Source organism: Amblyomma maculatum, chromosome 1 (assembly GCF_055883805.1).
Source record: "Amblyomma maculatum isolate TAMU_Amacu chromosome 1, ASM5588380v1, whole genome shotgun sequence".
Lineage (NCBI taxonomy): Eukaryota > Metazoa > Arthropoda > Arachnida > Ixodida > Ixodidae > Amblyomma > Amblyomma maculatum.
The window spans coordinates 114,558,781-114,630,869 of record NC_139344.1 but is presented as its reverse complement, the minus strand read 5'-3'; the positions used below and the strand labels follow the sequence as shown (position 1 = coordinate 114,630,869).

At 45.5% G+C, this 72,089-nt stretch overlaps 1 protein-coding gene across 1 annotated transcript; it reads right to left on the bottom strand.

The window, feature by feature from the left end:
• Positions 1-36,218: 36,218 nt before the first annotated feature.
• Positions 36,219-47,822, bottom strand: Trmt112 (tRNA methyltransferase subunit 11-2). The gene is made up of 4 exons (XM_084588833.1): positions 47,576-47,822; positions 47,395-47,496; positions 46,670-46,762; positions 36,219-36,424 (listed from the first exon to the last, which is right to left on the bottom strand). The coding sequence occupies exons 1-4, from the start codon at positions 47,651-47,653 to the stop codon at positions 36,323-36,325; spliced, it is 375 nt and encodes a 124-aa protein (XP_084444959.1). The 5' UTR covers positions 47,654-47,822; the 3' UTR covers positions 36,219-36,322.
• Between the last annotated feature and the right edge of the window lie 24,267 nt (positions 47,823-72,089).

Here is a 72,089-nt window from a genome sequence, read left to right as displayed (position 1 = left end):
TGGCCCGGTCTGGGGCAAAGCTGCTCGGCGATGTCCCTGGGCCCTCGATCAATGGTCCCGGCTTACAAATAGCGTCGATGCTTCAAGGCGAGTATGGGGATAACGTACGCCGCACCTCCAACCAAATGTTGCGTGGCGGCAAGTGATGACTACAGGAGAATAGAGGACAGAGAGAAGATGCTCGATGGTTGTGAGATGATGTTTAATGAATCTGTGCGAGCCTAGCGCCGCGCTCCTTCCTGCGCCACTGCTCTCTTCATCCTCGTTCCTCTGTAAACAAGACTGCTTCAGACAAAGGCATTCAAGATCAATTACTTCTTCCAGCAAAACAGCCTCTATATTGTTTTTAATAATCACAGCTACTCTTCCACCCTGCGAAGGCCTATCTTTTAGAAATTCTCTGTACGAGGTGGATGTTATCATAATCTCTGGAATGGTAATGTCCTATTGAAAGATGCGTTTTGACAGGCTCGTGCAAGGCTGGTAGATTGAAGAGCACTCGTAGTAGAGCTTCAGCTGTGTTAATAGAGCAAAAAATGTCGTTTTCAGAAATAGTTCAGTCGCTATATTCGCCCAGAGACGTGCTTCAGTGCTTAGTGATGTCTTCAAGCATCTGCAATTGATGCCTGCATTTGCTGGCCCACGTCATTAGATGCACATCATTAATAGCGACATCAGGTTAATATTTGAACACTGTCTACTCAAAATGTCACTATCCTCAACAACTTGCCCAAAGGTTCAGAGATAGTTGTGCTCAAGGTCATTTATTCATGGCACACCTCGAATGCATCAAGTAAGGATATTAGTAAAAAAGGGAATATTAAGTATGTTTGCATTATAGTTGCAGTGGCAGCGAGGCTTCCCTTTCCTGCAAAATATGATGTCAGTAGCTTAAGACCCACACATTTAATTTTTCTAGTCTTTTAATGAGAAAATAAATGCATGCAATATTCTGGCTTCTTTGAAAGTTTCTATGATGCCAGTCTCGCAGGAAATATTTGGTTGGTTGGTTGCCTCTTCAGGCTTTCGTAAGAAGCTGCCAGCAGAAGTGCCACCATCAGCGACACGGACAAAGCTGAGGGGGCAGGAGTGGGCACCTTCCTTAGGCGATGGAGACAATTCATACCGAATGTCGATCAGAGCCGTAACAGTGATCACGTCGACGCTAGGCATGTTCCGTCGGACCTGGGGAATTGAGGGGTTTTCGGCTCCTGTCATCGGAGCAGCATCACCTACAGACACTGCAGTGATCAGTTTTCCAAACGACATGGAGCATACGGGTCAGACGATGAAGGGCGGCGAAATCGGGGCGACAGAGAACGACGGCGGTAGGGCAGCAACAAACGATTGGTGGGCTGAGTCTGAGCGTCAGGGCTTGAGAATTACTCTTTCAGAGTGCGATGAAGAGCGGCGGGAATAGACATAATCCGGGTAGCGGTGGTAGGTCTATTATGGTGGACGAGTTCGGCTGCGTTGAGTGATATGACCAACTCAGGAGCAGTTGAAGCAGATAGTCCTGTTGTCAGGTGTTCACCACCCATCTGGGTTGTGGCTGCGGCGAGGTTAGTACGGATGTCCAGAATCTAGTACCTGGGACACACGGCGAGCATCTGGGGAGCTAAAGGAGCATACAGGTTGAACCCCAAGATTGGCGAATTCTTGCCGGACAACAGCCTGTATAAGGGATACCGCAGAAGCACTGTCCGGCACTGATAGTTTGGGAACCTGGTCCCAGGTTCCCCAACTATGTCCTGCTTCTAGATGGGGTTGAATCCCTGCAGGACGACGTCGCAACCGTGTTCGGGAGCCGCGTGAACTGAGAGGAAATGCGGCGGCTTTCCGCTTGTTCAAACCAGCGGCATTCTTTTAGGATCGCGTCAACCATTCCGCATTCCTTGTACACGAGGAAGTTGAAAGCTTCGTCTGCTAGTCCCTTGATTACATGATCAACTTTATCACTCTCTGACATTGCGGTGATAACTTTCATGCAGAGAGCCAAAATGTCCTGAACGTTTGATACATATGACTCTGTATACTGTTTTCGGCATGCGAGCTCCTTCTGCGCGGTCAGGTGATGTCCGATTGGCTTAGCAAAGAAGTCGGAAACTGTCCGCTTGCAGAGGTCCCAACTGGTTAGTTCCTCGTCGGACTCCAACCAGACCGTTGCAGTGCCCGTCGTGTAGAAAATGACCTTAGCCAACCTCGTAGTAGGGTCCCACCTGTTGTGTGTGCTCACGTGCTCGTACATAGCGAGCCAGTCCTCCACGTAAGCACCGTCCACTCCATTGAAGGTTCCGGGATCACGCGGATGGGCAGTGATAAAAGCCGGGGTGAGGGATGCCGATGATGCCGCCTCTTCGCTGGGCGTGGCTAAAGAGCCGGGAAGTCGAAGCGGAGTTCCGTGCTTGCTGTAGGGTACCCCGCACCTCCACCAATAATGTAATGTAGATACACGCACACAGAGAGTGGATGTATGAACAAATATGTACAAATGGATTGCTCACTACAGACGACCAACTTCTGGCCAGCGGCACCCAGCACGAACCAACCACACACTTCGTCGTCCTGGTGTTGCCCACATTCCACACGTGAGCACAGCACTTTGTCCTCATCGTCCCCTGACATAGACAATATGTTCCATTAACCCTTTGTAAGGCACGGTATATTTTTTTCAGAAACTAAGAAAAGTGTTGTGTTATTTGACTAAACGAAGCCAACAGAAATAGTTTGCACGAAATTTCATGCCATATAAACAAGTAGTTTATTAAATAAAAGTGGGACATATGTGTCCCACTGACACTCAGTGGAATTTCAGGAAGTGGGACGTATTTGTCCCATTGCCTCTCAAGGGCTTTCAGTTTACTTCCGACCAGCATGAAAAGGCCCAAAACATGTTGCGCAAAGCGGCACATTGCATGCAGAGCACAAAAGACTGGTGCGAGCTTCTTTCTTGGTACTCGAGCACCAGCGACATCGCCTCCTTTTCGCGACTTTCTGAGGGTGGTGTCCACCTCCCAGAAATCGGACTTCGTCCTCAACTCCTACCATTTTTTGTCCGTTTTCTGTACCTTCTTTGTTGGCTTTATAAGGGCGATTGTTAGAGCCTTTGAAGGTTTGGCCGTTTATCAGCTGGCGACCGAGGACCAGCCGGAACCACAGGTAGCTCATTTGATTGTCTTGTTTCATTTGGAGGTAGTGCTGCATCCTGCAGAAAGTAGAAAATTCGGTACCAGGACTTCTTAGATCTTCTGTCTGCCGGATACGCATTTCTCCTCTGGTCAAACTTGTCGACTCCACCCATCCAGGTGTTGTAGTCTGAGATAGCCTTTGGGCATTGGACAGACACGGACGAGCCATTGGCGAGCTTTCGAACAACGTCCGCAGTGTCATTCGGGTGATGAAAGTTGGAAAGTACGTGGACGTTTTTCGTATCCTTCCACTGGTAAGCCGTTATGTTTCCTTTTGTCCGCCATACATAGTCACCCTTCTGCAGCTTATCATGTCTGATTTCTTCAGGGAGATCCTTGCGATTTGTTCGAACGGTCCCCGCTGCCAGAATTCCCTTTTCTTTCAAGGCCTCCATTAGCCGTGTGGATGTAAAAAAATTATCAAAATATAGCTGTGTGCCAGGCTCCACACCATCAAGCAGGGAGTGCACAACATGTTCTCCGAGACCCATGCCGGCTGGGTGGTCGGCACCTTTCCCTTCATAAACCTGAAATTCAATCAGGTATCCTGTCTGGGAGTCAGCGCGGCACCAAACCTTAATATCCGCGTTTTATTGGCTTCATAAGGAGGTATTGCTTCAAAGATGACCGCCCTTTGAAGCGTATCATGCTCTCGTCAATGGCTTGATGGGAAGACGGAGTGTATTGCCGCTTGAAGCTGGCATTCAGCGCTTGTATGAGAGGGCGTACTCTCGACAATCTGTCGTACCCGTCTTCACCTTTCTTTTTTTCTTTGGTGAGGTCGTTGATGTGTAAACAGTTCATAATGTTTTGAAAACGGCGGTATGACATGACCCTTGATATGTCAGGGCAATTGAAGAAACTGTCGCTGCTCCAGTATAGATACATTTGATGCCTTGGATTGGTGCTCATCAGCAGCAGTATGCCAAAATATGCGCGAAGTTCATCAATTGTCAGCTCTTTCCAGTGCTTGCGGTCTTTCTGCTTTGCAAACCGGTTTGTCTCTATTACTAGTGTATGCATGACACTGTCGTCAAAATATAGAGCAAAAGCTTCACATGGCGTCGTCGGTGATTTTGATGAGAACTGTGGGTCCCAAATTTTCGGGTCGCGGACGGCATGCTCCGGTTCGCTGCTACCCCAGAAACCAGGCTCCTCTTCGACTTCTTCTTCAGCAGAAACTTCAGGCGCTTTCGTTCGTTTTCTTGTCTTTCTGGTGTAAGTAGCCTTGCGCTTTTTATGTCTGCTTGTTGAAGCTGCTGCTCCATCGCCGCCGCTTTCTTCATCCGAGTCCGGCGGAGCGAGCTCGGGTACGAAGTCGTCGTCTGTATCCTCATCCGAGTCACTCGAAGTGGGGTCGTCTGGAAGGCTAAAATATAGCTCAAGCGCTTCTGCTGCCGTTAGGAATCGTTTATCTGCGTTTTCAAGAGCAAACAAAATACAAAAGTTTGAGTAACGTATCCCTCAACACATCGTCACCGAAAAGCGGGAAGTTAGGCCTGGCATACTTCATGCTGTTTTCTAAGGGTGGTCGTATTTATACAAGATTTTCAGGCTAAGTATTGCTTTTATTCCTCAAAAAATGCGATTAAAACAAGCTACTGGGCTCAGTTTTGAAGCACAGAAACGGAAACACTCACCTGACATCTCGAATTATTCTTGTTTGGAGACACACCAGGAAAAAAATTCTTCGCCTTTCCGAATGGAGACACAATTTTCCAAACAACGGACGCCTAGCACCACCTGTCGTAGAAGCAGCAAAACTACTTCCAGGAGTAATTACAGCATCCGCTGGTAGATGGCAGCACAGTAAAAAACGGGATGCAAGCGTCCCAATGCCTTTGAAGAGCCCTTTTCTGCGGCGTAAAAAGTGGGATGTATATGTCCCATTGCCCTACAAAGGGTTAATTTGCAACAAGGTGTTGTTAAGGTTATAGGTCTGTAGTTTTTTTACATGACAGCAGTCGCCTTTTTTAAACGCAGGCACAACTCTGGCTGTCTTTCAGGCATCATGTACTTTTCCTGTTAACAAAGAAATACGAAAAATGATTAAGAGATATTTTGCCAGTGATTCCGTGTACCTACGCTGAAATGAATTTGGGAGATCGTAGGGTCCTGGGAAAGATTTAATTTTTATGTTTAGTAACGTGGAAACCACACCGTGATGCGAGGTAGAGCTAACCTGTGAAGGACATGCAGCTGTTGGGCTCGACTCGTTGTACGGCTTTGGTTCTGAAAATACGCTGTGGAAGTAACTGTTAAAATTATGTGCAATATATCCTCATTGGTAACCATAGAATCGTCGATTGATTTTTCAGATATGGGAGACGTTTTCTCGCTAATGTGGCGCCAGATTTTACTGCTGTCATTCCGTATGAAATTTGGCAACGTCGTCTTGAAGTAATAATCTTTTGATCGACGCACAGAAAGTGCTAGATATTCTCGTAACTTATTGATTTAGCTCTGCTGTGCACGTTGTTTCTTTAGTCTCTTAAGTCTGTGTTTTAGGTGAATGATGTTCAGAGTTACTCATGCACCTGCTTTAGAATGAATTTGTATTTTTTAGGTACAAGCTTCTCTATACAATAGTGACATGTTGTCTTAAATTGACTCCACAGTGCGCATGCGTTAGTGCCATTAAATTCCGCAATGCACATTTCAAGATGTTCAATGATTGAGGCGTCATCCACACGTGTGAAATCCAAGTTTCGATGTACACTTTTCTGGTCTGGCAAGCGGGTTTATCGGCATAGAAACTCTGACTACATCATGATCCAAAAGTCCATTATTGACAGATACGGTGCATTCATGGAAAGCATGGGGGACAAATGCTGAATCTAAAACTGAGCTGCTTCTATGAAACACTCGCGTCTGTTCACGGACCCCTTGGGTAAAATTGTGCGTAAGCATTATATTGTTACGTGGCGGCAAGCGATGACGATAGGAGAACAGAGGACAGAGAGAAGATGCTCGATGGCCGTGCGATGACGTTTAATGAATCTGTGTGCGGGCCTAGCGCCGCGCTCCTGCCTGCGCCACTGCCCCCTTCCTCGTTCGTCTCACTCACAATTTCTTCGAAGGCGAGACCTCGAAGCAACCATAAATTCCACTGACACTAACCACAGGTCATGGCTGGGCGGTGGTAGTTGGTCAGGTCTGGCTGGAAGGGCTGGGGTGAAGCTGCTCGGCGATGTCCCCGGGCCCTCGATCAGTGGTCCCGGTTTACGGATAGCGTCGATGCTCCTAGGCGAGGATGGGGATGACGTACGCCGCACCTCCAACCAAGTGGTACGTGGCGGCAAGCGATGACGGCAGGAGAACAGAGCGCAGAGAGAAGATGCTCGATGGTCGTGAGATGACGTTTAATGAATCTGTGTGGGTGCCTAGCGCCGCGCTCCTGCCTGCACCACTGCCCTCTTCTTCCTCGTTCGTCTCACTCACAATCCCTTCGAACGCGAGACCTCGAAGCCACCATGAATTCCACTGACACCAACCACAGGTCTGGGCTGGGCGGTGGTAGTTGGCCCGGTCTGGGGCAAAGCTGCTCGGCGATGTCCCTGGGCCCTCGATCAATGGTCCCGGCTTACAAATAGCGTTGATGCTTCAAGGCGAGTATGGGGATAACGTACGCCGCACCTCCAACCAAATGTTGCGTGGCGGCAAGTGATGACTACAGGAGAATAGAGGACAGAGAGAAGATGCTCGATGGTTGTGAGATGACGTTTAATGAATCTGTGCGAGCCTAGCGCCGCGCTCCTGCCTGCGCCACTGCTCTCTTCTTCCTCGTTCCTCTGTAAACAAGACTGCTTCAGTCAAAGGCATTCAAGATCAATTACTTCTTCCAGCAAAACAGCCTCTATATTGTTTTTAATAATCACAGCTACTCTTCCACCCGACGAAGGCCTATCTTTAAGAAATTCTCTGTGTGAGGGGGATGCTATCATAATTTCTGGAATGGTAATGTCCCTATTGAAAGATTGACAGGCTCGTGTAAGGCTGGTAGATTGAAGAGCACTCGTAGCAAAGCTTCAGCTGTGTTAATAGAGCAAAAAATGTCGTTTTCAGAAATAGTTCAGCCGCTATATTCGCCCAGAGACTTGCTTCAGTGCTTAGTGATGTTTTCAAGCATCTGCAATTGATGCCTGCATTTGATGGCCCACGTCATTAGATGCACATCATTAATAGCCACATCAAGTTAATATTTGAACACTGTCTACTCAGAAGGTCACTATCCTCAATAACTTGCCCAAACGTTCAGAGATAGTTGTGGTCAAGGTCATTTATTCATGGCACACCTCAAATGCATCAAGTAAGGATATTAGTAAAAAAAGGGAATATTAAGTATGTTACATTATAATTGCAGTGGCAGCGAGGCTTCCCTTTCCTGCAAAATATGATGTCAGTAGCTTAAGAGCCACACATTTAATTTTTCTAGCCTTTTAATGAGAAAATAAATGCAGGCAATATTCTGGCTTCTTTGAAAGTTTCTATGATGCCAGTCTCGCAGGAAATATTTGGTTGGTTGGTCGCCTCTTCAGGCTTTCGTAAGAAGCTGCCAGCAGAAGTGCCACCATCAGCGACACGGACAAAGCTGAGGGGGCAGGAGTGAGCACCTTTCACTCCTTAGGCGATGGAGACAATTCATACCTGATGTCGATCAGAGCCGTAACAGTGATCACGTCGACGCCAGGAATGTTTCGTCGGACCTGGAGAATTGGGGGTTTTCGGGTCATGTCATCAGAGCAGCATCACCTCCAGCTGCTGCAGTGATACAGTTTTCCGAACGACATCGAGCATACGGGTCAGATGATGTCGGGCGGTGAAATCGGGGCGACGGAGAACGACGGCGGTAGGGCGGCAACAAACGATTGGTGGGCTGAGTCTGAGCGTCAGGGCTTGAGAATTACTGTTTCAGAGTGCGATGAAGAGTGGCGGGAATAGACATAATCCGGGTAGCGGTGGTAGGTTTATTATGGTGGACGAGTTCGGCTGCGTTGAGTGATATGACAAACTCAGGAGCAGTTGAAGCAGATAGTCCTGTTGTCAGGTGTTCACCACTCATCTGGGTTGTGGCTGCGGTGAGGTTAGTACGGATGTCCAGAATCTAGTACCTGGGACACACGGCGAGCATCTGGGGAGCTAAAGGATCATACAGGTTGGACCCCGAGATTGGCGAATTGTGGCCGGATAACAGCCTGTATAAGGGATACGTAGGAGCACTGTCCGGCACCGATAGTTGGAGAAACTGGGAGAAACTGCTTCTATGTCCTGCTTCTAGATGGGGTTGAATCCCCGCATGACGACGTCCTAACCGTGTTCGGGAGCCGCGTGTACTGAGAGGAAATGCGGCGGCTTTCCACTTGTTCAAAAAAGCGGCATTCTTTTAGGATCGCGTCAACCATTCCGCAGTCGTTGTACACAAGCAAGTTGAAAGTTCGTCTGCTAGTCCCTTGATTACATGATCAACTTTATCATTCTCTGACATTGCGGTGATGTCCTGAACGTATGATACATATGACTCTGTAGACTGTTTTCGGCATGCGAGCTCCTTCTGCGCAGCCAGGTGATGTCCGATTGGCCTACCAAAGAAGTCAGAAAGTGTTTGCTTGCAGAGGTCCCAACTGGTTAGTTCCTCGTCGGACTCGAACCAGACCATTGCAGTGCCCGTCGTGTAGAAAATGACCTTAGCCAACTTCATAGTAGGGCCCCACCTGTTGTGTGGGCTCACGTGCTCATACATAGCGAGCCAGTCCTCCACGTCAGCACCGTCCACTCCATTGAAGGTTCCGGGATCACGCGGATGGGCAGTGATGAAAGCCGGGGTGAGGGATGCCGATGATGCCGCCTCTTCGCTGGGCGTGGCTAAAGAGCCGGGAAGTCGAAGCGGAGTTCCGTGCTTGCTGTACGCCACCCCGCACCTCCACCAATAATGTAATGTAGATACACGCACACAGAGAGTGGATGTATGAACAAATATATACAAATGGATTGCTGACTACAGACGACCAACTTCTGGCCAGCGGCACCCAGCACGAACCACCCACACACTTCGTCGTCCTGGTGTTGCCCACATTCCACACGCGAGCACAGCACTTTGTCCTCATCGTCCCCTGACATAGACAATATGTTCCATTAATTTGCAACATGGTGATGTTAAGGTTATAGGTCTGTAGTTTTTTTACATGACAGCAGTCGCCTTTTTTAAACGCAGGCACATCTCTGGCTGTTTTTGAGTCATCATGTACTTTTCCTGTTAACAAAGAAATACGAAAAATGATTGAGAGATATTTTGCCAGTGATTCCGTGTACCTACGATGAAATGAATTTGGGAGATCGTAGGGTCCTGGGAAAGATTTAATTTTTATGTTTAGTAACGTGGAGACCACACCGTTATGCGAGGCAGAGCTAACCTGTGAAGGATATGCAGCTGTTGGGCTCGACTCGTTGTACGGCTTTGGTTCTGAAAATACGCTGTGGAAGTAACTGTTAAAATGATGAGCAATATATCCTCATTGGTAACCATAGAATCGTCGATTGATTTTTCAGATATGGGAGACGTTTTCTCGCTAATGTGGCGCCAGATTTTACTGCTGTCATTCCGTATGAAATTTGGCAACGTTGTCTTGAAGTAATAATCTTTTGATCGACGCACAGAAAGTGCTAGATATTCTCGTAACTTATTGATTTAGCTCTGCTGTGCACGTTGTTTCTTTAGTCTCTTAAGTCTGTGTTTTAGGTGAATGATGTTCAGAGTTACTCATGCACCTGCTTTAGAATGAATTTGTATTTTTTAGGTACAAGCTTCTCTATACAATAGTGACATGTTGTCTTAAATTGACTCCACAGTGCGCATGCGTTAGTGCCATTAAATTCCGCAATGCACATTTCAAGATGTTCAATGATTGAGGCGTCATCCGCACGTGTGAAATCCAAGTTTCGATGTACACTTTTCTGGTCTGGCAAGCGGGTTTATCGGCATAGAAACTCTGACTACATCATGATCCAAAAGTCCATTATTGACAGATACGGTGCATTCATGGAAAGCATGGGGGACAAATGCTGAATCTAAAACTGAGCTGCTTCTAAATGAAACACTCGCGTCTGTTCACGGACCCCTTGGGTAAAATTGTGCGTAAGCATTATATTGTTACGTGGCGGCAAGCGATGACGATAGGAGAACAGAGGACAGAGAGAAGATGCTCGATGGCCGTGCGATGACGTTTAATGAATCTGTGTGCGGGCCTAGCGCCGCGCTCCTGCCTGCGCCACTGCCCTCTTCTTCCTCGTTCGTCTCACTCACAATTTCTTCGAAGGCGAGACCTCGAAGCCACCATGAATTGCACTGACACCAACCACAGGTCCGGGCTGGGCGGTGGTAGTTGGCCCGGTCTGGGGCAAAGCTGCTCGGCGATGTCCCTGGGCCCTCGATCAATGGTCCCGGCTTACAAATAGCGTCGATGCTTCAGGGCGAGTATGGGGATAACGTACGCCGCACCTCCAACCAAATGTTGTGTGGCGGCAAGTGATGACTATAGGAGAATAGAGGACAGAGAGAAGATGCTCGATGGTTGTGAGATGACGTTTAATGAATCTGTGTGAGCCTAGCGCCGCGCTCCTGCCTGCGCCACTGCTCTCTTCTTCCTCGTTCCTCTGTAAACAAGACTGCTTCAGTCAAAGGCATTCAAGATCAATTACTTCTTCCAGCAAAACAGCCTCTATATTGTTTTTAATAATCACAGCTACTCTTCCACCCGACGAAGGCCTATCTTTAAGAAATTCTCTGTGTGACGGGGATGCTATCATAATCTCTGGAATGGTAATGTCCCTATTGAAAGATTGACAGGCTCGTGTAAGGCTGGTAGATTGAAGAGCACTCGTAGCAAAGCTTCAGCTGTGTTAATAGAGCAAAAAATGTCGTTTTCAGAAATAGTTCAGCCGCTATATTCGCCCAGAGACTTGCTTCAGTGCTTAGTGATGTTTTCAAGCATCTGCAATTGATGCCTGCATTTGATGGCCCACGTCATTAGATGCACATCATTAATAGCCACATCAGGTTAATATTTGAACACTGTCTACTCAGAAGGTCACTATCCTCAATAACTTGCCCAAACGTTCAGAGATAGTTGTGGTCAAGGTCATTTATTCATGGCACACCTCAAATGCATCAAGTAAGGATATTAGTAAAAAAAGGGAATATTAAGTATGTTACATTATAATTGCAGTGGCAGCGAGGCTTCCCTTTCCTGCAAAATATGATGTCAGTAGCTTAAGAGCCACACATTTAATTTTTCTAGCCTTTTAATGAGAAAATAAATGCAGGCAATATTCTGGCTTCTTTGAAAGTTTCTATGATGCCAGTCTCGCAGGAAATATTTGGTTGGTTGGTCGCCTCTTCAGGCTTTCGTAAAAAGCTGCCAGCAGAAGTGCCACCATCAGCGACACGGACAAAGCTGAGGGGGCAGGAGTGAGCACCTTTCACTCCTTAGGTGATGAAGGAGACAATTCATACCTGATGTCGATCAGAGCCGTAACAGTGATCACGTCGACGCCAGGGATGTTTCGTCGGACCTGGAGAATTGGGGGTTTTCGGGTCATGTCATCAGAGCAGCATCACCTCCAGCTGCTGCAGTGATACAGTTTTCCGAACGACATCGAGCATACGGGTCAGATGATGTCGGGCGGTGAAATCGGGGCGACGGAGAACGACGGCGGTAGGGCGGCAACAAACGATTGGTGGGCTGAGTCTGAGCGTCAGGGCTTGAGAATTACTGTTTCAGAGTGCGATGAAGAGTGGCGGGAATAGACATAATCAGGGTAGCGGTGGTAGGTTTATTATGGTGGACGAGTTCGGCTGCGTTGAGTGATATGACAAACTCAGGAGCAGTTGAAGCAGATAGTCCTGTTGTCAGGTGTTCACCACTCATCTGGGTTGTGGCTGCGGCGAGGTTAGTACGGATGTCCAGAATCTAGTACCTGGGACACACGGCGAGCATCTGGGGAGCTAAAGGATCATACAGGTTGGACCCCGAGATTGGCGAATTGTTGCCGGATAACAGCCTGTATAAGGGATACCGTAGGAGCACTGTCCGGCACCGATAGTTGGGGAAACTGGGAGAAACTGCTTCTATGTCCTGCTTCTAGATGGGGTTGAATCCCCGCATGACGACGTCCTAACCGTGTTCGGGAGCCGCGTGTACTGAGAGGAAATGCGGCGGCTTTCCACTTGTTCAAACCAGCGGCATTCTTTTAGGATCGCGTCAACCATTCCGCAGTCGTTGTACACGAGCAAGTTGAAAGTTCGTCTGCTAGTCCCTTGATTACATGATCAACTTTATCATTCTCTGACATTGCGGTGATGTCCTGAACGTATGATACATATGACTCTGTAGACTGTTTTCGGCATGCGAGCTCCTTCTGCGCAGCCAGGTGATGTCCGATTGGCCTACTAAAGAAGTCTGAAAGTGTTTGCTTGCAGAGGTCCCAACTGGTTAGTTCCTCGTCGGACTCGAACCAGACCATTGCAGTGCCCGTCGTGTAGAAAATGACCTTAGCCAACTTCATAGTAGGGCCCCACCTGTTGTGTGGGCTCACGTGCTCATACATAGCGAGCCAGTCCTCCACGTCAGCACCGTCCACTCCATTGAAGGTTCCGGGATCACGCGGATGGGCAGTGATGAAAGCCGGGGTGAGGGACGCCGATGATGCCGCCTCTTCGCTGGGCGTGGCTAAAGAGCTGGGAAGTCGAAGTGGAGTTCCGTGCTTGCTGTAAGCTACCCCGCACCTCCACCAATAATGTAATGTAGATACAAGCACACAGAGAGTGGATGTATGAACAAATATATACAAATGGGCTGCTGACTACAGACGACCAACTTCTGGCCAGCGGCACCCAGCACGAACCACCCACACACTTCGTCGTCTTGGTGTTGCCCACATTCCATACGCGAGCACAGCACTTTGTCCTCGTCATCCCTTGACATAGACAATATATTCCAATAATTTGCAACAAGACTATGTTAAGGATATAGGTCGATAGTTTTTTTACGTGACGGCAGTTGCCTTTTTTAAATGCAGGCACGATGGTATCTGCTGCAATTTCCTCTAGTTGCTTTGCAAGTTGTGAATTGTTGGGAGTAGGATTTGACTCGATATCACCATCCAACAAGAGAGTTGTTTCAAATAGAAGGCAAATCGATAGAAAAAACGACACATCCGTGGGCGCGGCAGCGAAAATAGGAAGGCATCACTAGGTCGTATACATTTTCAATGTTTCCTCACCTTCTGAGTGTTCAAGTTTGTCGGCTCAGCTTCGCTTTCGTACAAAGCTGACAAGTCCCGCACTCTATAGAAGAAGCAGCACAAGCCGTAGGCGGTTCTTGTCGGAGCAGGCCAAATGGCAATATTTTGATCGTTTTTTTCGACCGAGTGAGGTGAGTTCAACATTTTCGGCACAGCTTCTTTGGTGTCAGTTGCGAAGCTGCGTCCTCTTTTTACCTTATTCTATTCAAACACTGTCCGGAATATTCAGATGTAGAGCTAGCTGCTGCTCATGTTTGGTAGAGCCCTTAGGTGTAAACTGGAAGTCACTTTGTCTCACTCTTGTCATTCGCTCTTTGGTGCGTCATGTGAACTCTATCTGTAGACATCACATGCAGCCTATCATGTAGCTGGTAGGATTTCCAGATGTTCCATTATTTGGGCATAATGTCTCAAAGAACTCTTCTTAGGTGAGGGAATGTGGCACGTGCACTATGCTACTAGCCCATTTCCGACCTGTGGCACTTGTTCACTGCTGGGTCTAGCTTTGTGCAAATGGGAATGGGCTAGTAATCTATTTTAGACCAGCGGGACCCGGCCGAACATCGTTTGGATTTTACGGTGCTGCCTTCGTTTTGAAGTGCATTATATGCTACATTTTATTGCCAACACTTCCATTTTGTTATGTTGCTGCATTTTTTAGAGCTAAGAGTTTGCCAAGGGGAAGGAAACGGCTCAAGACCTTTTTTTTTAGATCAGTAGTTTGGAGTAAGTTAGGTCAAGTTTGTATACTACACGAGTAGAGTGGCAAATCTTTTAAATGAATGTTCAAATAGTTCTTCATAAATGACTCTGTCCCATGCTCATTCACCGTTTCAAACTGCTTTCCCTGCTCCATCCTGCTCCAAAATGCAATACTGCTCCAAAACTGCTCCAAACTGGCTGTTTTGTTGTTTTGCCTTCAAATTTATCAGAACACTGGAACAATGCCATTGCATCAGTGTAGAGATACAATGTATTTTGCACTGGCCTTAATACAAATGAATTTTTTGTAATGAAAGAAAGCATAGAGTATAATAAATATTTGCTAGCTAGTAAATTTAGTATGAGCCTCTGGCAGTTGGAGATAATTGTGGAAAAAAAAAACACTGTGAATGTGACATAGCACCTTCTCGCAGCCTTTTGAATTGCCAGTGGAGAGAAGAGAAATCAGCAAGTGAAGCAGGTAGCGCAAACTATTGTGAGCCATTAGAAAGAAAGCTCGTCCAACTGCAAAAACTGCATGTGATATTCTAATGGTTCTGCTGTGAAAATAAGCAGGTACTTCACCATCAAGCCTCTTTGTCAGTGGCAAGCTTGGCAGGCCTACGGCAGACAAAACCATACTTCTGGCGTTATGGTTTGGTACTCCAAAGCTGTCATTCACTAGGAAGCTTCTCAAGAGTGTTGGAAAGGCATACGGGGCCTATTACCAAAATATTAAAAATGAGCCAAAGCATTGCTCAAGCAAAGAATGATAAACTATTGGCAAAAGGCAGTGAAGTAAAAAAGCTGTAGGATGGAAAGGCTACTCTTCAATGCCATCTATCTGTAGCCCAAAGCTGCTCCAAAATGCCCGAGCCTACTTCCACTCCTGCAGACCTCCATCATATTTACAAACGGGCAAGACGATCGAGGTTGTGCTGCAGTTGTCGGCTATCCCACAGTAGGCAAAAAGCACTGGAGCGACACTGGCGCCAAGCTTGTCAAGGCGTGTTATGTGGCCTGAAGACTCCTTTTTGGCAGAACGAAATATTCATTTGCTCAGAAATTTATCAGTCCAGGCATAGGATCAAAAGGGATCATGTAATACCCCATGTCTGGGGGCTTTGAGGTGTATTCTAAATAAATAATATAAAATAGATATGGACAAGATAGGGAGCAGAAATGTCATGCCCATTAATCTGAATTCGAAGTTAGTATCGCTGCTACAGTGCATTGAAGTTGTAAACTCTACATTTAAGTCTATCAAGTCAAAATAGGTAAACACATTAGGTTGGACTAGATGTTCAGTTAAGAAGCGCACCAGCAAGCGTTACGTTTGCTGCTAGTTCCAAGTTTTTGCTAAGGTCGGTGTGTGTTATGGCTGTTTGTCATGTCAGAGATGAGTGCGAAATTGGAAAGGCAATAAACTTGCATAAAAAGGAATCAGATTGGAGATTTTGTACTTTACAAAAAGAAAACTGCAATTATCAAAGACGTTTGACCTTGGAATTGTCCAAAACAATTCAAATGCTCAGAAACTCTTGTTTCGTTGCTCCAAAGCTGCTCCAAAATGCTTGAACCTGCTTCCACCCCCGAGAGTTAAACCACAACTAATTTTTTTTATTCTTCTTTCCAGAGCTACATGCTCTCGTTTGCCTTAGCAAGGGTGATGGACATTTTAATTGAGCATGCATTCTAAGAATGACTTTTTATGCTAAGAGTAGTTGGTTCAGGAGACTGTTTTTAAAAGTTTGTCAAATAAAATTGCTGTAAAAATGGCACTGGACATTACAGACAACCTGTCGACAAGTGAAGTGCGAACTGTAATGTTCTTAGCATAAATCTGAGTCCACAACCAAGTAGCTTTTAGAAGTATTTATGGTATTTATGGTATGGTAAGTTTTGCAGCAAGTGGGTACTATAAAATGTTTCAACTTAGTTTTTAAAGGTGCAGACTAACAAAATAAGTGCGCTCTGAGGCTAATTATGTACCTTATGGGAAGGCGTACGCTACTTAAATTGAAAGAGAAAAAAATGCTTCAGGCATTTATATCAAGTAGCATGATACCAAATGCAATGTTTTATTTTATCGCATATAGTATTATCGTAGATCTTTTGATACAGTCGTGGACAAAAGTTTGCTGGATGCAGGTTGGCAAAAGAAATCCTTGGGCAGAAACGTCTTGCCTGTTCTGAATAATAGCTTATTTCTTACTATATCCATACAGGTTTGAAAGTGCATGCATACTTCATGTGCGGGGACAAACACGAACTAATGGCTAGCGAGGTAACTCTGCAACATATTCTTTTTCCGTGAATCTGTCCTGTACCCCGCCGGGGTGGCGCAGTGGTTACGACGCTCGACTACTGTTCCCAAGGACGCGGGATCGAATCCCGGCCTCGGCGGCCGCTTTTCGGTGGAGGCGAAAAGCAAGGCGTCCGTGTGCTGTGCGATGTCAGTGCACGTTAAAGAACCCCAGGTGGTCGAAATTTCCGGAGTCCTCCACTACGGCGTCTCTCATAGCCTGAGTTGCTTTGGGACGTTAAACCCCACAAACCAACCAACCAACCGAATCTGTCCTGTATGCTCGTGTCTATGACCATACATTTCTCAGAACTGTGGCATTCATTCATGAAGGCATCTCTCACTTGACAGTTATCCTCTGGACGCAGGCATATGTCTGTGGTGTTAGCTATAAGCGTAAAACACAACAGTTCACCATGAGTGATAGTTTAAGGGGTAATACCACTGGGCAAGCTCTGTAATGTGTGTGTATGTGCATTTCCCGTCCAGAAAACATGCACATAATGGCGTCGTATTTTTTTTTTTTTTAATTTTTTAAAAATCGAGCTGCAACCTGAAACCGCCACAGTTTCCCTCCTGAGCCTGCATTTAAATTGTGCTCTCCTGTTGTCCTGCTCATGTCTTACTCGTTAGGTGTATAGTGGTGTTCCTGTAGCATATGGCACATGGAATAGAAGATAGGTGCTAAGCTTGGTGTCCATTCAAGGAAAAGTGCTCACCAATACTAGATGTCATTTGGACAAGCTACATCCGAATGTTAAAACGCGAAGTGTGACTAGTTGGCAGGTTTGGTTAAGGAGGTTTTTTTTATTATACCATCCACAAAAAAAAAAAAAATGTTGCAGGGGACAAGTGAATAACAAAAAAACTACAGGTACAGATTCTGCCAGACATTTTATGGAAAGTTCTGGATGTTAAGTGGTTAGGTGAAGGTAACACAAAATATAGCACACTGGATTCTGTGTCCTTTGGATACATTACCAGCTCCTTGAAATGACAGTGAAAGATTGAATATGGTAAAAGGATAGCTACAGTTTATGGTTTCTTTATATTATTTAATGGTTTCTTCATATTCTCCTCAGCCATTGGCTTCTGCCAATAACCAGAGCGGAGGTCCAGCGAAAAAAAATATTCAGCTCCTTGCAGACAGTCAAGGGCGTCATCAATTCGAGGGAGAGGATAAAAGTCCTTCCTAGTAATTTTGTTGAGGCGGCGATAGTCGATACAGAATCGAATGGAGCAGTCTTTTTTCTTGACAAGCACGACTGGGGATGTGGTAAGGCAGTTTCCCGAAGCAGCTTTCACATCTAGTCTTCACACTTACCAAGGCCTCTCTGAGCAGACTCAAACTCGCGGCACGCCGTCTTGAGATTTCTACACAGCACTTGGAACTGCTGCGGCCGCTGAAGTCTCCGGCTTTCATTCACAAACGTCCTCAATGCCACTGCTTCAGCCTACATGAAGTTATCCTTTCTGAAATAGAACAAGAAAAGTGTCATTTAGAACGATAATAATAATAAGCGAGCAAATGAGAGTATGTAAGTGCCTAAGGGGCTTTGAGAGGGCTGGATCTTTCTGCGCTCAAGCATATCACTCACTTGGTCATCAATGATGCAGTGTTCGGCGGCTGAGACTTGGTAGGGGCGCTGGCGCAGGGGTAGGCACCGGTGTCGATGTGGTGGCGGACCGCAGTTGTACGTCCCAGTGAAGTTTGGTGGGAGTCGAAGGAGGTGCTGAATTGTTGGAGCAAGGCAAGAAGCTTGTCGTGCTGGGTAGGGGGCAAGGAGGCATCGATATAACAGTTGAAAGCGTGAGATGGAGTCGAGTCTGTGACTCCAATAGGAGGAGTGAGGGCGTTAATATGAAGCGCTCTAGGGTCATCAAGAACAGTAGAGGCATCGGCGGGATCAATGGCATCAACAGTACCAAGCGATTCTTCACAAAGTAATGTGGCAAGAAAAGTAAATGGAATGGCGACGTACAGAGCGCTATTACCACCAGAAATTTTGAGCACGGCATGCGGGAGCAGCACATATTTACAATGCGTACAACGATCAGAAGGTGTGTACAGGACAGTAGCATCAGCGAGGGCAGCACATGTGACAGGCACAAAGACAGACAAAAAAGCAGGGATGTCGGGTGTCGTCAGTGGCGAGGATAGGCACGGCGGTAGCAGGAGTGGCTTCCACAATAGTGTCACAAAGTGGCAACAAATCAATGTGAGCACGAGCACAGTCGATGATGGCGTGATGTTTAGACAAAAGTCCCATCCGAGAATTACTTCATGAGAGGAGCATGCAAAAAACAATGAATTCAGTGGTGTAAAAGCCGGGCTGTGCACGCAGCCAAGGGTCGAATTTGTTCTGCGCTAGCTGTTCGCAGCGAAAAATCCAGGAGCGTCGTCATCACTTAAGTTTTCGGCACAGATTGCTACTAATCACGGACACCACAGCACCAGTATCAACAAGGGCATCAACAGAAACACCTTGACGAAAACTTAATAATGCTGACGGGGCTTGACACGGTTGCGAAGGGCGCAGTTTTTGCCTCTGGAACTGCGGCGCCTAGTTGCCTGTCATAAGGGATGATGATGCACGTCGGGTCATAAGAGACCATCTCCCCCTCATACACAAAGCTCAAAACTCTTACAACTAGGACTCCATAACACTATACACGAGCTAGTTGAAGCTCACAGACAAGCTCAATACTACCGCTCACTAAAACCGCTACAGGTAGACGCATACTTCATAGACTGTGTATCCGAATACTCGCCAACCACCCCAGCTTCTCCCCCTCCCTAAACCCATATACCACAACCTCCTAGTCAGGACCGGCATCGAGGAGACTGCGACCGGTGTGCGTACGAGTCGGAATGAGTCTGAGAATGAGGCAAAGACGAACGACGCGAGACTGGGTCGTAGACAGGTTCGTCCTACGTTGTCTCAGGCCAGAGGCGTAAGGACAGGCTAGACATGCATGGCACCACCGGACCATATGGCCAGCTACACGGCAGACATAGCAAATGGGGCAGTTATCTTGGGGGCGCCATGGATTCATAGCGCGCGGACCAGTGCGAGGACGAGCAGACTGAGCAGGTGGACCCCGAGGCACGCCGCCTAGGAAAGTTGGGGCCTGGTGTCGCGTACGTAGACATGGTGGGTGGCAGCGGTGGCATAAGTCAGTGGAGCAGTGACCATAGGCAGCGTAGTTGCTGTCCAATTAGCAATAGAAACACAAATGATGGACACAGCGCAACCAGGTCATACGGACGCCCTCCATGATACAGGCGTAGATCCAAAACTGACCACGTGTGCATTTAGCCATGCCATATGCATTCTTGGGTTTCTGGGTGGCAGGATCTCAGCAACCTGCTCCTGGATGACACGTTGCAATGGGGGCGACAGAGATTGTGTGGCAGAGCGGCACAACTGTCGAGCCACCTCTTCCCATACAAACTGCTTAATTTGCTGGAGAAGTGTTGCGCGAAGATCCAGAGTCGAAACAGCGTCTTCCGAGGAAATACTACGGCGCGTTATGAGGCGCTGTTTTTGGAGCTCGTCATAACTTTTGACAAAAAGAGATGATGTAGGAAATGGTTTGGAGATTCTCGGTGGTCAACATCAGATATGCGTCGTCAAACCCCTTAAGGACATGCTTGATCTTGTCTTCCTCAGTCATTGATGGATTAATACGTTTACATAGGTTAACATCTTCAATGTTTTGCCTTTTTGCTGAGCCCGGAAACCCAACTGCGCGAAGTTTCCAAACAGCAAGACGATTGAAAACCTCGGTGAAGCTAGTTTTGAAGACCGTCCAGGTGGGTCTTGCTGGCTCTGAGCAGGTGATGTTGGGAACAAGCGGGCCAGGTCGAGCCGTGGCGTCAGTCGTAGTGGAGCTGGTTATGGTACAACTGCGGATCTCCAGGATAGGAAAAGGCGGCACTTCCACCAAGTGTAATGAGGCGGATTAAGAAATTCGCACTACAATAGTCTTACTGACATGCTGCTGCCAAAGCCGGCGTTTCTCAGAGCGGGCGCGAGCTTCTTCATCTTCACGTTTTCCTCTTCTGGCAAATCCAACTATCCGTCCTACATATGTGGTATAACTCTGGATGCATCCGTGTCACAGGTTACTAATGCATGAGAAATCTCCCATGACTTAAGTTGAGTAGTATTTGCGTGCGGGCTAATTGTTTAGATGAAAAGACCTCTGGCATTGCATAGTTACACACAAACACAACACACAAAGTGATTAAAGCAAGACATTCATACTGATGATGCGCTCACTACCAACTGGCTATTTGTGATACGAAGAAGAAAGCATAACAAAAAGACGTAAGGGTACAATAAAAAGAAATCAGAAGATTCAGGAAAGAATTAAGGGTGCTGCCGCAGACTGGGACACAAGCTGCAGCTAGGAATCTGTTTATCCCCTGCATGGAAGCGCCCATAAAGATAGAAATCAAGTTTCGCGCCTCTGTTGCGATCACGGTGCGAAACCGAAACCGCGATAGGGCGGTGGCGTTGCCGCAGATCTGGCAACACGCTGCAGCTAGGAATCACTTATCTTTGCAAGAAGGGAGCACAATAAATTTGAAGTGCTTCCTGTAATTTCTAGAAGGTGGCAGCACCTCCCAGTGAGCATGCATCGTCATTAGAGCGCGAAATTTCAAACGGATGATTGAAACAGTAGCGGTATGGCAAAAACCTTCAAAGGGTTAGCTTGTTCGGTGCAGACAGCACGACCCTGATTCCAAATCTGTTCGTGATCTTAAGACAATGCGAGATGCCAATGAGAAAGTAACACAGCGTGTCATGTGCCGTTGGTGTTCCGTTGCAGCCGTGAACAGTTAGTGGGAGGAGTGAAAGTACATTTCTGGTTTTTGCTTGGTCATTATTTGAAAGTAAATGCGGCAGAAAAAAAAAAGTGAAAGGCAGGGCAGGAAAGTAAAATGGTCACAGCTTAAGCAAGATAGTGAACATGTGTACCAAGTGACTGCATGAAGATGAGCAGTTGAGTCAAGCATGTTAGACAGAACCTCCAAAACTACAATACAGAGCACTTTGGTGCACACTGTTGTCATGTGCACATAAGATGAAACTATTTTTTCATTGTGTGTATGCCTGAAAGCAGTGTTTCGTCCACATCATGTGTTACAATTTGTGAAGCAAACAGCCTAAAACATTGTGAGAAAGATAAGATGCGAGTTCACAAGCATTGCTTGCACTTCATTGCATTATGTGCTTAGTTTGCTGGCATTTCCATTAGGGGCTAGGCCAAACTGGGTCTCGGCCTTTGTGTGAATGTATGTTCTCTGAGTGTGGCTATTCGCTGCATCTTTCACCCTTTTTGTTCCACTTGCCCTGATAACATTCATTGTCGTGTGAAAATAACTTGTTGTACATACAAGCAGCAGCACCAAATATCTATTTTAGAAATCATCGCTATCACAGAGTGACTGCCATTTTGTAGCGTGTGGTTGTCTGTGGAGTCAATATTGTCTGTGTGTGGCAGATACCCCTTGCTGATCATAGGCATGTACAAAGTCCACTCCAGAGCATTGAAAACTGTAGCTTCGTGTATGAAAGGAACCATGGCATGATGTACTGCTGATCAATCTTGGTTGCACCAATGGCTACACACCTCTTCATTAGCAGGCTAAACCCACAACCCTTCTGGGAACAGCCTTCTCTTCCAGAAATGACTGTTGCCAACTGGCAAAGCACAGTCTGTTTTCTTCTACATGTGCTACTACTGTTTGAGCATTGTATACCTGTTTTATGTGGATTTTACAAATGTGAGCCAGGTGTATTGCTATTTGTTTATGCATTCGGATGAAGGCTTTCACTATTTAATGTGGCTAAGCTTAAAGTATGAGGTATGTTATCAGTAATGTGTATAGTCTGAATGAAGGCATTATACTGCTTGTGTACCCTGAGGAGTAAATAGCAGATATGTTTACATACTTTTCATGGTTAACTAGCAAGTCCAGAGTGCATAATTTGTTGAGCAGATATTTGCAGTGTGGGCTCCGATGCTCTGTTCAAATTGCTATTGACAGCTTGCTGAAGTAAACCACATTGGAAATTGCTCATGTTTCAGCATAGAAGTGTTTTGCAAGGCAGATTAGTCACTTCGGCATCATCGGACGTCAAAGAGCAACTAAGGAATATCTCTGAGCACTGATGGAGGTGGCAGCTATTGCCTAAAATTGCTGCATTTATGTGTCTCAACAACATAAAAAGTGTAGGATGCATTGTGTGGGTTGGTGCTGCCATATATGAGCTTAATGTTCAGTCTTAGAGAATAAAAGCCAGCCAAGGGACGAGGACGAAGGAAGACGATGTACACACGGAAGCTTCCGTGTGTACATAGTCTTCCTTCGTCCTCGTCCCTTGGCTGGCTTTTATTCGCCAAGACTATGTACCAACTGACCCAGATTTCAACCCTCCTTTAATGTTCAGTGTCCAGATGGGAATCGCATCAGCATAAGTGGTGGCACTTCATTCGTGCAGCAGTGCTTTACAAAGGCAAGTTGCCGGAATAATGATGCGCAGCTTTTGCCAAATGTTTCAAGCAGGATGGGCTTGCTTCTGGCCCATACTGTGTGGCTTGTTATATAGCACCGGTATTCCACACCTTTTGAAGGTGAAACGAACTCGTGTCCTTGCCTCTAAAAATGTGATGACTTCCACGGATGCTACAAAAGCTCCACTGCACAGTTCAGAAATAAACCCCCTGGGCTTTTCACTTTTGGCAAAGGTGGTGCATCACTGTTGTAATAAGTATGCACACACAGACATGGCACATCTTTAAGCATTGCCATGTTATCTCGCACAATTCAAGATTATAAAGAGTTGATGTTTCAATTATTTCGTCCATGGTAGCCTTTGTTGAAATTTCTTGACGTCCCATGTAAGTTGTTGCAAAAATATCAAAGCCAGGCCAGTTTGGGACTGGACCTTGTCCATTTTGTGTACTGAACTTAGGTTGATGGCAAATGTCAGTCGTCCATTTTTGAAACTAATGCTCATTGATAGGTCCACAACTGCTGGTCTCATGAAATCTACTGTATTTGGATATTTTCATCTCATGCCCAATATTTACATTAAAGTAACATGTATTGCTGACAGTGTGAGGTTGTGGGATGATAGTTTAAAGGGGTTAACAGGTGCATACATTAGAGAAAAGTGACATAGTGATCCTATTTTTCTCCCTCATTTACTTTGGTGCAATATGGAATAGATATACCACATATTCATTGCAAACTGTTGACTGTGATTTTGTAACATTGGTGTATGCTTTGTTCTCACACGTCTGGTCTGGAATCAACTTATTTAAAGGGCTCCAGATTGCAGAGCTTCAAGATGCATGCTACTTTGCCTGGCTTGATGCGAGGATGTCTCATGACACCCGTTCGCATAATGCACAAGTATCTATGTGTGCATCCTGTATCTTCTCTCTGTTATTACACATTATTTTGTTGCACCATTCACTACTGCATGGCATAATAGTATTTTGTATTGTGGCTGTTATCTTTAACCTCTGTGTCTGCGGCTCTTCAGTGCAACATGAAACATTCTGATAAGTGTTTTATAAAATGATGCTTTACTGCCAAATGCAGGCCTGTACTATTATTTTAAAATAATGCTTTACTGCCAAATGCAGGCCTGTACTATTATTTTTGCTCTCAGTTTATCACACCCAAGGATATCCTGTAGCATTATGATCAGAGTAGCACTTCGCACAGTCCTTACTTTTGTAACTTAGTTGATGGTGTTAACCCTCTTTTTGTCTGCAAAAGTGTTGTTCATAGTTCATGGGGAATGGCATCACCAGTGCAGTAAAAAGGTAGAAAGCTACACAAAAAAGTAGCCATGCGCACCCAAGATCTCCGAAAATAGGCCACTGAGGCTTCATTTTGTATAAGCAGGCATATTTATCAAAATGTTAGCGCATTTACCAGCAGTAACAGTAGACTTGGTTAAAACACATACGCCTGGCAGATAAGAAAGCTCAGTTTTAGTTGTTTCTGGAAATATGATGGACTTTTCGTGTAAAATGATTTCAGAAATGCATGCCATTACCAGCTAGCTGCCAAAGGCTGCACAACTTTGATGCATTGCTTAGCCTGAATCCATCTGTGTTGTATTTACTGCAGCCACCCCATTACTACTGGTCTGGGTCCCTTACTATTCAGTGAACACAGACAGCAGCCTCTTGTGTGCAGCAATGGCTGCCGCCTGCATGTAGGTGGCTGGTGTATTGCGGCTAGTCATAAATATGGTCTCCGTCCTGCTACTGACTCATGGATGTGAGGAAAACTTGGTCACTGTCAAGAATGTATGCAGTGTGCTTGCATGAGTCTGGGGGCTACACAGCACAGCTACTGAAATGTTTAGCTGTGCTTATAACATTGCATTTGTACAGCTCATGACTTGGAAGCCAGAATGCCCTGTGAGAACTTTGTAAATGCTAGAGTAGAATGGACTTCAGTGCCATTTCTTTTCAGGTAAATGCATAATTCGTTGTGCTGACAGCTGCACTATGGTAGCTTAGAATCATGGCAAAGCTTAGAGCTTGTCCAGTGTGAATGGCAGATGTCAAGGTGCTGCTTGTTTAAATTAAAAGTTTTTCACAGCTGCAGGCAAAGCATAAAATTGTATTCTTTCCTGTGGCATAGTACAGCAGAAGCTCGTTACAGCAGCTCGTTTGTAGTAAAATACAGATCCAGAAAGTGGGTTTGTTTTCCGGTATTCAGTTTTTCATGCTTTCTTATGAGAGTTGATCGATGTAGTAAAATATGGAGATTGGGACAAAACATTTACAGCGTTTTTGCAAATAATGCAAAACTAATAACTTTGCCAATGAAGATCCAGAAAGTGGGTTTGTTTTCCGGTATTCAGTTTTTCATGCTTTCTTATGAGAGTTGATCGATGTAGTAAAATATGGAGATTGGGACAAAACATTTACAGCGTTTTTGCAAATAATGCAAAACTAATAACTTTGCCAATGAACAGATCACTTATTTTCAAAAGTATTGAGCAGGACCGTAATAATAAACCGATCTTGAGAAAGTATCATTTTGAATTAAAAGTGTACGATGACAAATGTTTCAAGCAAAGGAGCACCTTTTTTTTCCCAGGTGGCAGAAATAAGACTGCAATATAGACACTCATGAAGCTGACATTATGTGAAATGTGTTCAGTTATCTGCTGTAGATTTCCTTTTGTGTGTCTGGGGGGGTATCACTGTATTGAGGTTGTACCGGCTCCTAGATATTAATCTTATAATGTTATACCCTTATCATTCTAGGCAGATCACAACCACTTTTTTAGCTGTTATACTATATGCATTTAGTATGCCAGCTACGCCTGTAGGCACATTCCATATTACATATTTCACTAGTTTCCCTGGTGATCTGGCTGCAGTCCTGTTTGTTATACCAATCATGTGTATTCTCTGCCTGGCTTTTCTTTGAATTGGCAGCGCAAAATGTTCAGTTTTCAAACTGTCATCTATTCATGTGACTCCACTGTTGAAGTCTTGCAAATAAATGAAGGCGGTTTGTATAAATCATGTGGCAAGGGATATAGGTGTAGCAATCAGGCTAGAGATATGTACACAGCCAACATTCATAATTAAGGCCTCATCTCGTGCAGTCCAAACATTTACGTTGCCAAAACAAGGCTAAGCTGTGTAAAGTTTATGTGTATGGAAAAGTACAAAAAGATAAAAACCCGTCTTCCTGCCCTGTGAATGCCTTTTCGTGTCCCACAAAACAGGATCCCTACGTAGTACAATGAAGAATTTGCCAAATTTTTAAAGCCTACAATCTGTTCTCTGCACTGTCGCCCTTCTATAAGAAAAGGCAAGACATTATCTTATGCATAGCCCGAAAAGTGTGTTGGCACTTGTTTTGTGCTGTGGTTCCTTTTAGAATAAATGCTGTCCTGCCTGATTTGTGTGTTGTTCTTTATAGATGCCACCTGCTTAGTCTGGGTCATGCTTTATCATAACAGTTGCTGTACTGAACTCCACCGTTGATACTAAAATATTTCATGCATCTCAAAACATGTTCACGAAAGTTGTGCTCAGTATACACTAGTACGTTGCAAGTGGCTACCTTTGCTTGTAAGGTCAAGTGTGTTTAGCACGGAATGCTTACAGGTCTTGTTGCACTATTTCTCAGAGGACTTCTTTGGTAAAAACCCGCAGGGAATCTTTATCTGCCATGCAATCTTTTGTGCACTCAAATTCCATTGTGCAGGTTGTTATAGTACTATTCTGTCAATGCAATATCATTCAGAAGCATGAATATTGTAAATATATATATATATATATATATATATATATATATAACTAGGTCTAAGATACTTGCTTTTCTCTCCAAATACAGTAGCATAAACAAGCCCTTCAGAGATGTTTGGATTAGTTTCTAAGTCTGCAATAATTATTGCTTTGCATCTTAACACATGCAGTTTCTTTGCTGGTACTGGTAAAAAATAGTGGCACACATTTCTACTGCACCCAATGACATCTTGTAGCTGGTGATATAGTGGTCATAAAAGCACATTCACCATGTTCAGCTGATGTGCTAGTGGTAAATGGTACATTACCTTCACGATTTTTTGAAGGTGTGCAAAAAAACTTTTAGTTATCAATTTACTTGGTTTTCGCTATAGTGAACTAGAATACTTTCTAGTGGCGCGAACGGCGACGCTCGGGCATGCCGTTTTTCATTGACGCCGCCAGATGGCGCCACTGCAACATCTACTAGTCGACTTTTCAATGCTTTCTTGCAATAGTGCGACATAGTACCGATGCTTTTGTGCGCCTATTCAGTAAAAGTGATCTTTTCCCTCTGCCGATGTATGTGGACCTCCACCCATGATAGAAGGCGTTTCATTGGACATTATTCGGGTTTTCGCCGTTGCACTAGGGTGAAAGCACTCTTATTTCGCTGGCGTCTGCTACAGCTCATGCGGGACGAGTTATCGCACACTGTAAATCATTACGGCACATTAATTTGTACGGGACAGTTATTTGTCTGAGCCCTGCAGAGCCCGCTTTATTACAGAGCCAAATCAACTGTCAGCAGCAAACTGGTAGCAGAGTGGCCAGGCATTGTGCGCACGCACGGGTTCTCGCATCTCTCCAGCCATGTCGCAGTAATTTTCCTTTAGCCAATAATGATGATCATATTACACTGCGCTATTCTGTATCCACTGGTAACCAGGAATACTCATTTTAGCGTGATATCTGCTTAGCGTCAGGAAATTTGCCAACTGGTAAAGTGAAAAGCAGCTTCAGGCTGTTACATTTTTTTTTTTGACAAAGTGGTAATGAAAAAAAAAAAAATCCCACGCTTTGAAACGAATCATCCGGCGATATTCTGTGGCGTCACCATTACTCTCTGTTCACAGCAACAATATCTGTTATAAATCATCGCTGTAAGCCAGGTGCTAAAATCCTTTCATCATCTCATATGCATAACATATGCAAAAAATACATACACGAGGAGGGCAGAGCAGTTTTGTTTAGGTACTTCACAAGGCTTCTCCACTGCTGTTTTATTTTGAGTGCATGCAGACAAAAGCCATGGTAGAAGCAAAAGCCATCAATATTGAGTTGTTTTGTGAAATTATTGACTACACAGTCCTAAGAGCATCGATCTGCTCTTCTTCAGGTGCTTTGAAGCTTAACATTGGGCTGGTTAATGCATTTTGTGAAAAAGTGCATGCGGGTAGTTAAGCAGTTATTTCAGCTGCACCGATCTGACAGTGGTCACAGCACCTAAGTTAGCAGGTTTGATTGGCCAGTATCATACACAAGCTGTCTGCTTGAATTTAGGCTGAAGCAGGTTGTAAACACATTCTCAAGGTCAGCCACAGACTGGTATCACTCGAAGGGTACAAAAGGCCTCTGTTGTTCCTAAAAGTAGTAAAATTAGCCTAGTTTAATGTATGTGACATCTTTTTCTTAAAAAAAAAAAAAAGATTAAAGCCTTTCTCACAGTTAGTCTTCAGAATGCATTTCCTATACAAGGCTTTTGAGGTAGGATATAGAGAGACCACAATTGTACGTATACAGCTGCCAGCTAACTGGCTCACCCCAGGGAAATTTTTATTTTGAAGTTATGTAATTAGTAATTATTTTTTGTAATTTACTAACTATTGCCTTTTGACAATAACTGGGTTTGCAGAATTTGGGAGCACCTTCTAAAACCTCTATTCCATTCATTTTCGATAAAGAAAGCCTCATTGTTTTTCCAAGCTCTAAAGAGAGCCTGCGAAACACAAAAATTATCAGCCTGTATAGCACTGAGATAGGGCTGTTGAGTCACGGCCGCAGCTAATTTCCGTCACTCAAACCATGCACGGTTTAGAGCACCACAATATCGTGGCGCACGAATGCGTCAGTCACGTGATATATATATTTTTTTTATTTCGCGGGCTTTCTATAGAGGTGGGAAAAACGATGCACGTAAGATTTTCTTTACCGGGAATAAATGAAATGGGTGTTTCAGAAGGTCCTCCCAACTTTGCAAATCACATTTATTTGAAAGCAATACTTAGTAAATTAGAATCACAAAATGAAAAATTGCCTGTACCGTTTTTTTTTTCCGATATTGTCTTAGGTATGATATGAAGCATGAATATGATATGAAGCATGAATAAAGGATTTAATAAATGTGCCAGCTACCATGACTATGCGGAATTTAATTTAATCTCAGCTGTCTGCTTTATTGAGCCAGTGGTAGTATTCGAGATCACGCAAACAGTTGAAGCTTTCTTCCCCGAAGTCTTTTTGTTTAAACCTGGTGCGCCAGATGGCTGTCAGCAAGTGGTTTCTCTGGCCTATCTCAAATGGTTTATTTTTAACCCTTGGCTTAAGTTAGCTTGGACATGCGGTATAAAATATGTCGGCTATCGTTTGGTGCCACAGGCCTAATAGCAAGAATCTGCACTGAGCACAACTCTCTGCAACATCAATATTGCCCACATCCAGCCTTGGCTTCACGGGTTTGACGGTAATATATGCCGGACAACCCGGCAAGAGTGTAGGTACCGCATCAGGTGCCAGTGATGGCTTTTCACGCGATATATCCTCACTTCTGCCGATGATCATGTATGTGTGTAGTCACGCAGCAGGATGAGATGCGGCTCGAAATGATGCTTACACACTGCAGATGTTTCTGTGAGAGGCTTCTCCTGCCTTCACAAGCTTCGTTTCCACTTTCTGCGATGTTTGTTGTCCCTCGAAGCAGCAAACAAAGGTGACTGGAGCACCCGGATAGCCGCGCTTCGGCATCTCGGAGCAAAACAGTGCGAGTCGGTCTTTTTCCTGACCATTTTGAACTTCGCATGGTGCTTTTGAAGAGTTAAGATGTCTTAGTTGCTGTGATGGAAGGCAGAACTGAAAGTTTGAGGGTAAAATCGCAAGAATGTGCAGACTGCACAGTGCGCCAAGCCTTGACTTCCCTTTGCGGACGCGCAAGCGGTCCTAGTAAACGTAACTGCAGCGCCAGCAACGGCGGTCAGTGGCGTCGGCGTGCAAGAGGCGCCCATTTTCCTTCTGTTCGCACCACTAGAAAGTATTTTAGTTCACTATAGTTTTCGCAATTGAAAGCAGATTTTCTAGACATCGCAGTGTCCGTGGAAAGGAGAAAACTTAAAACTTCATTGTACAGAAAACCAATAGATTGCCAACAATACGTAATATCACCAGCCATCATCCAAGACATTGGAAGCAAGGCGTATTCAGTTGATAGTAACCCTTGTCCTTGTCAAAATGACGGCTTGAGGAGCTAGTTGGTGCTGCATAATACTCAGAAATGTGGCGCAACAGACAAACACAAGCGAAGAGACAACACACGTGCACACTACCAACTGTAATAAGGATCTGAAAACACTTCCTCTTCACCACTAAAGTACATCTCATCTTCCTCTTCTTTGCCAAGGGGATATTGGCACTTTCTTCCTCGCAGAACATAAACATCGTCCAAGCATGGCAGTCACCAATTCTACACTGTCTTGCTTCTCCACACCTCTGCTTTGCCCAGAAACTCATATCACGCTGGACAGTCACAAAGATCACCACATAGTCACATAGTCACGCACTAATAACCACCACCACACATGTACAGTAGGACATGTCCATCCACAACACATCACTTGTGAAGTCCCTATGTATTGAAAAAAACTTTAACCTGCCAACGTCTACGAAGCAACGAAGTCCATGTACTTGAGGGAAAAAGATTCTTTAAACTACCATGGCCACGGTTTCCCGGTTATGATTATTTGTGGGGTAGCAGAGTCTCTGCCTCAGAAAATGAAAGGGAAAAAAAGAACGGCAGATAAGTTGAGAAATAAACGACCACAAGTGATCCCCTTCCAGGTAGGTTCGAGGTGCCAGTTGTGTTTTCTGCCCCCCAAAAACTGGGTGGGTTATGTGCATTAATAGGGAGGAGAAAGAAAGGACAATGCGATAAGAAGCATGTAAAGAGTTTTATTGGATGTCGGGTGGGAGTGATTTATGAGATTCCACTGACTTGCGGTAAAGTATATATAGGGCAAACTGGAAGATGTATCAATGATAGAATGAGGGAACACGAGAAGTCCATAGAAAATGGGAAGGGGTCAAATTTACCCCTTCACTGTCAGAAGTGCAAGTGTGAGCCATTGTTTAGCAGGCTTAACATTTTAGGGAAGAGTCGGGATAAGATGGTGCGCGAAATTTTAGAGGTGTACTGGATACAGAAGAAAGAAGACAGATGTATTAGTGAAGCTTCGTTGAGTTTACGTAGAAAAGAATTTACTTTTATTGAGCAGTCCTCTTGAGTAATGCAAAGAACGAGTTTATTATCGGGCCTCAAGCTGTTATTCTTGGCCTAAAGCTGTTATTCGTGGACACCTCTCACGTATTGTGGCCATGGTATAAAGAATCTTTTTCCCTCAAGTACATGGACTTTGTTGCTTCGTAGACGTTGGCAGGTTAAAGTTTTTTTCAATACATAGGGACTTCACAAGTGATGTGTTGTGGATGGACATGTCCTACTGTACATGTGTGGTGGTGGTTATTAGTGCGTGACTATGTGACTATGTGGTGATCTTTGTGACTGTCCAGCGTGATATGAGTTTCTGGGCAAAGCAGAGGTGTGGAGAAGCAAGACAGTGTAGAATTGATGACTGCCATGCTTGGACGATGTTTATGTTCTGCGAGGAAGAAAGTGCCAATATCCCCTTGGCAAAGAAGAGGAAGATGAGATGTACTTGAGTGTAGAAGAAGAGGAGTGGTGAAGAGGAAGTGTTCTCAGATCCTTATTACAGTTGGTAGTGTGCGTGTGTTGTCTCTTCGCTTGTGTTTGTGTTTGTTGCGCCACATTTCTCGGTATTATCTTGTCCTTGTCCTTCCTCTCTCGTCGTCGTTCCTCATGGCAGCGCTGGTAATTTGCAAAGGCGTATTTATGGGACAGGCGACAGCTGAGAAAGTTATGTAGAAATGATGATGATTACTTCAATAAATTGCAGTCATTAAAAGCAACATTAATTAAGCAACACTGTCTCTGTAACTCGTTGAATATGGCCCTCAAGAAAGCAACCACCCTAAACCGAAACGATGTGCTCAAGAAACGACCAAAAGCCAACACTGAACACCAGCCTTCTTTTGTAATGAAATACTCCAACACTCTTCCAAACATACACAATATACTGCAGAAATACGACTCCATGTTAACATGTGATGACCACCTAAACAAAAATAGCTCTGGGGGCAGCAAGGGTAACACAACACAAACCTCTAAAACAGCATCTGTTCCCCCCCCCCCCCCCTCCCCATCTTCTCACCCTGTTTTTCCAAATATGTTTGCTTTTCTCATTTCCTAGCGCTCGTCTGTTGTGCTCCTCTTTTTGTGTGTTTAGTCTCTCTGCACTGTTCCACTCACTATGCAATTGTACCAACTCTCCCAACTGTTCATCCTACCTCATTTCTTAGCTTTGCTCCCACTTGAACCTGTCTCTGATAATGTTCCACTTCCAGGTGTGGCATATGCTAAATTATTTTTTACCTTTTTTCCAACTGTGCATTCCTCCTTTCTTTTTTTTTAAGTCTAACATTCCTATGCTTATATTTTGCCACTTCCGGAATGCTCTTGGCAAGTGTTGTGCTGCAACTGTATTGCTTATCAGATCCCCTTGGAATGCCAGTCCTTTCCAAAGAAACACATGTCAGCATCAAGCCTGCTTCTTGTGCAGACTGCTTCTTGCATTGTACTTTTCCCTGCCGCTGCCACCTTTTTATTTTTTTTTTTTTTTGCTCATGAGACTACTGATTCCAAGGTCAGAGAAATTCAACCCCAAGAAAACATCCTTTCATTCCTTGTTCTCCTTCTATCCCCCCTTCCTTCTCCCTTTCGGAAGCAAAAGCACATATAAACCCTGCAAGTGATGATTGCACTGGCCAGACGAAGACAAGTCCTTTTGTCAAACGGGTGGCTTGGGAACTGAGGCTCCCTCTCAAGTTGTTTCCAGTTCTCTTTCAAACTGTGTAGCCATCTTGTTCCCCTCATTCTGCCTTGGAACCTTCTGTGATGTGTTACTTTAGGAAAGTTTGGATGTATTTTTTATACATGCAGGTACATGCTGCTGATAGCTCATGAAGCCAAGTGACCACCTTATCTCCTCTATGCAATGCATGAAAAAATTTGAAACACAGAATCATGCTCCGTTATTCTTTGCCTGCACCTGTACACTTGAAATAAGGTACCGTTTAGAGTATATGCAGCAGTCTGCCCATTTCCTGCATAAACCTACCAAAAGAAAAATTGGTTGCACACATATTCTTTGGTTACATATTAACTTGCAGCACACAAGAGGCAAGTGTAGGGTAGCAATTTATTGCATGTGGTATTGCATACCATAAAAACTGCAGGTTGTGAGCAACATTGCCCTGAAGAACCAACTATATTATGACTTGGCTAGAAATACTCGTGTTGGTCGCAGTGTATACACGATGTAAAGCCAAGGTCTCCGTGCACAGGAATATGACCTTCAAGTAAGCCAGAGGTCAAACCACGAAATACTTACGGTGTCGCACCCCATGGTAACAAAGGTCAAGGTCGAAGGTCAAAGTGATGCACTATAACGTGGGCATATGGTTTGGAGTTACGTAATAATTGACGTTGCATTGTGACCCAGTTTATAAAGAGGAGCGGGCAGTGGGCCAGGCCATTGCTGCAGCATGGAGCCAGAGGAGAGAGATGTGCTGTTGAGCCGGAGCACTCGGATAGCACGGAATCAAGCCGCGTCCGATCATCCAGCCAATGTCGCTCGCTGAACTGCTGCTTTACAGTGAATGCGAGATAGCCAGAAGGCGAAACAAGCTGCCAAGACTGCTGAAGAACGGGAACGATTGGCCAAATGCCAAAAGCAAGAAGCGGAATGAGCAAAGAGCCATGATATCATACCACGCGTAACCATGTGAATGAAGCTGTCGTGTACACAGTAGGTTTAACCGTAGCTAAACTACCAGCAATATTTTTTTACTTTCTTTGAGATGTTACTGCCAAATTGGTCACAGAACGCAATTTAGGAATCTTTTAGAAGAAGACATGTAGACCTCCCGTTAGAATATGCAGATGACTTCATATATAATTGGATTCACTCATATTTAAAAATAACAAATCAGCCATTACAACTGTGTCAACAAAATGAAATTGGTGGTGGTGAAATATAAATTTGAACGAAGGGCTCCCAGACTCTACCAACCTTCAGGGCTGAAAAGTGACAGCGATGGCTACACTGCACCTGCCTCTCCTCAGAATACTACTGCCAACTCCCATGCCTATGTAGAATGTACTCCTTTGGTTAGGAAGTGAACACAGGTCGTTTTTGGTTGCTAACCCTCACAAATCTATCACTGGTGAATTTTTAATTAGCAGCATTATATAACTCAAAAGTGATCATTGGTGAGCACAATGGAGTCAGGAATATACCGGAGCAAGAAAGAGCAGGCAGTATGCTACAACGGTGTTATTTCTTTTCTCTATAAGCCTAGAAAGCAAACATATTCTAGGTGCATCACGATTGTAAACAGCCCTGTCTAAGCGACCGCCAGAACCGTCACTTGCGTCATCAATCCATGACACATTGATGTGGCTGGGATGAATTATAGATACTTCAGATGTCGTTACTCACCACCCTGGGTGACAGCACAAAAGGCACAAATAAAAGTGAATTTTCTAAAAACCTGTAGTTTATGGCTACAAAACACGGACACTGATCACCATGTATGCATTCCTGCAGCGAGACATTCTAAGCGTAGCATGGATTAAATTTTTTTTTTGCTACTTATCTCAACATGAAGTGGGACCAAAATGTGCAGTGACTGTTATTGTTTCCTATTAAATGTTTACTCATTTTCTGCCCAGTATTTCTACAATCAAGCTCAGGGAATTGATTTGATAGTACTGTTCTTTATGCTTTTCTGTGGCCATGTAGCAGAAAGGGTGCAGCAAAATTGATGTGCGATGCAGCAGTCATATTTTCTCCCATATATCTCATACTAGAACACTTCCAACAAAACTTCGTTTAGAGCGCCCTGTGTAAATTTTCGTGCAATTTTCACATTTCCTTTAGCAGGAGACAATCCAGCAAGATTTCCTGTGGCGTTTAAATTCCATAGAAGTGTTCAAGTTGAAGTCGCATATACTGGCAATGGTGTACCCAAGTGGTAGTGGATTGTGCCTTAAGACAACATTGGGTGTTTCAAGCATGTCTAATTCCTGGCAGCTTTTCTCTTCAAAGCATAGAGGCTGAAGACAGTGACAACTTGTCAAGCCATGGCAGCCAATGATGAATAAGTACCAAGATAAGCCCCCTAACAATTACCACTCATTTAAAATGAGTCTCATTAATCCTCAAGGTGTAGGGCACCAAAAAGCCAACATATGGTCAGGCATAGCACTTCTTGCTAAAAAATGTAGGTCTACACATTTTAATGCATCAGCATTGAAGCCCCTAATTTACAGAAAATCCGGTGTTGTGACCAAAAAAAAAAAAAACAAGCATTCTTCTGGCAGGTGGTATTTTGCAAGTAACACGGCCAAGCACAAACTGGTCAGCGGGTTGTGTGTCTTTATGAGACTGCGACATGACCAAGTTTACAGGAGCTGCCAACTGCAAACCACCCCTGCGAGATGGGAAACGAACCCTCTGGGACACTTGGATCCAGAGTTGCACAAGCTACTCGTAGGCCACGCATGCACATTCATATGGCTTGGTTAAAGCGGGGCTTTATGTCAAGTGGTCTTTCACATAATATGATAACTTACGACTGTTTGCTAATAAGTACGTGTGAGACAGTAGGCACAACTTAAGAGATTAGTGATTAAGCAAGTAGCAAAGTGCATATACAAGAACGAGGATTTGCAAGGGGTGACACTAACGAGAGCCATTAATGCTGTTGTATTATAATACAGTTAAACTTAAGTGTTGCCCAAATTTGCAAGCAGCCGTAAGTCAATGAATATTTCATAATTTTCTGACTGATATTAAAGAAAACACACTGCTAATGGTAAGCAAACAGGTGCATCTGAATCGGTTCACTCTTCCTTTTTAACAAGTTACAATTAATGCAATTCTTTATACAATCATTGGACAAGCTATTTGTTAATCTATTGGCTACTCTGTCATTAACAGGTATCAACACACAGGTAGACCAAGTTCAGGTTGTGAAGCACATTTTATATACAGTTTTCGAAATCGCCTAACAAGGAAGAAGTGACAATGTCAAAAGAGATGGCAAGACATAATGCAAAAAGAACTTCTCAGACTTCGTCCTCATTCAAAAGCATGTTTGGAATGCCATTGGTGATCGGAAATTTCCTTCCTGTTTCAGGGCACACAAGCTCACCAGCAACGACCTCCACCTGAAAGAAGTAAAACAAAGAATAAAGGTTGAAGAGGAAGGCATTTGGCCGCGGAAAACAAATTCAAGGGTGGAAGCAGGCTCGAGCGTTTTGGAGCAGCTTTGGGAGCAACAAAATGAGTGTTTTGGAGCATTCAAATAATGTTTTGGGGCACATTCCTAGGTTCAAATGCCTATGATAATTGCAGTTTTCTCTTTATGAAATAAAAGATGTCCAATATGATTCCTTTTTATGCAAGTTCAATGCCTTTCCAACTTCACACTCATCTCTGACAACAGCCAAAGCATGTAAAGATATATAACGCAAGCTGACCTTAGCAACAACTTAAAAACAGACTAGCAGCAAACTAACACTTGCTGGTACACTTCATAACTGAACACCTAGCCTTACCTAAACTGTTTGTATATTTTGACTTGTTAGATTCAATTTTTTACTCTACCACTTTGATGTGCTCAAGTAGCGCCACTAATTTGGACTTCAGATTAATGGGCATGACATTTCCACTCTCTATCTTGTGCATATTCATTTTGATTCTATGCCTGAGCTAATAAATTCCTGAGCACTGGCAAGTATTGTCTTCAGGAAAGATAGATGGCACTGAAGGGCACCCTTTTCATCCTTCATCTTTTTTACTTCACTGTCTCCTTGCCAACAGTTCATCATTCTTTACTTGAGTAATGCTGGGGCTCATATTTAACTTCTTTGCAATAAGTCCTGTATGGCTTTCCAACACTCTTGAGAAGCTTCCTAGTGATTGACAGCTTTGGCGTACCAACCTATAATGCTTCAAGTACGATTTTTTTCTGCCATAGGCCTGACAAATATGTCATTGACAAAAAGGCTCAACGGTGAAGCACCTGCTTGTTTTCGTAGCAGAACCATTAGAATAACTTGAGCAGTTTTTGCAGTCGTACAAGTTTCCTAATGGGTCACAGTAGTTTGCGCTATCTCCTTCACTTGCTGCTCTCACTTCTCTCTCCACCGCCGATGCAAAAGGCTGGGAGGCGGTGCTATGTCATATACACAGTGCATTTTTTTCCAATTAATTCTCTCCCACCACCTGTGGCTCATTACTAACTTACTTGAGAACAAATTTATGCTCCATGCTTTTCTCCCTTACAAAAATTTTATTTGTATTAGGCCCAGTGCAAGATGCGTTATCTCTTTGCTCCCGGTGCTATGACATTGTTCCCATGTTCCGCTAAATTTGATGGCAGAACATAGAGGCATCCAATTTGGAGCAGTTCTGAAAAAATATTACATTTTGGAGTAGCACGGAGCAGGGAAAGCAGTTTGGAACAAAATGAAGCAACTCAAGCAGCACTTCCACCCCTTCAATTTGTAGGCCTCATCAGAACAAGCATCCCGAAATGCTAATTCATCCCAATGTGATCTCCAATGTCTGACTTTAGGAGCCCAACTTGCTTACGAAGACTTTGTATCACTTAACAGCATCTGCACTAAAAGCATGTGCTTAGAGTGTGTACAATCAACATGGAATGTGCACAATACCAGCTGCAAGTTAAGCATACACTACTGCACTCAGTATGAGCTACACCGCACGAGCACATGGCCATGCTCACTCCCTGGTTGTACAGTGGCGCCAATCTATCATTATTCCCAGGCATCGGGAGATGGTGGAGCTGTTTTGGCAGCCAGCTTCGCACTGCTGGCTTTATTATCTTCGACTCTGGTTATTCTTAGCTGTTTCTATAATCTTTTAAAGCTTTCTTCTGGCTTTATTGAATTTGAACCACAAACTGAAAAACTACAAGTGCACATGAGCATGTGGCACATCAGTTCTGCATTCCCCAATAAATGGTCATTCAGCAAAAAAAGCAGCTGACCAGCAATCATAGATTTCAGGAAGCAGCACTTGCACGAGCGTGAAGTTTGGGTGTCAGGACATGGCTGCCGTTACCATTTTCAGAACTGATATCACCGTAAAGAAAATGAGGGCGAGGGTGAGAGCAAGCAAACAGTGGTGATACATGCTCACAGTAACAGCCACATTCTCTCCCAATAATTCGGAAACACATCACTATTGGTGCTACTGTACAACTGCGGAGTGTTCTGGGGCATGAGCTCACGTGGTGTAGCTCATACCAAGGGTGATAGTACTTATTCATTGTAAGTACAATTTCTACCACTGGAAACATAGTGGCTGATGTCAGCATGTGCTACCAATAGATCTACAAGTATCTATTACAGCACACAATGCTAACACAGGGGCCAGTTGGTTGATCACATTGAGGACTTACGCGCTACTTGTTAGACTAGGGGACAGATGAAGGGTTAGCGCTTGTGTCGTGTATTGTCCTTTATCCGTCCCCTAGTCTAGCAAGTAGCGCATAAGTCCGCAATATTACTCCACAGCAACTGCATATGCGAACCAGCATGTACAGCCTTTTTGGATTTTTAATAATATCCCGCGAGCGTTAACTGCCAAGTGCAGCGACATTTAGGCAAAGCAGAGAAGCAATCTCGAGAGGGAATGATCATGATCATGCTGCTGTAGTGAGCATAGTATGCCTGGCCTGGCTGTTTTGCTTCATGCAAAGCAACACCCGCGAAGAGCGTTATACCACTCGAGTTCTGAGAGCATTTCTTTTGTGTTTTTCTACTCAGTGCCTGACTCGCTCTGGACTGCTGCGAATGTGCAACGTTCCAAGCGGGACGTTAAGCACAAATTGCACTTGTGGGTAGCGTCTTGAGAGCATTTGTTTTGAAGGAACAGAACACTGACCAAAATGTGTCACGCGTTCATGGTCGTAATGAAAAGGTGTTGCCTCATTGTATTGAGGGAGCACTCCAATAGCCAACAAATGACGATTTAGTTTAAATTTTGCACTGAAAATCGCATAAAACACACTGAAGGGACCTCTTGCAGCAAAACGCTGTCATTATCACTACAGTACCCCACATAGCAGTATCTCAAGAAACCATCACGTTTTCGTGCGTATGTTTCTTTTTTTTTTCAGGAGCACTTGTCAAGTTTTATATTTTGCACTCTCTCCAGCAAACCCTTCAAAAAATAACAATGTTCCTTAACGAATTGCCTATGATGTGCTTTTAGCCTTTGTCACTAGATGGTGCTATACCACTTTAAATTTCTTTGATGAAGCAGTGACCACAGCCCCCTACAACTTTCGTTGACGAGGTGTACGTTCCTGTGCCGCAACAGTCTTGAGTGTGGAAATTGAAATGGACACTACTCGATAATAAACATGTGTAATTACTGTCTTGCAGATGACATTATATTATTTTTTGAAACATCACTTTTGCAGACGTCCAATTGTGATTGCGGTCACTGCTCACAGTTTCCAGCATTGTTCTACATAAAAACAGGCACATCGACTGATCGAAAAATGTTTAGTAAAATTTTACTAGGGTGTTTTCAGGAAAATAAGAAAACCTTTATGGAATCGACTACATTATACAGTAAATGAAAAAAAAAAAAAAATGCGACGTTAAAATCCAGTGTTCCATCCCTTTAAAAATTTCAAATAATCACTTGTCCGCAGTGGTGAGGTCAGGCTGATGAATATAGCTGCTTACTTTCTTATTATGCATCCACTCAGTCTTGGGAGATTTCCCTAAACACTGGGCCAACTCCCAATTCCCAGTTCAAGTTGTTGATCAAATCACTCTTGCCCTAAGCATCTCATATACTAACCTTCCTAAATAGCTCAACAGGCAGAGCAACTGCCCCGTTTAGACAACAGTCTCAGGTTCGAACGCTGACTAGGATAAATTTTTCTTGAACTCGAAGTTTCTGTAAAAGCCATACAGCTTTGCTTTGCCAAGCAGCTGAGCTTATGTCGATGCTAATGGGTAATTACTCTCTTAAAAATAAATGAACACGTCAACTTCAAGAGTCCCTTCTTCAGAAGTAAAAATTGAAACTGGTTTCTTGAATATGCTAGACTGTTGTGGGCTCCTTCCATTATCACCCACACTAAATGCTGCATGTGAATATAACTTGTTACAGCCCTTGCAGCTGTGATGTATAACAGCCAATGATGAACATCCTCGTTGCCTCGTGCTAATCTCAACAGCCTAGAAGCTGACATCCACTCCTGCAGCAGGAATTGTGGGCATTCCCTTAACCTCATATGCTTCTTAATGCCACTGTGTTAAAAGGCCCCATTCTTCAGGAAATCTGGAATCGTCAGCGCTGTTGGCACAGTGAGCCAAAAATCAGAAGCATTCCCCCAGCAGGTGAGAAGCTGGCAAAGTGAAGTGATGTGACCAAGTAAAGGTGCGGACAGAAGTAAACGAAGCGCCCAGCCCAAGAAAAAAACTGAGGGTCAACGCCGCCTAGCCGAGCCGGCCGAAAGCAGGAAATCGTGGCACGCATCTGCACACCCCCGCCAGTGCGACCCTCCCTTTGCTTCGCATGCCTTGTCACTGTCCCGGCATCACTGTCGCGATAATGACAATCTTGATCGGATGGTCGCGCTCTTCGAGGCGAGCGAGTATTTAAGGTGCGCGGACCACTGCCTTTTATAGCAGAGCCCGAATGGACGGCGCTACATTTAAGCTGCTTCATTCAGACAGTAGTAGAGACATTTACGCCCGCAGATGCCAGAGTGATCTGTGCTTTGAACTTTTGTTGTTGCTGGGGCCGGATTACGCACCGCTCTCAAACGGATCGCTCTCAAAATCGTTCTCAAAGACCTATGTCCTATTGGTCAGTTCTGACCGGCGGCCATATTGCTGTTCTGCGTCACCAGTGAATGTCATGAGACGTCATGAACACAAAAGAAACGATGACGTTGAGCATCTAAATATAGCCGCCAATTGAGAGCGTTTTTTTGAGAGCGACAGAAGCAGTCTCAAACATTTGAGAGTGAAAATGGCGGCCGCATACATTGTGATGCGCCGCTTTGAGGCATTGTATCGGTGATCCACAGCGAAGAATGAAGCACGAGGACGCGTTTGACTTGCCGGACAAGTTGCTCCGGCTCTGTTCAACTCGGGAACAAGCAGAAAGTGTAGCGACTGCGCGACGATTGCCGACGAACGGCGGCTTGCGGGCGAGTGCGTCGTCACCGCGGCGGCAAGCGCACCGCATTTTTTGGCTACCGGAGGCTTCCAACCATGATTATACCATGCTTCCAACGTACGTAGGGAATGTAAGATTGTTTGCATCACACAGTGCATCGGTAGCGGAAGCCATCGGGCGGAACGCTGATTGCCGTCAAGGCGCCGCGGGGAGATACGGAAACAAGTCGCTAGGCAAGGGGTTCTACGCACGTTGTGAACATCACAATAGTGAGTAGATTTTGTTATTGACTGCGTGTGTTTGCCTAAGAGTTCTGAAGATCATAGTAAACTTGTATTGTGCCTGCTTTATCTCAGATCTGCGACGCGAACACGCGCATTTCGTGACCCTGGCTGCCCCGCCGGACCAACGCCTCCTCCACGACGCGTTCGTCTAGCTTTTGTGAATGCGCCGTAAAAACGCCTGCTTCTTTTCATTTCATCCTTCTGTCAATTATATATGCGCGGAGCAAAAGCGTCCAAAATAAAGTTGTAAGTTCAGCGCAGTTGTGTGTGTCCCTAGTCTTTGTCTTTGTCTGCCAGCGCTGCGACACCATAATGTTTGATAGCGGTACTCCTGTGCACCGAAAGGTGATCGAAGGTCTGCTGAACACCTGCGTCTTTTTCCTGGTTAAACTCTAAAAACCCGTGTTGGTCATCGAACGATCTTGATTATATGCATTGATGGGTTCAATACCACTTGTTGTAAGTCGGCTTCTCTGCAAGGCTTTTTTTCCAACCAAAAGGTCTCGTTCCCACTCGTGCATTGTTTTTCAACAGTTGTCTGCAGGATGACCTAGCGAGAGCTGTCGAAAGGGTTCTGTATACCTGCCCTTTATATGTAAAGTACAGGATGAAGGGACTATTGATTGTCCAGCGCACCTTGCTCCCCGATGACTGGTTTCGGGCCATTCAACACGCTCCCTGCCTGCGCCAGACACATTCACGGCTTGAAAGTGAATGCGCCGTAAAAACGCCTGCTTCTTCTCATTTCAGCAAAGACCGGGAGTCTTTTCTGAGGACAAGACTTTTTTTTTTTTTTTTTTTTTTTTTTAAACAAGCCTTGCAAGGAGAGACTGACTTAGATCTTAGATTTCGGCTTCAGCAAGAGATGCATTTCCTGAATATGCTGAGACGGGCTATATGCCAAAGAATGCTTGTTGCAGTGAAATTTTGTTCATGGCAAAAGCAATAGGAGACAAATATTTATAGTGTTCAAATTTATTTGCTTCCTAAGAAACCGGGGTGCTTCTGTTATGCAGGTAATCATCACTACCAAGTTACAAGGCTGTCCTTACAATGATGCTTGCCTAAACAGCATTGGCACATGTTGTAAGCATTCCTGCGAATGTTTACGATTCTGGCTGTGGGCTACTTAGTATGGATCTTCAATTGAGTGCTAAAGCATGCTCAAAAGCTGTTGAGATTAGCAAAAGATGGGCCTAAGTGGATGTCATATTTGGCTGCCCATGAGATGGCAACTACCCACTGAAGTCATGGCTGATTACACCAGCGCCAAGCCATCCCTGTCCCAGCTCGCTGTCCCTTCTCTGCTACCGTCTTGCAGCCTGGTACAGTTGGCTGTGGTCACTGTGGTGTAAACATGCTTAAACTGAAAAGTGCAGTATTACAGCAAGGCAGTAAATGTTCATGATGCTGATTGTAATCAGAAAATACCACCAAGAAAGATCTTTTTTACTGCCACTTATATTCAGCAGAAACACTTATTTCTTGGCAGCAGCATTTCACTTGTGTTCTTACTGCAAAAGAGGCAGCATATAGAGAAGCACATGTACCTTGACATACACTGACCATACAACATTGACATGTACATTCGAGGATAAATTACTAGGCCCAAAGAAGCCATTCCATTGCATATTGAAGCTACCTATACAAATAGGTACAGTATGCATGGTGCAGTATACAAAATGCTTATATATCAGATATAACAAAGCCAGCTGGATGGTAGACTATTAGACATCTTGCTTTCTGCTGTAGCAGCTGCTAGGAGAATAGTGCACTTTACTTGGCTTCAGTGCCCAGAATGACTGCTAATGACAAAAATCTTGGTGACAATAAAATAACTGCAATCATAACAAATGCATTGCTGGGGCTATGTGTGAATAAAGGTTATTTTACACTAATAAAACGTGCAACACTGTCAAGAAGAATGCTAAACAGATTGAAAACAGTAGAGGAAGCTAAACTATAAGCATCCAATAAATGACTACGCCATAAATATGTGATATACAGATTTTGCACAGCTACTTTTGTCATTGGCATTTATTTTCTAAGTCTTTTCAACAAATAACCAAAAAAATTCATCTGCTGTTCAAACTGATATATTAATAGAAAAGGCTTGTACATAATTCACACACTATTGAAAGAGAATGCGTAATGTGTATAAAATGAACATATTTTGAAGCACTAAAGACTCTTTGATGGATATAAAGGCACTTGAAAGCTACTTGTCATAGTGCGATCGCGGAAATTGAGCAGATTTCCAGCTCGACTGCGGCATCACATGCACGATACGCTTGCTTTTCCTGCCGACAGAGTGGATACCGTCTAGCAAGAACAGGCACTATGACACCATCCGAGAGGCCTTGCAACAATGTGCGACCAACACCATCACTCTTCGCGCTGCGCGAAATGCAACATACTAGACATCTCTGCTCAAGCCTACCTTTATCGCCTCTAAACTGAGGTCTGGTAGAACAAACTCATTCTCGCCTCGGTGACGGTAAAAAAAAAAAAAAAGAAAAAAAAAAAGTGCTTCTCTTCAACAAACCAAAACGGAGCGTAAACATCGGTTTCTGCACCTCACACAGTCAGAACATCATCAGCAACTGAACATGAATGGAATAGAGCAGCAGCAGCATCAATCGCAATGTGAAGAACTGAGCCCAATGTGCCTGAAGTCAACTGGTTGCGAAGCACAGCAGCGAGTCACTGTGGCTTGCACGACAAGTCAGTGGTGGAGGGTCGTGCATCAGATCTCGTTTCCCGCACTGCAGTCGCGAGCTCTTGCATAGCGGCTGACACCTACTTTACTGATACTGTCAGCTTCCACCTATCGGCAGAAGTAATAGTGTAGCCTTCATTTCCCTCTTGTATTTTCCAAAGAAACAACACTAGATCACATGGCTCCCGCTCGTCGCTCTTGTCATCGTTGGTAAGCAATGATGGAAAACACTCTTCAGCAAGCTATTTTCGTGACAAACACTTTCACAAAGCTGTTCACTGCAGGTTCGTAGCCTTTACTGCTTTCAGTCAGATTTTTCCGGTTACTAACAACATCCGCAGAGGACCTCGATTTTAAACTACGCGTAAAAAACAGCAACTAGATGGGAAAATCAGCTGTTTCTTTGCAGGCCGCCATGTTCACGCCTCACTGTCGTCAGCTGACCCTCGCGGCGAAAATCGTTACCTAGGAGCACATTTAATTGTAATACTGAAAATGCTTCTATATTTAGTTGCCGTATTATAGCTTCGAACAATGTTTCTTAGGTAAATAGAACATATATACTTTTATTCGCTGCGTTTTCATGAAAAATGTTTGCACACGGCCCCTTTATCGCGCAAATAAAAGTTTCCGGGACGGGGCTTTGCTATTAAGCACCCTAGCCTGCTTGTAATTGGCTAAAGCCGTGATATCGTCACACTTCACATGTCTGAGCCTCGTCATTTTGACGTCACGCTCTCAAACTTGAGAGCGATTTTGAGAGCGATGCGTAATCCGGCCCCTGGGATTCATTTTTATCTCGCTGTCGATGAAATGTGCTCGACCTCGACGTGCCGTCCCAAATTCAGGTTGGTTCATTACAGTTCCTGTTGATGCTTGGACACTAAAACGACCATGGGGCGGAAAGTGCACGTATACAGAATATTTCAGCAGAAGGTGTCTGCATAAAAATAAGACCGATAGGAAGTTAATCGACAAATACTAATCTGTATATTAATTCTTAGCTATGGTAAACTCGGTGATGAGTACCAAATTAATGTGGCCACTCTGAAAATTTGGCAAACTGGAGCCTCAAAATTTGACATGGTTCGAACTTCAAATTTGGTATCCAATCTGAATTGACAATGGCCAGATCAGTGGTGCCCTCAATGTTTAAGGGTGCTACCCGCAAATATGAACCAGTGGTCCCCCTAATTGAACGAACCCAATTTGCGGCGGCACCTCACGTATTCCAAGCCGGTTGACAGCGAGATGCAAATCAGTGGCTGCGAGTGTTCAAAACACACAGGCCCATCTACCGCTTTCTAAACGATGCAGCTGAATTAGCACCGCCCCGCAGACTATGATGTCTCAAGGCAGCGGTCAGCGCACCTTAAATGCCCGCTCGCCTTGAAGAGCGCGATCATCCAGTCATGATCCTCATATCGTGACAGTGACAAGGCTACGGAGCAAATGGAGGGTCACGCCGACAGGGGGCGAGCAGATGCGCGACAATTTTCTGGTTTCGGCTAGCTCGTCTAGGCAGCGCTGACCCTCAGTTCTCTTTTGGGCTGGGCGCTCCGTTTACTTCTGTCCGCACCTGTACTGACTGGTCGGCAAGTTGTGCGACCACATAACATAGCCAAGTTGAGAGGAGCTGCCAACTCTGGCACCTGCTCTGAGATGGGAGGGAGAGATGGGAATTAAACCCAATGAGAACCTTGGGTCCCAAGTAAGACATGCGACTCCTAGGCCATAGTTACATATTCTTAAGGGGCTTGGCTGAAGCAGGGCTTTATATCTATGTTGGGTCCCTGCTCATATAATGTGGCAGCTTGTGACTGTATGTTAATGAGTATGTGTGATATAACAGATGCACAAATCGTGAGATTAGTGATTAAACAAGTAGAAAAATGACTGTACATGAAGAAGGATCCACAAGGGGAGCTGCAGATGAAAGCCATTGACGCTGTCATGTCATACTCTTATAAAGACTGAGTTTTTTGTCCCCCAAACTTTCCTCCGCCTCGTTTTCCAGTGCAGCAGCACCAGGCAGAAAATACTCGCATGATATTAATAAAGACCTGGACAGCTGTGGACTGACGGACAAAAAGAAGGAGGTGCGATCAATCTGCAACAAAGCTTTGTTGCCAACAAATCTTTTACCTAATTCTCTAATTTGCATTCTAGCTCTACAATATGTGAACACGCGTACAAGAGCACTTTGTGACATCAGCTGCAGCATGTCCTCTTACCTCAAACAATATGTGGTGGACTGCTCTCAGAAACACTTCATTGTGCTCATAGTCCGGCACTAATGTCTTCGGAAAGCATGCACCACAGCCAACCTAAAGAAAATGCAAATGAAGTGCTTACGGAAAGTGTTGAGTAGCTCCGAAATCAGGCGCACCATAATCGTACACAATACACATGCTTCGCTCCCTGCATTACGCAGGAAGCACAAGATACAAAGTAGTAGCAAAAACATTTAACGTGATATAACTCTAGGTGAACACATGCAAAAAACGCATGATGCACACCAAAGCCAGAATAACAGCAAAACACTGCTGCATCTAGTTTCGCAGATACAAAAGTCGTGCGCATCAAAAAGAAAATTATGCCTCGGTTTGTTGTAAGCTTTTAACGTCCCAAACCGACTAAGGCTATGCGAGACGCCGTAGTGGAGGGCTCCGTAAAATTCAACCACCTGGAGTTTTTTAACGTGCACTGACATCGCACAGCACGCGGGCGCCTTGATTTTCGCCTCCATCGAAAAGCTGCTGCGGCAGCCGGGATACGATTCCGCACCCTTGGATACAGCCGTCGAGCGCCCTAACCACTGAGACATCGCGGCAGGGCGCAGTAGTTAGGGAAGATAGCTGGCTATTCGTTAAACATCAAGCAGCTAAAGGTCAACAAAGTACGACAGAATTACACATCAAGGTACATAGCTGTTGGTAAGGTGATCCAATGAGCTTACGCTTTCGGCTGCTTGGCAAAGAGCATCCCAGTCTAGTTTGGGTATCATGCGACAGAGGAACTCAGGATTAAATTCCACAGAGGTCACCTTGGTTTCGCTTGCCTGAAATGAAGAGAAAAACAAAAGTTTTCGTGCGGTTCTCTTAAAATAGGAATAAGTTAGAGATGAGACGTATACGTACTACAATGCCCAGAGGAAAACCGGTGTTGACTCCTTTTATGCACTTTGAAGTCATCATATTGTGTGTAAGCAGCTTCATGTCGCCGTTGAATAACAAGTACTCTGACTTCCCTGACCAACTTGAAGCTATGCACTTACGTATAGCACAATGGTGCTAATGGTACGCACATGGACGGGATGGACAAGATGCGAACGCAAGGCGAGCGCACGAACGCAGCCTGAGTCGACCGATCGATTTTGGATTTGGTTTTGGATTAGAAAAAAAAAAAAAAAAGAACCTCCGTACGTGCCCTAGCCTATATTGAAGGAAACCTTAAAGTATTTCTATTCTTCGTAGTGATTTCTCTTCACAACGTCGGCTAACGCTTGGTTGTTCCTACCGCACCAACTATGTCATACGTTCCTTCTGTATCAATGGCAGCCAAATCGCCATCAAATCGCCATCTAGTAGGTGGGCAGAGAGGCGGGAAACCAAGGGCTTGCTCAAATCGCACTCCAAACGGATGTTGTGGCTGAAGCAGCTGGAGCACCGGACAAGTCTGGAACTACGTGTTCTGCAGTGTCGCGCATCACACACGTCATGTCTATTCCATCTGCGTTTCGCCCGCTGCATTTCACCTGCCAAAGCTTCGTTCATAGCTGCCCTGCGCGCTTCTCAAAAAGCAGTGAACTTCCAAAAGTTTTTGTAAAATTGTTCCTGCTTGATCACTGTTATCGCAGCGCCATATGTGCAGAGGTACAGGGGCTTAGCTAGGGGAAGAGGGGGGCTTATGGGGCTTCCCCCCCTCCCCCCAAATGTTTTGTCATCCACCGCCAACTTGCCACTCTCTCATCGCCTTCATCCCTTTCATACGACGCTGCTTCCTTCGTTTTTCTGTGTGTGTTTTTTTTTTCTAGTTCGTAGCCGGTCCTCTTGCTGCAGCAACTTGATTGTTGCAACCTATCCCCACCAGTCTCCCGCTCTCGCGTCCAACGACGCTCGTGAAACTTGAAAATTCCCCAAGCATCACTTTTTAATTCTGAAAAATACGACGTTTCGGAGCCGGCTCTTCTTCTTCTTCAGGCGTGACGCAGGGCTTATGGCTAGGTATTTTTCTCGGGTCGCGGACCACAGACCTAGCAGCGTCTGTGAACGGAGTAGACACGTTTGCGCCCGATAAAATCGCACGAGCTAGTCCACATCAACAAAGTGCCCTTCGAGCACGTTTTGAAGAGCACCGTGCGCGGTCGACACCAGTGACCGGTCCGCAGCCCAATCCGTGGTCCGTCGTCTGCAGTCTCGGGGGGTCAGACCCCCCGCGCTCGAATGTATATAGGACTGAACAAGTACGAAGCAGGCTACCATTTTTTTTTTAGTCAGTGCATGGTTTTCAGAACATTTCTTCTCGGTTGTTTCCGCAATTTCGTAGTGACTTTTAACAAGACCATTACCATATAATTTCCAAGACCCAAAACGCAGAAATATAATTTCTCCTCTTTGTACAAAATGATGGGTGAAGCAGGCCACCGGCCGCTTTCTTTCTCTCCTTCTTTATTTACCTTTCCACCTGCGCTGTAATCATTACAGACCTCCCTCCGATGGAGCCAGGCTTTAAGCACTGGCTCTAAGTAAACGAAACAAGAGGGGGGAGGAGAGAGAGTTGGTGTTTAAAAATATGGGAAAGGGTGGGGGGGGAGGCTTAAAACCTAAGTTGAGTACCAAGGGTGTCGGCAGGTGCAGCAGGAGCACCTGGCATCTTTTTGTCTTTTCTTTTGTGAGGTGGCCAGCGATGAGCGAAGACTCTTATTAGGCACACACCAGGAAGGTTACCTTTTGTTTGGAGTCGTCTGACTCAAGAAGGCATCTTTTTCGATAATTAGTCTCGTTCTGCAGTAATGTTTCTTGGAAGTTTATTTTGTGGCGGAATGTTCGACTACGGTGTTGCGTTCGCGAAGTTCCTTAATACATCATTCTTAAGTTGCCGAATTCTTTCCTTCAGGGATTGTCAGTGTTGCAGTCGGCGCAGGAAAGTTTGTAAACACTATGCCTTGGGGTTTTTCTCTAGATGGTCAGTTTTTGAGAATAGGTAGGGCTTGTGGGAATTACCCGTATGCCTTCTTTTTTCAGCATACAGGGTACGGCGGTGGTGTTTTACCGCCTCTCATGAAAGTTTGCAGTGCCACCCCATAAATATTGCTTCAAACTTGGAACTGATTGTCGTCCACTCTGAAGCATTTAACTCATCCTTTATTTTCGGCTGCTGTTGCCGGCCCGCAGACTTTGCAGCTTCGCTTGTTGCGGAATTCTATTATATACGCGTCATTATATAACCACATCATATCTGTACACCCTTTCTCTTATTCGGTTCCTCATGGAATAACATTACGGCGATACTACACAACATTGAAAACGATTCGGTTTCTTTCAACTCGTCAGACTAGCCTTTCTTAAGGGATATTTTTCCCCCAAGTTGACAGCTGCAGTAATCCCGGGATTACTCATGAAAACTACCGTACTATCGTTTTGCAGAAATATGCACCAGTTCAACTTTTTCTAGGCACGACATCATAATGGAATGTCCTATCGACAAACTCGCAGTTTCGTAATTGTTAAACTGTGCATACTTTTTTTTTTGCAAATGTGTGCTATCATATAATGCATTGTTTTTGTCATATTAAGCTTATTTTACCGACCTCTCCTGCTTGGCCATGGTATACCCGCAATATTTCCTGACTGAATATATATTTAACTTGAGCATAGAAGTATAGGCTCATCTGGACTCATTTGTGCCGCACGCAAAAAGACATATAATTCCAGCAGAACTAGCATGCTGCAAAGAATTTTGCTTAATATGGTATGTAAGTGTAGTTGAGAAAAATCGCCTTAAAAATATTATTGTTATTTTTATCAAAACCGATATATTAATTAATATTATTAAGAGCTGGATTGAATACCACGGCACCGCACTACTAAAGCTAAACCATCACATGCGTTTTCCCATGAGATGGCAGGAAACAGCAAATTTATTCCAGTTTAAGCTGTCATCAACCTTGCCAACCAGCACAAACAATAATAAGCAGAATATTGCATAAAATAAAATGTAACTAAATGCAGCCAATACCAGTGGCGTAGCCAGAAATTTTGTTCGGGGGGGGGGGCTCACGTTGCAGCGCGTCCTCCTCCATATAGAATTTGTCGATGGATCAAATATGATTAATTCCAGCCAATAGCCAATAGCCATTGTGTATTAGGTGCTGCAAACGAATTCTTGAATGCCATGCAGTACGCACTGCCAAGACAAATGTAAAGTATTAACTTTATTATAAAAGAACATATATGTATGTGACAAACATTCTGGTAGAAATAACTGACATCAATGCTTCCCTGATTCTGTCTGTTGAATAAGTACAGAAAATATTAAACGAAATCTAGAACTATATCAGTTCGAAACAAGCAAAGCAGTGCATACCGCTGATATGAAAACGTAAAGGCCAAGAAATGAACACTTTGACGGGAAATGCTTTACTGAATCTGTCATCCAAGACGCTTGTTTACATTTTTGTACACGTCCAACGGCCAATGACCCTGTCCTTTTTTCCATTTATTGCACAGGAACACCTGTCACCGGTCGTATACTGTGGGTAATTTAAGTGAAATTATAGTCGCAACAGAGAGCGCACAGAAAAAGCAGGAGAGTTCCGAAACATATGTACATACAAATGCGAAGATATAATGGAATATTATAAATGAGATGATACAACTTGATAAGGGCAAAAAATTACCACTGGAAACAAACTTCACTACATGTATGCACAAAACCTCGCAACATGACATTTAAATATACGTACAAGTCTCCAATATATCTATGCAACTAAGCAAAGTCACTGCATATGATGCGTCAAACAAGGCACATAAACATGTTGCGCAATCACAGATAGTAAAGTTTAAGCACAGAAAGACACGATCTAGGCAAGAACAAAGCTATGATCGCCACGCTTCGGTCGCGACAGCACCATATGGGTAGAATAATAGAGGAAAAATGGAAAAATCAATACATTAAATGTAGATTTTAACTGTCTGCACAGCGGCAACAGTTATTCTGTACCCAAAATTAAAGAAGGGTATTGCTTTGGTTAAAAAAACGTTGCAAAAAGCAGGACAGGTGTGTTTAGAAAAAGTTTTATTACACATTAGACATTCAGATTAGACAATCACATGGGTGCCGACAAATGACCGAAACAGGAAATGCACATGATTAAGAACAAAGGAAAGTGCACATAAAATACAGCCTAATGAATAAATACATCACAAATCAGTATTTACATGGAGAACAAAATTTGCCTGTTTGTGATGATGATATATACAATTTTGAACGGCACTGTACATGAAGGTATAGACAGTAGAATAATTTGCCAAATAAAATAGATATAAACATATACAGGAATCGCATGCACAGTATATATGGCACATTGTTGCGGTGTATACAGCTGTGAGTTGGCATATATATTTGCATTATATTACAGGTACCAAGCAGGACGGACAGGTAGCTAAAAAAGAAAGAAAGGGACAAACGAAACCCTGACACGATGCGACAATTCGAACTACCCATTATCCGAGTGTGCCTGTTGAAAAACGCCGCGTGGGCTGGGTTTTCAATGAGCAGGTCAGTCAAAATTGGTTATTGATGTCCTCGCAATTTTCGCATTCATGTGATAATTTTGATCTAGATGCTGACTGTTACAATAAAAGACAAAAATGTCTGCGGTTTTAAAAGCTAATGAACAATCATGTTTTTATAATTACGCGTTTATGAACCCGAAGGAACCGTGCTTTTACTTGCATTATTTTTCCTGCTTCGCTATCTAAAGGACAAACTTTACTCGGCGGCGCAGTTTAGCAAAGCGGTCAATCACTTCGGACACGTTGATGTCGTTTCTGTGGGCGTATAGAAGCGCCAGCCCAACCATGCGTTCTTCAGACATTGTAGAACGCAAGTAGTTTTTTAGCAATCTCATGCTTGAAAATGATCTCTCTGCACTGGCAGTGGTCACTGAAAGGGTGACTAGAATTTGCAGCAGCTTGTACACATTTGGGTAGAAGCTGCCGTCGCAGTGAGAGAGGGCATCTATTCCTGTGCTGGGACGCTAGCTTGCTGCTTTGTTCGCCCACTTTGTCCACCATAGCTGCAGGTCCCCCAAAGCAGCCTTCACATCCACGTCCTGCGCAAAAGCGGCCAGGAGATTTTCTGCTCCTTTCTGTCGGTCATCTTGCATTGGTGGTACTGCTGATGGCACAATTACAGAAAAGCCTTTTAAAATTGTCCTGTGCGTTTCGAACCGTTGCTGTAGCTGTGCTAATACGTGGTCCATGGATGGAATGTATACAGTTCTCCGGAAATATTCCTCAGCATTTTCTGATGTAACGCTCCCACGATCCTGCTGTCGGACACCGGCTCGTCGGGTGGTGATTTCAACATTCATTTTTTTTTTGCCAGTTCCTGCACTTGCGCAAAGATTTTTGAAAAAGAAACATTTGAATTCTTGCGGTCATTTTCGGTCGCCTGCTGCACCACATCTATGTCGTCAATGGCGGCGCTCATGTCGATGTTCCTGGTCTGCAGCTGCTTTGACAGAGGCAGGGTCATCGCTAGCACATGCTCCGCCACATGCAGGCTCACAAGGAATCTTCACAAGGAACAAGAATGTTCCGCAAGTGGTGCGGGATATCAGTGTAATGGGCGACAAAATTAAAGCGGCTGATGTACTATGTTGCCAACATGCATCCTGCCATCACCGCAAATGTATCAGTGCTAATATCGCGGTACATCTTTGTCTATACCCTAATAAAGAAATATTTAACATTGAAGGCCTCGCCTTCAGAAAAGGGGTTCGCAAGCCATGGTCTTGCCCGACGAGTGACAATTAATTCTAGTCTCTTTTAAAAACACCGGTTTAGTTCCGGATAAACGCAAAACCATTCAATAAAAGGGACAACAAACGAAAGAAACGCCACTGCGCTAGAGACATGCTGTCGACGCGCACGACAATACACTGCCAAGGATAAAACCTAACGAGGGTCAGGGCTTCACCGCGGCAAACACCTTCGTGCTGCAACTCGAACGGCCATAGCCAGAAAGCATTCAAAGGGCTGCCAGGCAGAATTCACTCGGTCAGAGAAAACGAACGCGCACCGAAATGCGCCGCGTGATGCTGGGGGCAACACAAGAAAAATGCATGCGCTCTGGCTGACCTTGTCAGCCCCCGGGTAGCGAGAACAAGTCTCAATGTGTCGTCTTGCATAGAAGTCAAAGTAGAAAAATTAACTAAGAACGTAGTTACCTTTAGAAGTGCCTTGACATGGACGCTTTGGCGCAGGTGAAAAAAACGTTGAAATTCTTTTCTGTGACATGAAAACAGTGACCACGGTGCTTCACCTCATTAGACCTCGCTGCGTGCTGGGGGCGCCCTTGGTTCGCCTGAGATGTCTCTCGCCGGGCCGATGTTCCCGAGTCCTGGCTCGGAAGCCGAGAAGGTGAAGGAGCAGGAGCAGCCAGGGCGTAGAAGTGAAGAAGAAACGTTTTATACAAGTTTTTAAATGATCTGACGAAAAAGGAGTTTCGGTGGAGACAATCTGCCGTTTAAATATGGTAGGTTATCCCCAATTCCCTAGCTGGGGAAACAAAGTTTAATCTGCACAGTCCAATCAGCGGGGCACAAGCATGGACTTGAGATGCCGCCCACTGCCGAGGGTGGTGCTTGAGCCTCCTCTCAGTTACGAGCTTCTCCGATGTCGATGACAATTTTGTGCATGCTGGCGGTGGAAACCCTTCACTAAGGTAAAGTAGCCGGAGACGTCGTCCGTTGGCTGAGGTCATTTCCCTGGCGTTACTTCTCAGAAGTTCACCCGCCTGCTTCGAGAAGTCGGCGAGCAGGGTCAATGCTGATCGGCGACGCGCCTCCGAACCTTTCAACAAAAGATCAGGTTCCCGTGGTCGTCGCCGCGTGTGCCAATCGGATTAAGGTCTGAAAGAGCAGCTCCTCTCCGTCTCCATCGCGAAAGGAGATGGGGGGGGGGGGGGGGGGCTTGGGCGCCGCAGTAGGAGACAAAGGATCACTCCGTCGCCGTCGGCGCCGCTTCGGTGCCTTTGGTCACGGTCGCTCACCGGCGCCCGCAAGGTCAGTTTCTGTTTTAAGGGGGATTAAGGTCTGAAAGGGCAGCTCGTCTCTGTCTCCATCCCGAAAAAGGGGGTGGCGGGGAGGGGGCTTGGGCGCCTCATCAGGAGACAAACGGTCACTCCGCCGCCATCGGCGCCGCTTCGATGCCTTTTGGTCGCGGTCGCTCACCGGCGTCCGCAAGATGCGTAGGGCGGCGTAGAGCGGTGTAGGAAAAAAAACGAGGTGCAATAAAAAAACCAAAACGCTCCTGGGCCAATGTACAGCTCCTTCTCTTCGGCGCGTAGGAAGAAACGTGAAAACGAAAAAAACAACAACCACAAACAAAAAGCGCAACCATGGAGAGAGCATAGTGTACGGGGAGAAGGGCGAGGGAGTACCACTAAGAGCTGCTACAGCACGGTGAGGATTCGCGGAAGGCACGAGAAAAAGAAAGCCCCAAAAGAGAGACACAGGGATTTTGAGGAAGCGGGAAGTCGAAGGCGAGGGAAATACCGCCTTTGAAACACAGAGCGGGAATGGAAACCTGTCTTGTTTAGTCGTCCAGCCCTCCGCGGCCGGCGCGAGTTGACGCGACGAGCCCGCTCGCTATCTAAACGCCCTTGAAACTTTGTGCTCGGAAATGGTTCCTGGCTTTACGTGACTCCGTCTGCATGGGCGTTGCTACGAAATGTAGCCCCCAAGTTTGTAATGTTCGTGCCGAAATTTATTTTCGAACGAACCGGAAAAAGATATTGTAGACAAAACCCAGAATGTTTTCGAGCGCCGGTGGTTGTTTTGGTCGGCGGTGCATGACAGCACGAAAACATTTCGGGGGGGGGGGGGGGGGGGCTGAAGCCCCATAAGCCCCCCCCCCCCTGGCTACGCGCCTGGCCAATACTAAACTGAATTTCTGATTCCTACTCCTTAAGGGGAAAGCCTAAGCAATTCTATAGAATAAAAACATAGAATAGAATTCTATAGAATAAAAAAAGCTTCCATGCGCTGTCGCCAGTGGCATCGTTATCGATGTGTGCTCTGGATCTGCTTGTACGCGGACCGTTCCTGACGTGCGTCTAGATCGCGTGCTAGTACCTCTAATAAACCCCTTAACCACCTGACGAGATATGCAGAGACCGCTGCCCTTACATCTTCCACAGCGTCAGACGTAGCCTCATTCATTTTGCAGCGATTCGTCCTTCGCCATAGCGCGCCTCGGGAACTACTCAGTGACAGGACGCGTCTTTTTATCTGACGTTGTTAAAGTTCTACTGAACAAGTACCAGATACTTCATCGAACCTCTACTGCCTATCATCCGCCGACTAAAGGACTCATCGAACGCTTTAACCGTACCCTTGGTGACATGCTTTCTAAATACGCCTCCTCCGACAACTCTGACTGGGACCTCCTCCTTCTATATGTGACGTACGGATACAATACTGCTACACAGTCTACTACCGGTTTCTCTCTGTTCTATCTTCTTTACGGCCGTCACCCTTCCGCGCCCGACACTCAGAGGAGTGCCGCCAAATTGCCTGGTCTCTCACAACTGAAACCCAGTCCCACCAGAAATCCCGGCATGACAACCACCAGACGACACTTCCTCTTCTGGCAGTTGTACGGCCTGCCAGAATTTAAGCGTAGACAGGTTTTTGGCAATCCAGAAAGGTGCAGCAGAACCTCCCGAGTGGCTCTCAAGGCTAGAGCCTTTGTTTTGAATGCGTGCATTTTATTGAGTCATATGCAAATAGCGTATGTAAATAGTTTTGTGTTATTTTTGTTCATTTTGTTTTCGTGAAACGCAATGTGTCAAGACCAGGCAATAAAGGAAAAAAAAGTCTTATGTGACTCTGGATTCCATCAGGCACTCCCGGACTATCTTCAAAATTCATTTCCAAGTATCATGGCCCCTATCGTGTCCTGAAGCGCATCTCTCCTGTCAGCTATACATTGTGGAACCGCTGACGCCCTCACCTGATCTCCGTCGACGCGGTCGCGAAACTGTCCACGTTCAGCACCATATTACGGCCCTGCTGTTTTGCCTACGCCGTAAGTCGCCAGGGTGGCTCCTCTTCTCCCTGGGGGCCCTTGTAAAGATGAAGATGTACAGTCTTTGCCAAAAGTAACCAGGCTGCTCTGAAGGCTGGCGGAGCAAGCGCGCGGCCGTGTGGCGGCGTTGCGCTTGCTGTGACTTATGGGTGCTCTTCAGCTCCGAGGGTACAACAGCTGACGTAACTTTGCACCCTCAATCTCGCCCGTTGAATGATAAAAACTAGGCGCGTATGACGTGCGGACTGCGATTTCACGTGTGCGAAGCTTGGCTGCGCCTAGCGAGGGCGCTCAGTACAGCGACGGGGCCATTCGCTCTTCTCGGCAACTGCGCTGAAGCAGATATTCGCGTTACTCGCTACTTGCTTATGTTCTTAATCCGTTGCTGAAACGCACCAGCAGAATTGCGCTTTCCTACGTGTTTGATGTGCCTGTACATTAAAGAATGATAATGCACCTCGAAATTTTAATATGCTTTCTCCGAAATGCCTTGCGCACTGCCACTTTACGGGCCGTAACTTCAATACAAAGATATGGGAAAGCTAGTGAACCCTTTCAAGCCACCTTATCTCTCTTTTAGGCTTGCAGAATTGTGTTAGCCCCTTGGGGAGGATGTCTATAAATAAGTGCAATGATTGATTCTAACACATTCTTGCATTTGCTTGTAGGTAAGTTTTGGTTTAAGTAATGAAATATAACGAAACCTTCCTCACACTTAGCCATTATATGCACAGGATTACTTTCTCGTTCGCGGAACCCTTCTTTCAGAGCAACACTGTCTGGCAAACCTAGCACATATTCGTCCTAGAAACGAACAAGAGCTCACAGTGTCTACTATCACCTGCTTTTCTGTTTTCCGCACCGGATGCGATATTCGGAGGTCGTGGGTTCGGTTCCCACCATCGGCACGTTGTTTTTTCTTCTACTTTATGTTTAATTATCTTTCCCCTAAACAGATTACATTACCAATTTCTGTGATTATCCAAGTAAACAAAAAAAAGACATAAAGTACCATCCCCAACACTTTCCTTGGCCTCGCCGACTGTTGGCTTCTTTCCTTCATGTATTATAACGAGCACCCTCATTTTCCCTTCATTTATCTGCTTGCAGCTTACGGGGGTCTCGGTTCTGGCAGTCTTGAAGCCATAGGTAGCGTAAGAGGGTTCTAGCACAGCTTTCGCCCTCGCTCTTGGTCACGTTCTACGTGACGCTGGCGGTAACAAAGGACGTTCCACGTCCGCCGCTTTGGTTGAGGGTGGCGCTGGTGAACACTCTTAAGGTTCGTATGCAGACAACATAAATACTCAAGCAAGTAGCAGTGGGGGCAGCGGCCGATGTAGCTCAGTTGGAAGAGCACCGGACGCGATATTCGGAGGTCGTGGGTTCGGTTCCCACCATCGGCACGTTGTTTTTTCTTCTACTTTGTGTTTAATTATCTTTCCCCTAAACAGATTACATTACTAATTTCTGTGATTATCCAAGTAAACAAAAAAAAAGACATAAAGTACCATCCCCAACGCTTTCCTTGGCCTCGCCGACTGTTGGCTTCTTTCCTTCATGTATTATAACGAGCACCCTAATTCCCGGTGTGCACCCTAACGAGCACACCGGGAAAACCAATTCCAGCGGTCTCCGGAGGCAGGGCCGCTGCTGTCGGAAAAGTTGAAGATCCTCCGCCGCCGATACACCGGTACGCTGATTTCTCACAGGGGCAGGGTAGCGACAGCATCCGACGGGCCACTTCTGATTTGTGCGTGACACTTTACGGAACTAACACGATCGCGTTACTTGACACTGGTGCAGACTATTCAGTGATGAGCCACGCCCTCGCCCAGGAACTGAGCAAAGTTGTGACGCCATGGCTGGGCCCTAGCATTCGCACGGCTGGAGGTCACCTCATTAGCCCGGCCGGAAGGTGCAGAGCCCGAATTGGCATCCGCGGTTTCGTCTACGTTGGGGAATTCGTTGTCTTGCGCGAATGTTCGAGAGATTTGATTCTGGGGCTCGACTTTCTGCAGGCAAACGGTGCTGTCATCGACCTACACGAGGCACGAGTCACATTCTCGACTAAACGGGCAGTGGCACGCTTAGACACCCGCGATCCCTGTAGCCATGCTCTGCGTATTGTGGAGGATGATGTCACGGTGCCACCACGGTGCAGTGTCGTAATGCGCGTGCAGAATGACCTATTTCAAGACTTTGAGGGCATGGCGGAGGGTCATATTCCGCTGCTGCTTGAGAGGGGTCTCATTGTTGCCCGAGGCCTCGTCCACCTACGGGATGGCTGCACTACCGTTCTGCTCACCAACTTTTCGAACGAATTTCAGCACCTTGTCAAAGGCACGGTAATCTCCTTCCTCCAAGACGTCGCGGAGTGTCCACATTTGTGCACCGTGGAAGAAGCCCTTCAAGACGACACTGGACCTCGTCCCGTTCTGCCACCAGTCGAAATAAACACCGAGTTATCGCCGGCTCAGAAGGATCTTCTTTCGGCTGTCTTGGCAGATTTTGCAGACTGCTTCGCAACGTCTTCCAAAGTGGGCCGAACTCCGGTCGCCAAGCACCGTATAATAACAGACGAGACCACGCGCCCCGTATGCCAACGCCCATACCGCGTTTCTCCAACGGAACGAGCAGCGATTCAGAGACAGGTCACCGAAATGCTTTCCGACGATGTCATTCAGCCGTCTACAAGCCCGTGGGCTTCGCCGGTTGTTCTCGTCAGAAAGAAGGACAATACTCTGCGGTTCTGTGTTGATTACAGAAAGCTTAATCTCGTCACTAAAAAGGACGTTTACCCACTTCCCCGCATAGACGACGCACTCGATCGACTGCGAGATGCCCGATACTTCTCGTCGCTAGACCTAAAAAGTGGGTACTGACAAATAGAAGTGGATGAGAGAGACAGGGAGAAGACGGCTTTCGTGACACCCGATGGCTTGTATGAGTTTAAGGTGCTACCGTTCGGCCTATGTTCGGCACCGGCCACGTTCCAACGCATGATGGACACCGTTCTGTCCGGTTTGAAGTGGCAGTCGTGTTTGGTTTACCTGGACGATGTCGTCATATTTTCGACCACCTTCGACCAACACCTAGAAAGGTTACGCCTTGTGTTAAAAGCTCTCCGAGACGCCAATCTGACAATCAAACCGGAGAAATGTCACTTCGGCTTTGAGGAACTTCGCTTCCTTGGTCACGTGGTCAGCGCAAGAGGTGTTCGCCCGGACCCTGAAAAGACAGCTGCCGTTTCTGGTTTTCCGCACCCTACTGACAAGAAAGCGGTTCGATGGTTCTCAGGTTTGTGCTCTTATTACAGACGCTTTGTACGAGACTTTTCGCACATCGCAGAACCGCTAACCACACTGACTCGAGATGACACGCCGTTCCTGTGGGGAAGTGAACAAGAGGCCGCTTTCCTTGAGCTTCGCAGCCGCCTACAGAATCCTCCGATACTAGGCCATTTTGACGAAAACGCCGCAACTGACGTTCACACTGATGCCAGCAACTTTGGGGTTGGTGCAGTACTAATTCAGTGGCAAGACGGTGCAGAACGGGTCATCGTTTACGCGAGCCGAACACTTACCCGCTCCGAAATCAACTATTCAACAACTGAGAATGTCTGGCGGTAATATGGGCCCTCACCAAGTTCCGACCAAACCTCTACGGCCGACCTTTCTGCGTTATAAGTGACCACCATTCATTATGCTGGCTCGCGAGCCTCAGAGACCCCTCAGGAAGATTGGCTAGATGGAGCCTTAGATTACAAGAGTATGACGTAACAGTCGTATACAAATCAGGACGGAAGCATCAGGATGCTGACTGTCTGTCGCGCTCGCCCATCGCCATATGTCCAGAAGAAACGGCCGATGAATTTCCCTTTCTGGGGGCTATTAGTACAACCCAAAAGGCGCAGCTGCAGAGAATGGACCCAGAGTTAGCGTCACTCGTCGACTACCTGCAGGGCGTCGACGCCCGTATTCCCCGTGTTTTTCATCGTGGGCTTCAAACGTTCACTCTGCGTGGTAACGTACTCTACAAACGAAATTTCGCTAACAGTGAACAGACGTTTCTCCTTGTTGTGCCCTCCGAGTTGCGCCGAGATATATTGAGTGCCTGTCATGATGAACCCACCGCCGGCCACCTGGGGGTGAGCCGTACAATTGCACGAATTCGTCAAAAGTATTATTGGCCCAGGTTACTCCCATCGGTGCGGGCTTATGTACGCTCATGTCGTGACTGCCAACGTCGCAAGTCTCCGCCATTGAAACTCGCTGGATTTCTTCAGCCTATTGCTCCGCCGAAGACCCCTTTCCATCAAGTGGGCATGGATCTTCTCGGTCCTTTTCCGAAGTGCTCGTCTGGCAACCGTTGGGTAGTCGTCGCGACAGACTACCTAACACGGTACGCAGAGACCGCGTCCCTTGTTAAAGGTACTGCAGCCGAAGTTGCCCAATTTTTCGTTCATAACATTGTCCTACGTCATGGCGCCCCCGCCGTGGTAATCACTGACCGTGGAACAGCTTTTACGGCTCGCCTAATTCGGTTGGTCATGACTCTGACTCACACTAGCCATCGACGTGCGAAGGCGTATCACCCTCAGACCAACGGGCTGGTGGAGCGCCTCAATCGCACCCTCACCGACATGATTTCTATGTATGTGGACGCAGAACATCGCACCTGGGATGTGATTTTGCCCTATATAACTTTCGCGTACACTACCGCCACTCAAGAGACGACGCGACTGACCCCGTTCCAACTTGTCTTCGGTCGCCAAGTGAGCACGCCGTTGGATGCCATGTTGCCAGTTAGTCCTTCTTGCGGCTCTGACGCCGAACTTGACGCCGACATCTTTGTTCAGCATGCTGAGGAAGCGCGGCAACTAGCACGCCTCAGAATCCACCGACAGCAGGCGAATGACGCTGCTCGGTATAACCTCAGCCGAGGAATCGTCACTTACGAGCCGGGCGACCTCGTCTGGGTTTGGACACCTGTTCGTCATCGCGGCCTATCTGAAAAATTACTGCGCCGATACTTCGGCCCTTACGAGATTGTTCGCCGTATCAGTGAAGTCACCTACGCCGTTGTTCCCGTAGCCTCAGCTCCACCCCGAAGGCCACAGCGTCCTGAAGTCGTGCACGTGGTTCGGCTGAAGCCCTATCATGATCGTACATGACTGAACTTTTCGTCAACGTCGCTGGGTCCTTGTTACACTTTTAGTGCACCCTTTCGCTGACTTCTTCCTAGTAGCACCGCGTCGCATCGAGTCGATGCTACAGAGGAGGGGGGCAGTGATACAAACTATAGTCGACGACGAAGCGGAGACAGTCAGTGGCTAGTTGACGTAGACGATGAAGTGGTTGCTAGTTGGCGTAGACGACGAAGTTAGTTGCCTGGAACCGCGCTCAGACCGCTGCTCGGACCGCTCTCGGACTTCGGCAGTCTTCTAGGCTCAGGGCGTTGCCTGGACGTTTGGCGCAATACTCGTTACAAATGTAGAGTGTGGCTTCATTTCGTGGCCGCGAGTTTGTAGGGAGTTTTAGCGCTGCGCAGTTATTGCAGTAACGCAGTGCGGCATGTGCTACGCAGTGCTTAGTAGCGGCGCACATGTATGTTCTTGATCCGGTGTAGACCAATATAGTGATCCGGTGTAGATCAATATATATATATATATATATATATATATATATATATATATATATATATATATATATATATATATATATATATATATATATATATATATATATATATATATATATATATATATTCCATTTAATGCAGTACTTTTAAGTGTTTCAAATTCATAAACAAGAGAGGTTCAATGAAAATCAAAGATGTTTTTTTAAATTCGAATCAAAGTTGTTCATTTTTTATATTTTTGTATTTAGGCCAAATTCGAAGTAACGCGGAGAAATAAAGGACAATTGCAGAGCTACAAACTTCTTGCCGCAATAAAGAACATGACCGTCATAATACAGACCAAAGGTTTCAATGTCATCGACTTCTTGCATCATGCCAGAAGGTACGGCTAAATATGGATAAATTTCAATACAAGCGCTAAGTTTTGTATTTAGTTTTGTATTGTCAACCGAAATAATGGAACACTTTTAATGTTTTTTTTAGGGAGATTTTAATAAAAATCGAATATATGATGGCCAGAGCAGAGGAGGTATGCTCATCGTAGTCGGAGCGCCGGGGGACCGAGGATATACCGGGGACACACAAATTCATTACGCGGTAGTGGCGCTGCTGTCGACACTGTGATTATGTAGCGACAGGTCGTGATCCAGCCGCCCCTCCCTCCTATAGGCCGGATTTCTGCACGTGATCTGTTCACGGCCAAGCTCCGCCCAAGGAGTCCAGCGGTGCTCGCTGCGCCGCCTAAATGCACGGCGATCAGCGCTTGCGAGATTGATATTGGGCGATTGGTTAAACAAATAGTACTTCACACACCTCTATTGCATTTTTAGGAGTGTATATGCAGTACTTAATGCTTAAGCGGACGCAAGAATTACATCTCTGAACTCAACGCGTGACATGCGGCTGCGCCGGGCTGCTGTGCTTTCGGCTGCCGGAACCGTGCGGAAGACGTGAAAAAGTTATTTTCTATTCCTCGTGGCAACAGAAGGAAACTATGGCCTCATAAAATCGGGCGCAAGGTTTTCATGGTCGCGAAAAACACCCGACTATGCGAAGTGATTTCTGTCATGCTTAAAGAGCCGTTCGCTTGTCCGCGGGTTGGTCTTTGTTTTTGGCATATGCTATTTCATGAGCAAAATATCAAGAACGCTATGACTATGTAGCCATCCCTTGCAATGTGGATGTCCGAGTGAAAAGTCACTGCCTTTTCACGCTCCCTTACTTTCCCCGAACAGATCAGGACTGCAATATAACGCATGGAATCAATGGTGTAAAAATGATAAGAATAAAAAGGCAATGTTTGATAATACTTATTATGAAAATTTATTCCGAACAATTGATCAGTTAACTGATATAAATAGAAAATGAAAAATTGGAAAAAGAGGAGGGTGCAAATGTGTCAAAATGATCGAAATGGAAAGTCAATATTTGCCTATGCTAAATATCAGTGTATAAAATTTAAAAAACAAAAACAAAAATTTGTACCATAAAATGTGTAAAAATAAGCGTGCGTGTGAAACGGTATTGAGCCATCATTTTTTATTTTTTTTTTAACAAGGAGTCTCGCTACGTTGCATATCGAATCCAAACAAATTCCGCTAAACGCGCACAGGGACACGTCAAATTTCAAGAGGCGGCATCCAAGCTTACTGGTGACATTATTGCCCGAAAGGCTATAAGGAAAACAATATACAGCAAATATAGAATATATAAGCGAGAAAACATTACCCGTGAGCTTTGTATCGCATCATACCCAATTTTTTTTTTTTTTTTTTTTGTAGTTGTTGGAAGATACACATGCGTTTGCAGAGAAATGGACCTTTTCTCCAAAACAAATATATGAGAATACTGTGTAAACGAAATAAACTCGAGCCAAAAAAATGTGTAAAACGGAGTACACCCAAACGGTTACAAACGCAAGGACGCCCAATGCATTAACGCTTTGTGCGCAACGACGTTCGCAAAAGTTGCAGAAAACTCGCAGTCTACTTATATTTTAGTAAGAAAACGAGCCCAATAAGTTTAGTAAAATATTGTTTCTACTTCAAGTTCGCTACTTATTTCAAAGCATAATTAATGAACAGCTTCCTAGCCGCTGTACTGAGGCGAATAGTTCTTTTTTCTTTTACTTTTATGTGGCACACGAATGTTTAAGTTGTTATTCCTGTCTTTTGAAGCTTACTGAGCAGGATAGAAGACACATATTTGTGTAATTAACCGGTTTATGTGTGCACCGAGCGTGGCTTCATGAATACGAGGTCTACACGAGAGTGCGGCACGTTGTCTGCTAGCGCTGGCCCTTGGACCCCTCGAGAGAGTTCTCGTGTAGTTGTCGCTACCTTTAAAAAAATAGACGAATTTGAAGTGAGATGCTCTCAGCGCGCCGGCCCGCTGGCCAGGCTGCGCGGTCCACCACAGGATTTCGTTCTGTTGTGCTAGCTGTGTGATATGCTCTCTAGCCTCGCGACATTTAATTAGTGTACCCTAAAATGTTAATCCAGATTCTGCCAGCTTAGAACGCCAGCCGAATAATCCCGTCGCTGAATTCCTTGCGTTGATCGTTGTGCCGTATAATTTAGCGCGCAGTTCAATACTCTCGTAAGACCACGGCGCAAAGAACACGTGAAAGCTCGCGGTGCAGGTAATCCTTTAAAAAATAATTATCCCACTTCAATCGTTCTTAATTTCATGACATGCTGCTTGCTTTGTTCGTGTTTTCCTCCGATTGACGTTGCTTGCCTAGACATTTCAGTGTCGTGCAATTCAATGTTTGGGAGATATAGAAAATTTGACAAATCTGACAAATTAAGTTAGTTCTAGACTTTCTATGAGGAGGTTAAATATGCGGGCAGGTTAACAAAACGTACGAGTACTCTGGTAAAGTATAATGAATTAACTAGGAATGGGGGAGGAAGGGGGAAGCAAAAAAAAAAGAAAAAAGTACCGCGGGGCGGGGAGGAGCCTTGTCCAATCCCCCTGTATGGCAGTGCAATCTTTTGAAAAGCCAACAACAACCGGAAAAATACAAAAGAGAAGCACCATTTGTGTTAAAGCTTGGAGAAAGGGACCGAGTCGCTACAACCAGCACTAATAGGAGATGTACTGAAATTAGTAGATAATTGGATCTCATTTTATTAAGGTTATAAAAATGAAGCATTATAGCACCCTCTTGCTCTTTATTCTGAAATATTCGAGATCCTCTTGGCCATCTAAGCGACATTCCTGCGCCAGCGTATATTCATGAGTCACATTGCGACGCAAGATATCTTCATAGTTCATCACACACATTTACTTTTCATCTACCCCCTCTGATTGCTTATCGCAATTTAGTGCATCTGATATTATTCATTCAAATATGCATTTAAGCGGTACTGCGTAAATTGATTCCTAAGCTTGAGATTATAGGAGTGGTTATGGTTTCATGACAAGATTGATTTGATGCCTAAGCTTCCCACAGTTTTGTAAAGTTTTCGCGACGCACGCAACATACTGGACGGCCACACCTAATTTTTGGAAGTTTCCTTTGGTCTCTGCCTGACTTCAAGATCTATAAATTTCCTCTGAAGCAGTAGAAATGAAGAAAATTTGACAGCCTTAGTTCCTCCAGTCAGTCAACCTGAGAGATAGGTGAATCTTTGTATATAATGGGAACAGCTGGGATCAGACTATAAAGTTCTTTGCTGAATGCACGGCTAATTGCAAGCTTCGTTTGGCCATTTGTTCATTGAACGAAAGTAAAATGACATGAGTTCTTTATTGCCACGAGGAGCGCTGCTCTTAAAGATACTGTCTGAATCTACCGTCAGAATATTGTTCATGAAAGGGGTCTCACTTTTACAGAAGTTTGATCTTTAGCGAAGTCCTGAACACCTGAGTATACCTCACCGCTTCTTCTAGCGCAGAGGCAGCACTCTTTTAAGATAATAATTAATTATATATGTATACCTAAACATACGGGAACCCACAATCAAGCTACCAGTGTGCACTGCGGTGTACAACCAAATTTTTCAACTGTTTTGACAAGCTAGGTACTTCATATCGGTCCAGGCATCATATGAGAATGCCGACGTCATTTTGTTGGTATGTAAAAAACGAGAGTATGAAAAAAAAAATCAAGCCTGCGGCTTCAGAGCATGCAACTGCAACAAGGGGACGCGTAACGCGTTAACATTTCGAAGGAGTTTCCGGGCAAAATATAAGTGGGCTGTGATGTGGGTATACTAAACGAAGTTGTGCGCAGACCGTTACACGCACGCGCACTTTTAAAGCGCAGACGACTACGACCTACCGAGCAAGAGACCGATTTTTGTCTGCCCGATGTTTTCGCCAACGCAAGGAACATGTTTGATGAGTATACGGACGTTGGTTTATTAGTTTATATTTCGCCTGTGTGCACGTCTCTTCCTGCTTTTGGCGCGTGTTTGTTACTTTGCTGTGCCTTCCGCCCTTTCGACGGGGATATGTGACAATATTGTGCGTAGAAACACAAAACACTGCAGTGTAATCGAAGTCCAAGTGTCAAGAAAAGATAAAACCCGGGCGAACCACGCACGCAAGGAGCGCGCAACCATGAAGCGATGCCGACACATAGCATCTGGACGGACGGACGGACGGCATGTAGAAGCGTCCCCGTTGAAGCAGGGTGGTAGCAGTTGCTTTCATGCTCGTTTTTTCCCTATATCTCAGTTATTGTTTTAGATCGGTTAACTACACCATCATTCCATTTATTGAATTTTTGTTTCTACGTTAGCAACATTATGTAACTTTTCTGCTTTTAAGACATCAATCTTCCAATCGTTTTTTGCTAGCTTCAATCGCAGGTTCATTCACCCGACCACTGGTATCTCTAAACCCCAGGGCCTCAGGAAGAGTGACTGCGCCTACATCGACTTCCGGATGGATACCATCACATTCGAATATAAGATGGTTAATTGTTTCCATGGATTTACCACATACTGCACATGTGTGATCTTCATGGTTAAATTTCTTTGTGTAGCTGCGTGTTCTAAGGCATTCTGATTTAGCTTCAAAAAGTAGGGCACTGCCTCTTGAGTTATCAAAGAAAGCCTTCTTCCTGATCTGCCTTTTACACTATCGGTATAGCTCTACACTCTGTTTCTTTTCCATATATATATTTTTTTTTAATTTTTACCTTCTGTGCTTTTCACCTGTTGCTTAACGCTCTTTATTTCTTCGTCCTTGTGACCAGCATACTTAATGGAAGTTTCCTAGTTCTTTTCTCCATTGTGAGTCAACGCTTTTTAGGTTTAGGTATTTGAATACTTTAGCTGCCCACCTGTTACTCTTCAGCTTCCTCAGGCGTTCCACATAATATTTTACTCTGAGCTTCCCGTACTTAGAAAGATGCCCAGCCCATATCTCCCTGTACCGCCTCATTTGTGGTTTTGCCGTGTGCGCCCAGTGCCAATCGTCCGACGACGGTCTGATTTATTTCTAATGTCGACTGTACCTCTGCTTTTAGGCACAAAATCGCATTTCCGAAAGTAATCCCGGGAACCATAATTCCTTTCCAAATACCCCTCAGCACCTGATACCTGTTGTATCCCCACAATTCCTTATGCTTCATTATCCCGGCAGTTCTTCGTCCTTTTGCCAAGTGATTGCTTATGCTTTTCAATGTATGCCAATCCTTTCTTTTACCCATACCCCGATATATTTATATTGTCGCATCTCTTCTCGCACTATAACAGAAACGGAAGCTGGCGATGGCTGCAAAGGGTTGCAGAACTTGCTCAGTTCTTCGCGCACGACGCTGCGGATCAGTTCGCGCAAAGCATCAGGATGCCGCTCGGAAAATGCAAACGATTCCATGATTGTGACAGTATGGAAAGGTCGGTCATAAGTCACGGCACGTTGTTGTAGTACCCGTTTCATTGTGGTAGCCTCAGCAAGGAATTCGTTGACAGTCGGCGGTGGGTTGCGCACAAGGCCTGCGAACATCTGCTCTTTCACGCCCCGCATCAAGTGCCTGACCTTTTTGTCTTCAGGCATGGCGGGATCGGCTCGCCTGAAGACGCGCGTCATGTCTTCGAAATACGCTTGGACACTCTCATTTGGCCCCTGGAAGCGAAAGTGAAGGTTATGTTCTGCATGTTCGCGACGATTCGCGCTGGTCTAAGCCTCAAGCAGTTGACGACGGAATTCCCGCCACGATGTTAAAATTTGCTCTAGGTTCTCAGGGCGCCCGGTCCTCAAGGCTGAAGTAGACGTTCCTTAGTTTGGCAGTATTGTCCCACTGGTTAAAAGCAGCGACACGTTCAAACTGAAGGAACCAGTCCTCCACATCCTCAAAGAGACTTCAGAGAGACTTCGGTACCCGAAGGGCCTGCAAGGTGTAGTCACAGGCCTGTGCGACGCCCGTTACTTGCTGAGCAGAAGGACTGGATGTCATGGCGGCGGCTAATGGCTGAAGCTCCGGAGCATAGCCTCCTTTATGTCCGGAGACAGTCTCTGGAGCCGTCGACTGGAGCGATGCACTGGGGTGTACAATGGCACAGGGCTGGCGCGACGTCTTTCAGATGGAGACTCTTGCACAGAGGTAAGCAACCTTATGAGGTCGAACAACCTCAAAATGACCTCAACCTCACGGAGTGAGGTGAGGTTGAGGTGAGGTCGGCGATAGCTCGAAATTTTTTTAGTGAGGTCACGAAGTTGGACCTCAACCTCACGCGTGAGTTTGAGGTTGAGTGAGGTCGTCATTGTGTGAGGTCAAAGTTGGGAGGTCCAGGGTTTCTGCTGTTGCCGCGGCTTACTACGAAGAGCGCCCCTTTTGATGCAGAGTTCGAGCGTACTGCTGTGGTGTGCCCGCCGACCCTTGGTGTTCGGTTACCCCCCGTTCGGACGACCGGATGCCGCAGCCCCTGCCCAGCTTTCGGTATTCCACCGTAATGTCCGCCGCCCGAGGACGCTTCCCTCTCGTCTTCTTGGAAGATTTTCTTTTTTTTTACGGCACGAACTCCTCGTGCCCCCCGCCTGCAACCCCCTTTTTGTCTAACTTGTTTGTGCCAATGCTTGCCGCCGACTCAAACACCCAGGAGCGCGCAAAGCACATAACTCACTCTGACTCGCGGTGCTTTTGTCGGATGCCGCAAACGTACAAGCAAACGAAAAAGCGAAGCAAATTGTCTTTTGCGCAGACGGCGCGAATTAGAACTGTTTGTCATGTGCATGCCCGTTTCCAGGCGCTGACGTCATTCGATGAAGGATCCCGCTGTACATTACACGGAATATTAACAGAAAATGGTGCAGCGAAATTGTTAGAGCATGTGATACTGACAGATAAAAAAAAAGGAAAACATGAACAAACCAGGAAAATTGGCACAATACGTCTGAGCATTTTATTGAGGTCCTCCCTTTCGAATTGTACGCCATCGTTCTATATCCCGGTCCTGTAAATTTGTATTCTTGTATTCACCAGAATAACCTCTATTTGGTCTTGTGCTGCTTGTTCCTTATAACACATTCACAGGTGACCTCGAACAACTGCAACGCCGAATCATTTCAGCATGGGATGAAGGCGCTAGCATTCTTTACATAGCCAATATAGCGGTAAAACATGCAAGATGATGAAACGGACAGCATAGCTTATAAGACGCAGCTGGTATACAGGAAAGAAGCCTGCGCATGTTAACCATTTGCCTAGACAGAAGAGACAAACAAATTATATGGGGCTTGTATGCACTAAAGCCCAATGAAAAAAAAAAAAAGTTTTTGCTCCGCTAAGGTCCTTTGTTTCTCTCTACTTCTAGTGAAACTAAGCAATGCAAGAGGAAGGATGATGATAACAGATTCTTAACTCCATAATATCAGCTCTCTCTTGAAATCTCTTTAGGGCATTTTGGTCCGGTGAAAATTGACGGGCGAGCCGATGTTCGCGACAGCAAAGGGGTTCACGTTTAACCCTCTTACCTAGCAGTTCCGAACCTTGTAATTTTTTAATTTAAGCGCGGTGTTCGAAAGAAGCAATTTCGCCAATTCTTGCAATACGCCACGGGATCGCAGAATTATATACAAACACCTAGGAGTGGCCGGTTGGGACCTCATAACATCGACAGCGTTCCTCGTCGAAATTTTCTGAAGGTACATTTGTTTACTCGGTGTTGGCCGAGTTTTGGGATTATTAGAGGTTGGCAACCAGGGGCTGAGGAGTGCGGACGCGTTTTGCGTCGACTCCACACTTTTTGTCTCGATGTGCCAGAAATTTTCATCGAAATTTGGTTTCAGTGGTGCTATTGTGCGTCGGAAGGCGTCGTGATCTTGTGGACACCGAATTTGTGACTGTGAGTGCAGCAGTTTGGTTTTTATTGTCGGTCTTGTGCGGACCACCTGCGAAATGCTAGCGCCCGTTTGGCCTAGCGCGGCTTCGGCCGAGGAGACCGGCCCGGAGGCCCCTTCACCGCCGGTCTACCGCCGCGTTTGTGGACCAAAAATGACGATGCACGTGACCGTAGAAGGTACTGACCTCGATCCAGAAGACTACGACAGCACCTGGGTACAAACGCTCAGGAAAAAGGTTGACTCGAAAACCAAGCGGACGCTTCTGAATGATTCCAAGGAGGACAAGGTGGTGCAACACCGCGTTCCAAACGGGGAAGCTGCTCATGGCGCTGCTAAAGCAACTAGAAGAAAATTGGCTGAACGGTCAATAGCTATGAATCTTCCGAGGTTCCCGGAAGAAGGTATCAAGGTGATTATTAGGCCTCGTGAAGGTCTAGCCGTCATTAAACGCACGTCGGGCCCGCTGCTTAGTCAGGCCCTCGCCATGGCTGCCGGAATCAGCTGGTCGGAGCTGGACTCATGGTGTGTCAACGGAAAGCAAGGTACGGTGCTCTTTCATTCCTTGGACTTTAGTCGAGGCGTGAAGGTAGCCGCAATCCGTTGCTTTAAACTCGATGACAAGGAGCATGAAGTGGTGGCCAATCTGATCGCACCGGAGGATTGCGGCCGAGGAGTCGTCCATGGGATCTGTGATACATTCACGGAAGAACAGTTGTTCAGAGCATTGAGGAAGGACCCACAGAACCCAACGGTCGCGGGGGTGCGGCGGATGGGGAAGACTTCCACTATTATTATCACCTTTTTGGAACCTGAAGTCCCAAGATTTGTCGGGATTGAAGGCATGCTTATGCCATGTCGATTGTTCAAAAAAAGATATGAAGTTTGCTTCAGATGTGGGGAACTTGGTCATCGCTCAGATGTGTGCGATAGTGAAAAACCTAAGTGCCGTGGTTGTGGGGTGGAATCGCCGCCCGAAGATCACCAGTGCACTCCCCAATGTCGCCTATGTGGAAAGGGCCACCTAACGGCAGACAGACGCTGCAAAGAACTCTTCCGTACACCCTACGTTATCAAGAAGAGAAAGTGGGAAGCAAAATTAGCCGCCGAGGAGGCAGCCAAACAGAAGCTAGCCGCCGAGGAGGCCAAGAAGATGCAACAGGTTCGCTTTAGTCGTCGCGATGGGCGTAGTGAATCCCACAACCGGTCCCAGAGCCGTACAAGAACCCGTTCCTCTTCGTTCCCGCGACTGCAGCCGCCGTCGTCCAAGACGATAATGGAGGGCTCTCGACCAAAGCAGCAGCAGCAGCAGCAGCAGCAGCAGCAGCAGCAGCAGCAGCAGCAGCAGCAGCAGCAGCAGCAGCAGCAGCAGCAGCAGCAGCAGCAGCAGCAGCAGCAG

Excerpts from the sequence above, each read along its gene's own strand:
- Trmt112 (XM_084588833.1), bottom strand. The coding sequence starts at position 47,653 with ATGAAGCTGCTTACACACAATATGATGACTTCAAAGTGCATAAAAGGA. Across the intron at positions 47,497-47,575 it reads GTTTTCCTCTGGGCATTGTA|GCAAGCGAAACCAAGGTGAC; the intron begins GTACGTATACGT and ends TCTTCATTTCAG. Across the intron at positions 36,425-46,669 it reads TCCACCACATATTGTTTGAG|GTGGAGGTCGTTGCTGGTGA; the intron begins GTAAGAGGACAT and ends TACTTCTTTCAG.